Source organism: Cupressus sempervirens, chromosome 11, assembly GCF_028749045.1.
Source record: "Cupressus sempervirens isolate cs-2001-9-10 chromosome 11, ASM2874904v1, whole genome shotgun sequence".
Taxonomy (NCBI): domain Eukaryota; kingdom Viridiplantae; phylum Streptophyta; class Pinopsida; order Cupressales; family Cupressaceae; genus Cupressus; species Cupressus sempervirens.
The window spans coordinates 130,153,027-130,225,115 of NC_143128.1; the positions used below are offsets into that span (position 1 = coordinate 130,153,027).

At 33.5% G+C, this 72,089-nt stretch overlaps 1 pseudogene; it reads right to left on the reverse strand.

Annotated features, from left to right (window-relative positions):
- Positions 1-8,851: 8,851 nt before the first annotated feature.
- LOC149528546 (uncharacterized) lies at positions 8,852-60,177 on the reverse strand (annotated as a pseudogene).
- Between the last annotated feature and the right edge of the window lie 11,912 nt (positions 60,178-72,089).

Genomic DNA, 72,089 nt, shown 5'->3' on the forward strand with positions numbered 1-72,089 from the left:
CAGGGTCCGATTCCCCAACTGAGAAGCAATGGGTTGATCAAAATATGTAAATTCCCAATCTTAACTCAAATTACAGACTTTTCCCTTGTAACAAGATGGGTAAGATTTATAGCATTCTTCTCCTTGGCACATCAAAGAACACAAGAAATAGATTAGTTCTTTGGTAGTTACTTTTTGGGCTTATTCTGTATGTAGTAGCAGAGATAGGCTTCCATTTATGTCAAAGCATGAAAACAGTTTGACAAAATGCCTCAAAGAGATGCTAACTTTACTTTTGATCAATTGGTTGATTTATGATATGTAAAGACTGATCTTCCCTGTCAATTTTTTAAAAATAATTTTAATGGTTAGACATGAAATGTTTGTTTATATTATTTTCGGCATTACTATTGCATCTCATCTGGTCCAAGTGCTAGTTTAAATATACGTCAATGTTATTAGTCCCTGCCTTTGAGGCGGAAGCCCTGCCTTTGAGGCGGAAGACTTATGTTTTCACCAACCATTATGCATTAATATCTTCTCATTAAAGTGAAATTATTCCCACTTGATTGGCTACGTGGGTTTTAGTATGTGGTATTTTCTATGTTCCCTGAGCGAAATTGTCAGAACTTTTTGCATACTGTTTAAGGGTGTCTATTGCATGTTCCTGTTACCAGGCAAGTCAAAGAGAGGGCATATGTTAGTTTTTATTGTTTTGTTTCATTCTAATTGTTTGTGGTAGTGTCATATACATCTCTGGTGACTAGAGAGAGCAATTTATCATTTCAGTTTCCAACAAAGCTACTACATAATGTTAATGTGGATGGGTTCCTAGGCATTAATCCCCTGGTTGTGCACGTATAAGCAAATATTTTTACCTTGTGATTCTTCCATGGTTTATACAATTAAATCATCAGATGATAGATGCTGGTTATTAGATTTCTTTTATTCCAGGTGTTTGTTGAGCTTTATAAATTATCGAGTGAGTGTGTGCATATATGTGCAGTTTATTGTCCATTTATTTATGCATGATAATGGGTTTTTTTTAAAACATAGTTGTCCTGTGCTTATTATAATCCTCTCGTCCATGCATGATCATGGGTTCTTGTTCTGCCTTTTGCATAGAGCTTTTGGTAGGTGAAGTACAGCCAGCTCTGCCAAGCATAGCTGTCCCAAAACTATTATAATCTTCTTGTTCATGATTATAGGTTTTTGGTTCTGCAATTTGCCAAGCACATCTGTCCCAAAACTATTAGAATCTCTTCTTGTCTGTTCATAATAATGGGTTTTTTGTTCTGCATTTTGCATACAGATTTTGGTAGGTGAAGAATAGTTTAACATTTCTGCTCACCGTGAGAATCTTTAAAGTTTCTGTTAGGTGGGCCACTGAAAATCAGGTTATCTTTTGTTTTCCTAAAACCCCACGAAGTGATTATGTTTCTTAGCTGCAAACAATTTTATGAATACAGTTTCAGTTTGATGACACAAGATCTTTAACTAGCAGGGTTTGCGTATACATCCCCACTGTATATTAGTTGTCTTTAGTTTAGTCAATTTTTGGCATTTTCAAATGATCATATTTAGAGGGTTTTAAACAAATGATATAGGGATTTAATGGGTAAGTAATTGGATGCATCCCAACCGCTTTTCCAAAGTATTTCAGCAAATATGGATAGCTTCCAGATTTGTTCACTATGTAAGACCATGCCACAAGAAACCCTAGGGGTTTGGTTTTGTTACTTACGCAGATCCCTCTTTTGTTGACAAAATTATTATGGATAAACAAGTTATATTTGGTCAAATGGTAAGCTCTAGGGTAACTAACCCTTCAGGTAGTAGGCTTTACTATCGATACATTTTTAGCATTTATTTGTTGCATTTGTAGTAGTTTTACACAACCCTCTCTGGCCATATTCCCCCAACAGAGCTACCAATGGTACATAATGTTTCCTGCATTTTTCTCTTTTCTCAATTGAATTTTTTTGGTACAATTCATCACTTTTTGACATTGGGATTTGACTAGGAACTCCCAGTCAAGATTGAAATTTGAACATTGATTTCCCAAATGAATATTTCATCATGTAGTGCTTTAGAACAGAGCTCTATCCAAACCAAATTTGTCTGCTCACGCTGGTGCTTGGCCAAAGGAAAACAAGGTAAAGAAATACACGACACATTATCCCATATGAAATTCATGTCTTAGGAATGATTCAAGTGATTTCCTCTCATCAGGTCTTTTAAATCTTGCTGAAGCAGGCAATCTTATTCGTGATTGTGATATCTTTTGGGTTAATGAATTGTTCCCCTTCTCTGCAGATTTGATTTTTTCCACACACTGCTATGTAATATTGACTAAGTTTGGGTATTTGTAATTGAAATTTATTTGAATTGGATCTGTGCTGCATTAAAATTACTAATCTATTTTAGTTAGTAGTGGTTCAGTTCAATTTAATTTTGTCAAAGCAGATTCTATGCAGAAAATGTCTCTGGCCTTTGTCTGAAGTGAACACCAAGTCATCGAGACTGGAGCTTTCTAACCAGAATTCTGTTGGCGTTCTCAGGTACTCAACTTAAAACTTGGTAAATTGAGTTGTTTCTTGCAGTCTTAGTATAGAAAGGAAGATAAATCTTACCAAGATTTGAGATTGTTTTGCCTTGTGTTCGTTTGAGTGTGATGTCTAAATACCTTGTGAACTTTCCTATAGCTGCAACTCTTTCCTAGTATCCAAATGCCCATAAGCTTGACTCTTTGGAAAGGCCAGCAGAGTCAATTTTAGTATTGTCCAACTTTTTGGTCACTTATTCTGTGCTAATTGTGTTACTGTAGTGTTAGGCTTCAGCTTGTTCGGTCAATCTTCAACTTGAGTTGCATAAAAAGCCTCGTAGCATCAAAGTAAACAGTTCTGAAAATCTATGTATTCGATAAATGTCCTTTGTCTTCATTTTGATGCCTGTTAAGCAGATTTCCCATGAAACAAGGATTACTATTTTTAAGCCAAAGTTTTTTTTCAAAAACAATACCGAAGATTGCACATATGACTGTTAGTCTTTGTTAAATGGTTCTGAATTTGAGTCATGTGCCTTTGGTCAGACCAAAAAACCTAGCTTTGAAAAATATATTGAAATCTATCCTACCAAATTTAAAACATCAAAGTATCAATTGGGACAACAATATAAAAATGATACTTTTAACTACCTGGTCTATCACAGTACTATCGATTCAGATGTAATCAATGTACTCTTTGGTGCTCCTAGCACTGTTACTACTACAGATTCAACATTGCCCAGCATAGCATGTTAGATCAAATTATCAAAAGAACTGATTCAGCTACTTTAAACTTTAAAAGTCAATTCACACTCTGAAAACTTATTGGTCAGGTATATAAGATGTTGAAACTTGAGAACCTACCCTAGTTCAATCTTCTTCACATAGGGACCATTCCATATAGATATTGTGGAAGATAAATAAATAAAAGAAAGACTGTTATTGTGGGTTACTTCCTATCAAGGCTTACCTTAGATTGGCCTTTTCTATTTCAACTCTAAATAAATCAATCTTACCAGTAAAGACATCAACCTCATCCCAAGGATTATGAATCTGCCTGAAGTTAGTTGACAACGTTACCACTATAATATTTTTACCCCCATGTCCCAGGCTGGGGAAAGTTGCATTGAGCATTTTAAATACGTCTTTCTAATTTTTAGACACAGATTTGTTCACTGATGATTCTTCAGTTGTTAAGATTCTTTTAATACCAGTTATTAGTTATTTCAGTTCATGCACATGCTGTCTCCTGACATTGAACTATGCTACTATTGTTCTATTATTAAGACGGTGATTATTTGTTCTTTTTGCATTCATTCATATTTGTGAATATCTTAATGGCGAATTCATATTTGTTGACAATTAGAATTTAGCTTTGTCATATCTTGATTAGTGGATAGATTACCATGCAATTAGAATAATAATTTTTTCATTTATCGATTGAAAGATAACTTACCATGTAACTAGAATAATTATCTAAAAACCAGTTTTCATTATCCTTGATATATGTCTCACAACATATTTAAAACTATGTTATGCCTTAGGATTCTAATTGTTTGAACTCTTCATAGACATATGAATGTTTTCAATACAAGCAAATAATTTAATGCGAATGTTTTCTGTAGCCAAATATATCGAACTTAACAAAGCAGATCAATGACAATGCATAGAATAATTGCCATCTTCATTGGTGACACTGTCACCCTACTTATGAAGCAAAGTTTTGAAAGATTGTTCAAGAGGTGAGCCTAGTCTACCATGATTGGTTATTATCCATCACTATATTTGGCAAGATTTGAACCAGACCATAAATTAAATTTTAAGTCTCTATTTCATGAACTCTGTGAACTAATATCCAGGCATGCTTTTTGTGTAGGAAATCAAGTTTTTAGACATAATCTGCTAAGTACTCTTTCAAATATGAAGTTAACATGGCTGATATTTATATGTTCTTAATCTCTTTTATATACCCACTTCTTGTTGCAGCTCATCCTACAAACCCAAGCCAGCTTGGCCCCTGATTGCCAGCTAGAATTGTGCAGGTTTTGCAACCCTCAGTTTTTGAAGTCAATCTAATGATGACTTTGATATTTCAGCTTGTTTCTTATTGTAATTCTGTGTTATCCGTGATACCACATTATTGAACATCTCTTAGTATAAATCACGCTTTACCTTATTCCTATTATTATAATTCCATCAAATGCTTTTGTTCACTGTTTGAATATAAAAAACGGAGCTAAGATGAATTAAGTTTCTTTGGAAAATTCAAATGGCAAGTTGGTAGCAGCTGTTAACCTTTAGAGAATAATATGGGAGATAATGTTTAGCTCAGATGCAGTTTTGTCATATGATTCTTGCCTGGAAACTGAGAAGCTTTTTCTTTTGATAATCCGGGAACTAAGTAAAGACGCAAGCAACTGAGACTTGTATCAATTTGGTTGGTTGTTTAAGCATAGATTAACCAGTGCAATTGATGACAAATTTGGCATACCTTTTTACAAAGTTCTCATGCTATGAATCAAAAACCAAAGGCATAGTAGAATCCATGTGCCAGGACAAGATTAAAGAGCCTGCTGCCTTGGACCTGAGGCTAATTACTAATTATTAGATAATGAGTACTACATTATGAAAAAAGACAAGATATGCATCATGTGGTTAAATCTGTAATCAAAGATAGTTTTTAACTGGAATAACAGGAGTTTTTAACTGGAATAACAGGCCCTTTTACATGAATTTGCCTTCGCATGAACTGCTGTTTTGACAGAGCTGCGAGTCTCTCATGTATTTATGGGCTGGACTTTGGATGTTTGATTGGATTTTCTTAGTTATTCTACTTAGATACACTCTTTCATTAACACATTTGAACCCTAAATTTACCACAGAAAAGCTTATTGCACAGCCTAATATATAGTTTTATTATGATATCATCGAAACAAGCAATCACAAGGAGTTGGCATATTTCGGCCAGGAGTTTTCTTTCACAATCAAAATGAATTACGAATCAGCCATGCCAACAACGAACTTTGAACTTGAAATTTATGTATGAAACTGAGATAATAATGGCTTCAATACTATTGTGTGCCACTTATGTTAGATTGATTTTATCATGAGATACCTTGTTGATAGTAAATCATCTTTAAGATAAATATCTTATATATATGATATATATTATATATGTAATATAATATATATTATACATATTATACATTATATATTATTATATAATAATATAATAATATATTACATATATCGATAATATATTAATATTACATATATGCTTAAAGATGAGTTATACATATGATTATTTATTAACTAATGATAATTAATTATAGAAACATGTCTTCTCTCATATTTATGAGTCTTCAAAACTGTATTTGGAAGACATCAATAACAGTGACAATATTAGTACATTTGCAGAAATGATCCATGTTACTGAACATGGTATCAGAGTCTAGACTGCAAGTGTAAAAATTAATTAGTAAGAAACTCTGAGAAAGATATACAGTGCAGATAAAATTATCAAGCCACGTCATTAAGAAATATGTTGCATATACCGTAGAGCAAGGATATGTAAAACGAAGGGAAATATAGAAAGTCGGGATGAAATAGTATCAATGATGGAACGGATGTAAATCATTGATGAGTGTCGATCAATGTCGAAGCTCAAGTCGGATTTGAAGGTGCTCCCGCTTATTGGCTTGAGCAGACCGGTTGAGAGAGTGTGGTGGAGCTTAATGATGCCCGATGTGATATAATGTCCATTGTCTCATGACAGGCTATCGATTTTTCCTAATCTCGTGCTTGGCTTTGTGCCTCGTCCTCACTACACGATCATAAAATATTTGCTTCACTCGGGATCTCAGATTGAGTGATCGACTATGAATGGGTGATCAAGGATCTAATTAGGGAGATCAGATCATGTTTCCAAACCTCTAATGAGATAAATAAGGAGATGATTGAACTCCCCAAGTTCGTCCTTGTGGACATATCTCAGATTGAAGCTTGTGGAAAGGTTCGAATATAGGGGCGAGGTCGGGTGTTCCTGAATGTGTGATTGTTGCCCAATCGCTGCAAATGATGTTGACCTTCGCTTACAAATTCTAACGAAGATAAAGAGCACTCAAATTTGTACCATGACGAGAAAGCTCGCCACGAAGAAGAGCTTTAACAGTGAAAGATAGCAATGGAGGTTCAGGTTGGCACGTGCATATGTGGCCTGTATCAGAAGGAGAATCAATGCATTCTGCATTGTTGGGCCAAGAAAAATTGGCGTTTCCATGAGTCATTGGGCAATTGTCAATATTAAAAATTAAAATTATGAATCAACTAAAAATGGTGACAGCAGATCACAAGAAAATATAACTAAAAATAAGAGATCTAATATACTAGGCAATGAAAATCAGAAATAAACACTGAACTAAGAACATATTTTATTCATAAAACTGATTTCATACAACCTATATACTAGAATAAAACTGATTTCATAAAACTGATTTCATACAACCTATATATTGGCCATGATAAAAATAAGAGATCTAATATACCAGGCAATGAAAATTAGAAATAAACACCGAACTAAGAACATATTTTATTCATAAATCTGATTTCATACAACCTATGCAATGGCCTCTATATATAGAGAGCCTATGAGATGAGGGCATTAATAGAAAATGTTTCTAGAGGCTAAGATGATAAGTCTGTATGACCTAATATCAAGGACAGCATCCATATCTATTAGCAACATAATAGGAAATGTGTGACAGACAGACAATTCAGTTATAACAGCCTGGATGTATTTGTTGACTGTTCCTAACAGTCAATACCCAAATTAAGGCAGAGACCATAATAAGGCTTTTTGACATCGCCCCTTATATCATCCTCATACTTGTACATACCAAACGTATGGCAACCAAGAGTGACAAATTTGTTGGACATGAAAATAGTGAATGGCCCATCGGGAGTTAGCTGAAACTCCTTTGTAGATGCATTATCTGTACACGATTGGGCAAAGATTAAAGACGAAAATATGATGAGAACTGGCGGGTGTGGAAAGTTGTGCGTTAGATTCCACCAGGGTCCTTGCAATGCCCTAATGAGTGCTCGTGAACTTAGTTCGACTATTTGTTTCTCCTTGACTGAGAAACTCATTGTACAGTAGGTACTAGTGTTCAACATCAGCAATAGTCGTGTACTCAGTGAACTCATCGAGCCTTTTCTTTCCTGTGTTCTTACGGACAACAAACAATAAGGGGATACAGATATGGTTTCAGGTATTTTACTAGATATTCATTTCTATATCATATGAAATGTTATAGTTGATAATATATACGATCTGTTAGTGAACAGTTTTTCCCATATATATTCATATGTAAAAACAGAAAAAAAACATGTAAACTAACAAAAGAATTCCTATCAGAGAGATTGAAGAATTCTCTGCTTGATATTTCTTCACTGAAAACGGGCACAGCTACCTTTATTGCAATGAGATTTTTTGATCTAATAATTTAACAGAAAGACCTTTTCAAGAAAACAATCTGCTGAAAATGTTGAATCAACTTATTTTATCTCATCAATACAAAATAAACTTTAATTGAAAAGAACCACTTGATTTTAATTATCAAGATGATCCACATATTTGAAAATTAAAACCATCGAGTAGGCAAATTGATAAAACTGATTTGTCACAGCGTCCAAGTATGAATTGGCAACTTCAAAACAAGTAATAGAAATAGTTAAAAGCTTAAACAGTATCTTTAGAAACACTGATTTAAATAGGCAGATAATAGTATCCACTTACAGAGCTTTCAACCATAAATCAAACTGTAGAGTTTCATTGCATCTGCAGGAATTCTGAAACGTTACTTCTAACTTGGAAAACCACAAACAAAAATAGTTTTGTCTATCGATCTGCTAGAGAATTCTAACCCCTAACAATACTAATTATTACATTTATATAGGCATGGGGCTGGATTTGAGCCAAAATTACCCCACCAAGTGTTAATTGTCTTTTTGCAAAGAAATTATTAATCTTGAAAAAGTAACTGAAAGAAAACGGTCAAGAAGATATAACTAAAAACTTTCAAGCGTAACCACTTGTTTTGATCATGTAGTGATGTCTCCACTAGCCATGCCTTTCGCCATTTTCCACATCTCATAAGCATCGGAAAAGGTTGAGATAACCGACTGGTGCGGCAAGCCGATGTAAGCGAATCTTTGCTTCCAGATATCCTTTATCTTCTTTAGCTCAACGACTTTTTCTTCATGCATCTCTAGGTGCTTTAAGTTGATGATTAGCATAGCTTCCGTATGTGCCACGTTGGAGAAGTCCTACCTCGTTGGTGTCTTTTTGTCCTGCCATTCTTGAAATTTCTTTTGGGCTTCTTTGATTATTTCATCCGATTGGGCAACAAAATCATCATCCTTTTTCATGAATTGTTTGGCAAACCATTTGAGATCATTTTGGATAATCTGATAAATGACTTTGAGTTCGTGTAGAGCCTCTTTGATTTCGGATATTCCCTGTGTCAATACTTCATTTCTCCATTCAATACAGTCTTTGATGACATACAGGGCCTTTTCATCAAGACCGGCCACAAGGCATTTAGCCTGAAATTTTTGCAAGCCGAGCTCATGTACATCTTCCAACCACATAGCTACCTTGGCCCAATTTTTCCTTTCCTTTTCGTATCCCTCATTGCTTGTTTCCACTTTTTTTGGAAATGTTTGATATTTCTTTTGAAGCCTAGTCCAAGTCACCTATGTGTTTTATAGTGTTGTGTAGAACATCTAGAACCCATTCGCCTGCTATTTTTACCACCGCTTTACACCTGTACAAATTTTTCAGCGATCGTTGATTGGTCGCAGAGGACACATCAACGATTGATGACATTTCACTGATTGGCTTAGCTTCATGGTGAAGGATAGCATTAATATACTGAGCCATGTTTTTAATCGTTTCTTTCATTTCCTGCTTATCCTGCCCATCTTTCCATACTCTTTGTGCAATCTTCTAATTGGACACCTCAAAGAACGCCATGTCCATCTCGCGATCCCCTTTTCCCAGTTCAAACTTGGTTATCTGTTAGTCTTGAGGAGCTACAGAATCTCGAGAGCTTCCTTCTAGTGGTGTAGCTATCTCTGCTACCCATCGTCCTAAAGATTTATCAAAATTGATCCTCACCTCTGTTCTCACTTTCTTTACCTTAGGCATTTTACCAAGACACTTGCTAACCAAATCATCGATTGCCATGGATATTGGAACTATGCTCCTTTTCTTCTCTATCGATGTCTCTAGCCACTTAGGTGTTGCCTGATCTTTTTTCTGTAGTGGGGGAACGTTTGACTAGAATGAGATTACTTTGCTAATTCTCGACAGTTGCTAACACGCTCTGAGATTTTGGTAAATTGTCTGCCATAGGTGGATCTTCCACTGCCTCGAGATCAATAGTTATGTTGTTCTTGCTTCTAGGGATTGATGCCTTTTTGTGCTCAAGCGGGTTATCCTTCTACTTTTCAGAGTCTCCTCTTGAACCTGAAGTTGAAGTGTTTCGAAACTGCTTCAAGTTCAACTTCAAGTGGACCTGCAACAAAATCAGGGACACTTGGATTAGTTTTCTTTTGGGTAGTCTTTTTATCTCTGCTTCTTGAAGACTTTTCAAAAAAGCTTGGAGTAGTCGTTGCCTTTATTTTTATCCATTTAGCAATTCTAGCTATTACATCTTTGGTGCGGGCATATACATCATTTTCTTCCCTTTTCTCCCAGTCAATCTCAGGGATAAGCATGTATTCGATTTGATCCATGTAAAATTGATCAAGTACTTCCTCAGAATCATCATCTTTCAGCCCATAAGTATCTAACTCCACATTAAACATAATGATCTATTTAATGGTCAAAAGTGACTGCAGCCTCTTTCTTACTTCAAATTCATTATGGCAATTTGCCCAGAAATCCTCTAACTGTGGGGAATGAAATAGAGAGACTGCATTTTTGACATTGTTTCTCATAAAACTAGTGTAGTCAAAATCTAACCGAGAGGAGAAAGGCTTAAAACATAAGCGGGTTAATAATTTGACTGAGAATATGGCTTCTTTCAAACTAGGGCATCTATAATGTTTGATTTCAATTGGGAAAAATACTAAAGAAGATTTCTTGGAAATTTGAAAGGACTCAACAATAGAGACAAAGTGCTTACACATCTCAGATAACACTATAGAGTCTGAACAATAGCACAGCAATTTCAAAGGTTCACCAGGAAAACCACCCACTCTGATATATGTAAATTTGGAAAATTGAAGAAAATAGCAATCATAAATTTGCACAACTTGCTTAGCTTCTTAAAACATCCTATCATTCTCTCGACCTTGTAGTTCAAATATAGTTTTCCTAAAAAGACATCATTGACTTTCTTAAACTCTTTGCATACTGTGTCTTCTTGGAGATCTCTGTAGTATTGATAGATAGGCATATCATCGACCCAAGGTGTATGTGGAAGATAGTCCCAATCTTTAGATGCTGCTAGGATGTAAATTAGATAGGAAGACAAGAAAAACGAACCACAGTTGTTGACATTTATCAAACCCTTATGCAAGTTCTCTGCTATTAGGTCTGACCAATCAATGAATTTGGCTCCCTCGACTATCTTCTGTATGAAAAAGTACATCCAAGACTCCTAGTGGAATGCATGTTCATTTCCCTTAATTCTATTTAGTAGGAGGACAATGTCTACAATTTCTTTGATAAAGTGCTCAATAGTTAGGGGTTTAGGCAGCCTAGAACCTCCATCCGCAGGCTTCAAAAGCCAGGACTAAGCAATCTTGGTATCATATTTTCTTTTGTTTGCCACTTATAGGTGTTCAGCTTCTTCAAACATCCATGGCTCATAGGGTTCTTTATAAGGGATCTTGAGGGTGGAATTGACGCTGGTTCTGTTGATTTTGACAATTACTTCCCCTGAGGTTTTCTTAATACACCTAGAAACAAGGTCAAAATGATTTGCACACTCAAGGACACACTCAATGTATGCGATAGTAGCAGGAAAAGCAGCGGCTTCTATTAACCCACTATTCACTAATCTCTAGTAAATGGGAGTCGATGGGGTTTTCTTAGCTTGTTCTATTACTTCAGATAAATTTCTATTTACCATGTAGGTGTCGCGAATCTCAGGAAGTGAACTGAACAAAGGTGGTTTTTCAAACTTGGGCAATTTTGGGTAGAAAAGTGTCATGATTATAAAAAATAATAAGGGTTGAGATATCCCAAAGCAAAGCAAACACAACTTGAAATATAGAAGGGAATGAAAAATGCACTTACAGTTTGATAGAGACAAAGCCTGTGATTTTCCCTTCCTACCGGTTAAGGCTGAAATTTCTATGGAGAAAATGGAAAGAGTGGGAAGAGGGGCCAAAATGAATACATTTAAGGAATGATTTGTGCGGAAGATCGCAGGGACAGATTTGGGAAGTAAGTGCAATAACTACCCACTCATGTGGCATGGATTTGAAGAGATGTCGCGTGTGCTTTGTTTTAAATACTACATCAAATCTGCATGTGTACTATTGTACTAGGTGATCATGACATAACACTTTTATCCCTCAATTAAATCTCGCCACAGCCAAACACGTACTGCCTTAAACCCTTTTATTCATAATCTTCATGCATCTAGGAAATGCTGCACTGGGACCCACCTTGATTTGATTCCAAGAATTGAGACCTGCATACAATTGTTTTTAGTGCATAATATCAACATCGAACCTTAAGTTGAAGTTTTGGGTGGTCGAGTTTCAACTTCTATTTTGGCTTTGCTAAGGTAGACTCGAGGAAAGGAACTAGGTTCATGGATGATAACTGACACCGAACCTAAAGTTGAAGTCTAAGTAAACACAACTTCAAGTTCAACTTCAATGACAAAAAAAAATGTGACCATGACATACCAAGGTGCGAGTTAAAACCATAAGTGCTAACACGATCAATAATATATAATATAAAAAGTAATATATATACTATGTATAGAATATTATGAAATATAATAGTTATATATTTATTATCAAGTTGAATACAAATATAAATGATTTTATTTATTGAAATAAAATAAGAATATTTGTGATAATCAATTCTTTATATGAAAAATATGTATAAATAAAACTAGTCACTATGAATAATGACATCAATCATGAAATTTATAAGGGTATATGGTCAATACATACATCCTAAGTTACCACTAGGAAATATTATATTGATTCCATAGAAAAATAATAATATGTTCAAAATATCATTTAAAGTATATCTATAGAAAATAGAATATATGTATATATGGTTAATGTATATACTTAAATTAGATATTATTATATTGAAATAATTGGGATCATTCTTATATTAATGTCTAATAGAATGAATTATCAAATAAAATAATTATTGATGTACAAATGAGAATTTATTATCCTTGAGTATTTTATTTATCTAATCTTTGTAATATCTTGCTTACTTGTTTTTCTATATGAGCATTTGCTTTGATAATTTCCTCCGATAATGTTCTTGCAAGAAAAGGAGGATTAATATTAGATTTAGAGAGAGTCTAACACTTTGTTAAAGGGAAGTTTATTTAAGAAGCTTAGAAGATTTATGTTTAGAAGGATTCTGACACATCCGTTAGATGGAGCAAATAGAGGATATGCTTTTGTCAACTATTAGTGATATTGATCATACTGATTTAGAAGATGTAAATCAATGTTGTGATAGTATCTTCAGTGATTGATAAATTGTAATTATCAAGAAGACTAAAATTCATGCAACTAGGTGAATGGGCCTACCCCTTGTGTACATTATAAGAAAGTTATGACTTTAATTAAACTATCTACATGGATCTCTCTTTGATTAATGAAACTTGACGTATGAGTTGTAGAGTCATTCAAGTAGCACAATCATACTCAATCATGATATTGGCATATTGTGGACAAGTTTGTGTTCACTTCTATTATTAAGCTTAATGAATGTTTGAAGCTTCAATGGATGAAAATAGCAAGTTGGAACTTAGAAAGGAGTTATCATATTTGATAACAAAAAATTTCAACAATATAAAAATGAATGGAAATTTTACTTTGGGGGGGGGGGGGGGGTGGGGGTGGTTGAGGGAATAATAGTCAATGTTCCATAGATGTTCCATTCTCAAATAATCTAAACAGACAATTTTTTAATCTTCATGTGGAGATAAGTATCCATATTTTTTCATTTATCTACTCTTTGTAGTCTCTCTCTTATACATGTAATTCTTTGCATACTATAAGGGTTATTTGTTTTGATCTTTTTCTTTATGTTTTAAAGATGTTCTTACAAAAGGAAAAAGTTGGTACTTTACACATGCTACCAAATATTGTGCAGATTCAATCTAATGATAGTAGCTCCAAAGACCTTTGATGATCAAGATGGATAAAGTGAGGCTCTTGAAGCAAGTATCTTTGATGATTGAGATTATGAGTACCTTCTACATTAAGAGGGAGTATGACACTTCTTCAAAGGCAACACAAGAGCTTAGAAAATTAATACTCAAAGGGAGTCTAGAAATACATTTGTGAGACTACATGATTTTGATGGGCCTACTCTTGAGTGCATCATGAGGAAGTATTGACTTATCACTAGAAAATCAGAAGATTGAAAGAAAATTCAAGGTGTCTGACAAGAATCTTTGGGGGAAGAGAGTATCTAAGGGAGTAACTACTGGACCTGACTTCCTAGGATCATCGTTCAGAGGGACAATTTCGAGGTGAATTCCTTTGTGTATGATATCTTCTCCATGAGGAGAAGTTCTAAGTGAAATTCATTGTAATGCATTCTTCTTTGTGAGAGAGAATTGAGATGAAAGCCTTTGTACCACCCTCTGACTTGGTTCATGGTGGCTACTATTTCACATATGTAATAAAAGGTGACAATCTTTCATTGACATATAAACAAAAAGTAACCATTACAAGATGACAATCTTATAAATGGTAGGCCTATTATCATGGTTCTTCGGGCTGGATCTTGTCTGACACCATGATAATGAATAGTTAGAAGGTGACCATTATAAGATGACGATCTTATAAATGGTAGACTTGTTATCATGACAAACTTCATTAAATTGTTGTCCCAGAGTGCTAGAAATCATGATAATGAATAGACAGAAGGTAACCATTGTAAGGTGACACTCTTATAAATGGTAGACCTATTATCATGATTTTTTGGGCCAAATTTTGCCAGACACCATGATAATGGACTTTTTATGGTTCTTTGGGCCGGATCTTGCCAGACACCATAGTTGCTACTATAGACCACACTTAAGGTGGTGTTTTCTTTAAAGTAATGGCAATTTCTTAAATTGTGTGTTATGAAAGGTGAAAAATTTAATATCATAGTGAATTGAATATCATACTGAGATGATATCTCTTCTTATTCTTTAGAGCATAATGTGTTATTAAAATCCCCCCTAGCTAAGAGGGAGTGTTAATGTTGTAGCTTCCGTTAGATTGACTTTATCATAAGATACCTTGTTGATGGTAAACCATCTTTAAAATAATATATTATATATAGTATACATTATATATTATTATATAATAATATATTACATATATGATTAATATATTAATATTACATATATGCTTAAAGATGAGTTATACATATGGTTATTTATTAACTAATGATAATTAACTATAGAGACATGTCTCATATGAGTCTTCAGATCCGCATTTGGAAGATATCAATAACAGTAACAATATTAGTACATTTGCTGAAACAATCCACATTACTCTTAATAGTCAAACCATTACACTAGATTCTCAATAAAATCCAACATAAAAACACTACATAAACCAAATATATTTAAGTGGTAGGGACTCCAACTATTAAAAACTCTTGTTTCATAAAGCTTTTGTACTATGGGCGACATCAAATTGTGCTACAAAGGTTATTAAGTGGCCTTAGCAAATTGTAATGAAGATGATAGGGAAGCAGATTTAGGTGCAGAGTATATTCGATTCCCCCTCAAATCTGTTCAAGAGCCAAAAAATTCTAAAACTCTAGCCACAGTAACTAATGGATGGATGCCTAGCACAATTTTGATTTAGTGTAAAATGCTCTCTCATATCTTCTTGACATTCTCTTCTCTCACTCTGTTGACTTTTTTCTTTCAAATTTTAAATTCAACAGGCCAAGTTATCCCCTCTGGTCACTTTTATATATCAAAAGAAATGTAAAAGTATTGGATAGTAGGGATTCTCAACCACCACATGGAAATAAATTGTCATGTGCAAGCTTTCATCGAATTAAAAATCCTTTGAATCACACAAGTGTTATAGTAGAATTATTTTATCCTTTGAAGGAAAGGGCATTGAACAACTGGAGCAAATGGATGTACAACCTTGGAAACTTGATCTTGAATGAGGAAAAAAATTTGACATTTTTTAGATGAATGTTCAACACTGAGAAATTGAAATCTAGAAATACATGATATTTGATTGAACAATATTTTTTTTTCACTTTATCTGAACGAGCAAAAAATCACATTTCCCTCCTACATGTGTTCAGAAAGGTGGACATACCAAGGTATCATCCCAACCAGAACAATATAGTGAGAATGTGAGAAATTAAAAAAACAAAATTTCAATCCCAAAAAACAACCTAACCCTAAAACTTGCTCGGGAGCAACTATTACCGAGAAAAAATTTTGCTCGGTAACCAAAGAGAATAGGCGGCAAGAGAGTTTACCAAGTTGGTTCAGTAAATGAAAGACACATAACTCGGTAACCAAAGGATACCGAGTGAGCTCGGTAGATAAAGAGATTACCGAGTGAACTGGGTAAACAAAGAGATTGCCAAGTGAACTCGGTAGACAATGTGATTACTAAGTGAACTCGGTAGATGAGGGCACCGAGTGTAAACTTATAACGTGAATGTTTCCACCATTAAAAATCAGAGACTCAAAGCTTCAAACTTTCAAATGAACTTTCCAAAATGCAATGAATAGAAGAAGGACAATAATGGATTCAAATATGCCTGCTTACTTTCTATTCAACTCTGATTCAAACTATTACAAATCTAGGAGCATTTAGCTTCAACCAGAAAAAACATAAAAAATAACCCTAAACTTTAAAATTCAAACTTGTAGCTTTAATGGCTGCATACAATAATACCTGGAGCAATCACTGCTTCAACAAGTTGAAAGCAATAAACTACTGACTTACAAAGCGGCAGGAAGAAGCACGTGCATCTGCAAGCACGACAACGATTCCTTCTGTCTCTGCGACAACTGATCTGTTGATCACCTTTTTCTTTCTTTCTCTGCTCTGCAACTTTTTGCTCTATTGAACTCTCTTTGTCTCAACTTACTTATCAAATGAATGATAAAACATTCCTTTTGTCTTCAGCAAAAATTATTTTCCCTCTCATTTTTCAATTTCAAAATCTCACCTGCCCGTAATAAATTTTTTCAACGTTCAGGGTGGTAGGTGGGCATTTGGCTCCAGGGACAAACAGACATCTGCATTAAATATTCCAACACTCCCCCTTTGTCTTGAGCCAAACAAACAAGGATCACTGCTGATCCAAATCAACTACACCAAGACTCTCTCTTAGGTGTACAAAACTTCCAATGCCTAATGGCTTGGTAAAAATGTCTGCTAGCTGCTGCTCAAACTTACAAAATTCTATTTTGATATCCCCATTCTCCACCAACTCTCTAATGAAGTGATATCTGATCTCTATGTGTTTGCTTCTCCCATGGAATACAGGATTCTTGGATAATGCAATAGATGAGATGTTGTCACAATAAATTGTGGTTCCATCCTCTTGCCTTTCATTCAAATCTATCAAGATCCTCCTCAGCCAAATAGCCTGACATGCTGCTGCATTTGCTGCTATATATTCAGCCTCTACTTTAGATTTAGCAACAATGGGTTGCTTCTTGGATGCCCATGAAATTGCACCCGATCCCATATGAAACATATATCTAGAAGTGCTCTTCCTATCATCTAAACTTCCAGCCCAATCACTATCTGTGTAACCCACCAACTTAAAATCATCATTTGCAGTATACAAGATTTTAAATCCCTTGGTACCTTTCACATACCTTAGGATCCTTTTTCTCGCTTGCCAATGGGAATCATTTGGTGTTTCCATAAATCTAAAAATTAGACTTACTGCATGCATTAGGTCTGGCCGAGTTGCAGTCAAATACATAAGACATCCAACCATACTCTTGTATAGTGTTGGATCCACTCTCTTGCTAGAGTCTTCTTTGCTCAACTTCAGACCTACTGCTGTTGGTGTGGAGGCTGCCTTGCTATTCTGCATTTTAAATCTCTCCAAGATCTGCCTTGCATATTTTTCTTGAGAGATGAAAATGCCATCATGCATTTTTTTTACTTCTATGCCTAGAAAGTACTTCAAGAGACCTAGGTCTGTCATTTCAAATTCACTTTTCATGACCTCTTTAAACTCACCAATTAGAGCCTTGTCACTTCCAGTAAAAATCAAATCATCTACATACAAAACAACAATCAAAACATTTCCATTTACTGCCTTGATGTAGAGAGTGGGCTCACCATTGCTTTTGCTAAAGCCATTGCTCATCAAATATGAGTCAATCCTACTGTGCCATGCTCTTGGAGCTTGTTTGAGCCCATAAAGAGCTCTCTTCAATCTATATACCATGTTCTCTTCACTTGCAACTCCATAACCAGGTGGCTGCTCCACATACACTTCTTCTTTCAATACACCATTAAGGAAGGTGGATTTCACATCCATTTGATATACCTTCCATTTGTGCTGAGCTGCAATTGCTATGACAGCAAGCACTATTTCCATTCTTGCAACAAGGGCATAAGTCTCATCATAATCTCTGCCATACTGCTGTTTGTAGCCCTTGACTACCAGCCTTGCCTTATGCCTATCAATCTTGCCTTCAGCATTACATTTGGTCTTATAGACCCATTTCACTCCAATCACTTGCTTCTTGGGAGGCAATTTAATTAGCTCCCATGTCTCATTCCTTTCTATGGCATCTATTTCCTCATCCATGGCATTACACCATTTCCTCTCTTTAATAGCTTCCTCAAAATATATTGGATCACTATGAGAAAATAATGCAAAATTAACACTCTCATCATAATCTTCATAACTTTCATCTTGGTATATCTCCCTAAGACTCTTGGTCTTTCTTGGTAACGGGGAGGAGAGTGTGGGATTAGAATCTTCACTGCTACTACTTGGCCCTGACACTCGGTCATGCCTAGAGGAGCTCGGTAATGACTGAGGCTGCTTGCCTTTTCTTTTATCTGCTCCTTCTTCTTGTTGTTCATCAGCATCCTTTTCAGTCATAATTGGCAGTTTACTTGAAGTGCTTGGTGATTCATCAATTTGTCCATACCAAGACTGATTTTCAAGAAATTCCACATCTCTTGAAAGCATCATCTTGTTGTTCAATGGGTCATACAATCTGTATGCCTTTGATTCTAGGTTGTACCCTGTGAAAATGCATTTCACACCTTTTTCATCAAATTTTTTCCTTTTCTCTTTAGGCACATGTGCATATGCTACACATCCAAACACCCTCTGGTGTTCAATTGCCCATCTTCTTCATGACCATGCTTCCATTAGAATTCTGTCACGGACTGCCTTTGTAGGACACCTATTAATTAGGTAAACTACTGTTGCCACAGCCTCTCCCCAAAATTCGGTTGGGAGACCTTTCTCTTTCATCATGCTCCTTGCCATTTCAACAATGGTCCTGTTCTTTCTTTCAGCCACTCCATTCTGCTGTGGTGTATAGCTAGCTGTGAGCTCTTTCTTTACACCATGTTTCCTACAAAAAATTACAAAAGAATTGGAGGTATACTCCCCTCCTCTATCTGATCTGAGGACCTTGATATAATGTCCACATTCTCTTTCAGCCTGGGCTTTAAATTCTACAAATTTATCAAATGCTTCAGATTTGTTCTTTAAGAAATACACCCATGTCCTACGACTGAAATCATCAATGAATGTCATGAAATAAGTACTCCCCCCAATGGAAGTAACTTGCATAGGACCCACTAGGTTGGTATGCACTAACTCTAATGGATATCTAGCCCTCCTAGAATTTCTAGAATGAAAGGGAAGCCTATGTTGCTTACCCAAAATACAAGCCTCACACTTGTCACAAGAATTTTCTACACGTGGAAAACCTTCTACCATTCTTTTATTTGACAATAAATTTAAACCAGCATAGCCAAGATGACCATACCTAAGGTGCCATAGCCATGAGGGGTCTTCAATCACACTCCTTAGAGCTGATTGTGTGGGAGGTGCAGAACAAACCTTAGATGAGAAACATGTCTCTATCCTCAAGGGAAACGTTTTGTTCTTTGTCATTTGAACTGCTGCTAGTAGGTTCTTGCTCCCATCCTTTTCTTGAATGACACACATGTCATTCTCCATCAGCACTTTGTATCCATTTTGAATGAGCTGACCAATGCTCATCAAATTGTGCTTCATACCAGGGGCGAAATACACATTTTGTATTTCCTTCTTTTCACCTTTCTTGGTGCGGACCATAATAGATCCTTTGCTCACAACTGGTAGGGTTTCATTGTTACCCATCTTAATTTCTGATTTGAAACTCTTGTCAATAAATGAAAACAAGGTTTCATTACCACTCATGTGGTTTCTACATCCACTGTCGAGGTACCAAACCTCAGGGCTTCCTTCTTCACCAACATTACACATGATGAAGGCAGTGTTTTCACCTACCATATTCACATTAGCCACATTTGCTTGTCCTGACTGATCTTTCTGCTTCTTCCAGCATTCATTTGCATAATGCCCATATTTATGACAGTAGTAGCATTCTACATTACTCTTATTTGAGTTGTAGTTTTTCTTACCTCCTCTTGAAGTAGTGTGTGAGGTACTTGCTCCATCTGCTCTTCCTGAGCTTTCTACTGCAGCATTTCTTTGTCCTCCATTACCTCGGCTTCTACCTCTAGAGTTTCTGCCTGAGCCATTTCTTCCTCTCCCCCTTCCTCTTGGATTTGATTGAGCTTTGAATGCTTGCTCTTGGGTAGAAGAAGATGTGGATCTATTGATCCTATACTCATGGGTTTGAAGAGAACCCATCAACTCATCCATTGTCAAAGTAGTGAGGTCTTTTGCCTCTTCTATGGTCATGACCAAATGGTCATATTTATGAGGTAAACTCCTCAATATCTTCTCCACTATCCTCTGCTCTTGATAGTCTTCTCCATTTGACTTGAGCTGGTTGATCACATTGGAGGTCCTTGAACTGAAGTCTGCAACTGATTCATTCTCCTTCATCTGAAGGTTCTCAAACTCCCTCCTTATATTTTGTAGCTTTACAGTACGGACTTTATTAGTCCCCTTGAAGTTCATCTCAAGGATATCCCATGCTTCTTTTGCATAATTTGTTGCTGCAATATTTGGGAATACTGTCTCTGTCATTTCTTCTTCAATCAAACTTAATGCCTTAGCATCCTTCCTCCTTGACTCTTTCAAATGAGTCTTTTGTGCATTTGTGAGGGCAGCATACTAAGTTGGATCAGTCACATCATTGAATCCATTGAACACAAACTCCCACAAATCATTTGCTACCATAATGGTTTTCATCTTCTTTGCCCATGTATCATAGTTTTGCCCATTAAAGGATGCTGGCTGCTGCCATATCTTTCCTGCATCTCCTGCCATGATAAATATCCCAAGAAAAAAAATACCCTAACTCACTGTGGATGTGGGGCCTCAAAGCTCTGATACAATGTGAGAAATATTTAAAAAAAAATTTCAATCACAAAAAACAACCTAACCCTAAAATTTGCTTGGGAGCAACTATTACCAAGCAAAAATTTTGCTCGGTAACCAAAGAGAATAGGCAGTAGGAGAGTTTACCGAGTTGGTTCGGCAAATGAAAGACACATAACTCAGTAACCAAAGGATACCAAGTGAGCTCAATAGACAAAGAGATTATCGAGTGAACTCGGTAGACAGAGATTACCGAGTGAACTCGGTAGACAATGTGATTACCGAGTGAACTTGATAGATGAGGGCACCGAGTGTAAACTTATAACGTGAATGTTTCCACCATTAAAAATCAGAGACTCAAAGCTTCAAACTTTCAAATGAACTTTCCAAAATGCAATGAATAGAAGAAGGAAAATAATGGATTCAAATATGCCTGCTTACTTTCTATTCAACTCTGATTCAAACTATCACAAATCTAGAAGCATTCGGCTTCAACCAGAAAAAACCTAAAAAATAACCCTAAACTTTAAAATTCAAACTTGTAGCTTTAATGGCTACATACAATAATACCTAGAGCAATCACTGCTTCAACAGGTTGAAAGCAATAAACTACTGACTTACAAAGTGGCAAGAAGAAGCACATGCATCTGCAAGCACGACAACGATTCCTTTTGTCTCTGCGACAACTGATCTGCTGATCACCTTTTGCTTTCTTTCTCTGCTCTACAACTTTTTTCTCTACTGGACTCTCTTTGTCTCAACTTACTTATCGAATGAATGATAAAACATTCCTTTTGTCTTCAGCAAAAATTATTTTCCCTCTCATTTTTCAATTTCAAAATCTCACCTGCCCATAATAAATTTTTTGAACATTCAGGGTGGTAGGTGGGCGTTTGGCTCCAGGGACAAATAGACATCTGCATGAAATATTCCAACAGAGAAACCATCCAAACCATAAACAGATTCCTGTACAATGTTATACACTAATAGCGATCAAACAGTTGTATTTAAATGATGTGTTAGAGGCAATAACATTAAGCACTGATTTTCTTTTGCAAATTTGCACCATAATATTATCAATGATGGTAAATGCTAAAAGGAATAGGATACTTGAAATTTACCTCTGAAATTTTGAGGAGTTGTAAAAGTATCGCTTCGCAAAGTCTGATTCTTCATCCATGGAAACAAAATTTTAGGATTGTATCAATTTTCTCAAAGCATATTCTTCTCCAACCCACTCTTATTAAGACCAATGTCAGTATCCTGCCAAAAGCTATTCCATATGCCAATCCCACTGCTATCTCATACCATGGATATGAGATGCCTTTCTTTCCCTTGTTAATTGAAACCAAAGGAGGAGCAAATTGCTGCCAAGAACAATTTTTTTTGGTAGGGGACATCTAAATAAATTTGGATTTCCTGAAAAGGAGGATTATTCAAATGTGCTAGATGTATGTCGTCCTTGTGATATACTCCCTGAAATATTATTATTGGATACATTCAATGAGCCTAAATAGGTCAGAAGTTCAAGCTCTGTGGGGATTGTTCCTTAAAATTTGTTTGTTGAAATGTCTAATGACTCTAGCTGCCCCATTTCTCTTAAACTTTTAGGGATGGTTCCATTCGAATTGTTCATTGAAAGGTTTAATAGTCTCAACCCCTTTGTTCCCACTGTTCCCAATGTTAGGAGTAAGTAGTCCATCCAACTCATTTTTTGAGAAATCTATGCATGTGAGGGTGGAAAGGATATATGGTTAGTGCTCATCGTTACCTTTAGGAGTCATATCCAATCCATCTTGATATGGTAGCCCACTAGAGAACTCAGAATTGGATAATATGGAACCATCTTGATTTTCTATTGCCATTGCTTGCCATGATGAAATTGCATGTGGAATTAACCTGAAATATGATTTGAAGAAAGAAGCAAGATCTGAAGGTTCTATAGGTGACCAGTCTCTCCAGAAATACCACCACTAAAATTATTTTTCTTCATATTTCAAAACTCTTAGTGCTGAAATATTTGGAATCAAATTTGGTATTTCACCTTCAAACAAGTTGTTCCCAATATCAGGAACTTGCAACTGTGAGCAATTTGCTATCGAGCTAGGGAATGGTCCAATCAAATTGTTCTTACGATCAACTAATGAATACAGTTCACTTAACTTACTGATGTGGTAATCTTGCTTTCAAACTATTACTTCCCAAATTTTGGACAAGGAGAGAAGAGCATTTGGACAAGCTGACAGGAATCACTCCTGTCAAATTGTTATTTGCAAGATTTAATAGCTGAAGATTATTTAACTTTCCCAAGCTTGGACGGATACCGCCATTGAACAAATTGTCATTGAGTAGCAACACTTGTAAATTAGGGGATCACATTGATGGCATATGCCCGCTCAATGCATTTCTAGACACATCTAGTGTTATCAATTCCATCCATATTGAAGAGTTTGACAATAGTTGTCCTTCAAGTTGATTTCCTGAAAGATTTAGAGATTGCAACAGAGGATTGGTTTCCCACAGCCAAGAGGGGATCTCACCCACTAGGCCACAGTTTACTAATTCAAGCGTATCAAGTGAGAATTGGGTTGAAATCCAAGATGGAAAATTTCACTATCAATCCCACATGACACTAATCTTAGTTCAGTTAACTGAAAGGACGGAATCCAGGATGTGCTAATATTTGTCACAAAATTAGATAAATACAAGAACCTCATGTCAATAAGGTTTTGAAAAAAGGTTTCTAAAAGCAACTGATGGTGGTTTACAGTCAGAGAGAGAAAATATAACGAAGGTGGAAGTGAGGATGAAGCGATGGTTTCACTAAAATGATTGCCTCCAGCATATAAACGAGTGAGGGAGGAAAGATGAGCAAATGAAGGTGGAATGGACCCAGATGGTTATTTATAATATTCAAGTCCACTAGTGAAGTGAGATTGCCTAAGGAATCTGGAATATTACGACTCGGTTGTCTCGGAGGTATAAGTGCCTCAACAAGGAGAGACTTCCAAAAGAAATCGGTATGCTCCAAGTTAATTGGTTGTTCAAAAGATTCAACTCCTCTAGAGAAGAGATATTACCAAGAGAAGCTGGTATGCTTCCACTGGGTTGTCAGCAAGATGAAATTCACCTAACGAAGGAAGACTGGCTAAACAGGAAGGTATGCTTCCATTGAAATTATTGCCACTAAGATCAAGGTATGTAAGGCGGGTCACCAAACAAATGAAAGAAGGAACCATTCCTCTCAACTGATTGACAAATAAGTCTAGAAAATCAATATATGAGAGATTGGCCATGCAGTGAGGCAAAGTGGTGCTACCTTGTCCTCCAGTTATGCTTAGATATGTGAGAAAACGAAGTTGGCACAAGCTGTCAGAGATCACACCGTGGAAGGAGTACACATCAAGAGAGACAACATGGTTGGTTTGATTGTCACAGGATATGCCTTCCCAGTCGGTGCAACTGTCTCTTCCCTTCACCCATGAACCGAGAGAGCGCTCAGAGTCATTAAGACTCGCTTTGAACCAGAGCAGAGCTTCAGATTCGAGGGAAGAACATTGATGAGAAAGGGAAGGATGCAAAGAGAGGAAGAAGACACAAAAAAAAAAACTGACATGGCCATTTGGGATGAAGGGGAAGAGGGAAATTGCATAGGATAATCTTCGGATGGATTATTTTATATAGCCAACCCATCGACGGTCAATGATTTTTTATTTTCCATATTTTAAATTGGATGGTCATTTGTGAAAGCCTTAGAAAAGGTACAACTTTGCAGAAGCATGTATTGTAAAATGCAACTCCATTGGTTGATTTCACCCAGAACGCAAGTAATTAAAAATTAATAATAATATCATTGACTTCTAGTGGCAACACTAATAAATGGTATTGTGAGACAAAAGTCCCTACCGTGCCATGAAAAACAATAATAAATGGTATTGTTGTTTCTCAGGTAAAAGATCTTCATTGATTAATTATATTTAGCTGCAAACAACTTGCAATGAAAAATGTTGTGTTTTTCAAATAGAGGCCCCATTACCTATCTCTTTTTTCATATTATAACTGTTTTTTTTTTTGAGAAAAGAGGGGTAAAAATTTATTAAGACATAAAGGAATACAACAAAGAGAGCTCAACAAGGAGCTCAATCCTGAGCAACAAGATCATCAAATTCTTGCACCATCTCAGAAGAAAGTTGCCTCCTATCCCTAATATTATAACTGTTTTAGGAATGTTTGCCACGTAGAAATGATGTCATACTAAAACAAACATACATGATAATTAGATGATAAAATTCCACATATCAGTTGGCTTTCCTCAAATACAATTTTTTCTTAATTTTCAATTTCAAACACACGTTAGAACACCAAAAATTGATAATACCAAAGGGAAAGGGACCCATTAACTCATTCACATATAATCAAGTTAAAACAGAGGGTCTAGTTTCCATATTTGTTTATCTAAACATTTAACTGCTATAGGAAAATCATGTGGCAATGACCGAGGTCAACAAAAAAGATGCCACATTTCTTTATATATATTACATTTCTACCTAGTCAAATGGATCTTGAGAAGTTATATACAGTTATGATCATTCCTATGAATGAGATAAGGAAGAGATATTATATAATATAATTATACGCAATAATAAGAGCTCTTGTGAAGTTGGATTCCTTGCGTTATGAGAGGTTGGGAATAAGCAAAAAAAAAATAGAGATGTTATGGAGGGTGATAAAATGGCGAGAGTGCAATATATTGTGTGCGAGAGAGAACAAAAAGCATTTGTATAAATGTGGAAATGTAGAATTGAAGGTAGAAAATCAATAAGATGTTTAGGCATTCTAAATAGTGCTAAGCATGTTGTATAATAATAAAATTAGTGTGATATAAGCCATGCATAAGTTGTTTAAATGTTTGGATATTATATTTGACACTATAGTATACCGTACAACCATAAAAAAATGTCATAGAAGGTGAAGCAAAATCTGAAGTAGTTTACATATTAAAACTAATAAATTTTATTGACAACTATAATTATAGATTGCTTTAGATTAACAAAATTTACGTGATATAAATCATCAACATTCTGAGTTCCAAATTTACAAGATAGTGCAATTATTGCTAACATTACATGTGGATGTCAAAGTTAGAACTGCAAGTGAAAATAAATTCAAATGTGTGATTTAATTTTGTACTAAGAATAGCAACATATCAAATAATAAATAGAGTTTACATTTCAAACATTTAAAAAAAAAATTAAATGTATCATTTCTAAGAAAAATAGATTAATTTCTTAGGAACCAAAACTTGAGCTTTAAAATTGAAGAAATAATGAATTTAAAAAATAAAATAATAAATGAATATGAAAAAATATTTGAATATTAAATCAACAATTAGAAAAGGCTAAACTTTGATGACTAAATTTATATTTTTTCTTCAAGAAAATCTCAGCCTTTTCTTTAGCTATGGAGTTTTCAAAACTTCATTTGATTTAGCAAGTCCAAATTTGCCATCTATTACCCATTGCAAAGTATATGTTTTTTTTATTTTGAAATAAATATGTAAGTTAAGGCATGGATCCTGTGATAGTAAATAAAATTAGGCATTTCATTTGTCTAGACATTTTATTTAAATACTACAAAATTATTGTAATATAAACTCCAGTTGAAAGAAATACTTTGCACAACACAATTTATAATGTGTCATTTTCACTTAATAGAATCCAAGTTATCATCATTCCAAAAACAAGTAGCCTGTAAAACTTGATCGACAATGGCTGCCCTGTCAAAAAAAAGTAGTTAGGGATACATTCTTCAAGTTGTAGAGCTATGATTGGTTTCATTCTAGGCAAAGAAGCTTCTAGACAAGTGTATATATTTGAAGCATTAAACCTCTATTTAAATTCCTACTTTTACTTCTATTTCTAAATTTTTTATGCCACGTTACATGTTATTTGAACTTCTTTAAATAAACAATTAACAACTACAATGTTTCAAATGGGATTGGATGTAGCTAGAACTAACAAGGGGAGAGATTGAGTGAACTTGCATATAGGAAATGTAATCCTTTGTTATATTACACCCTGGGTTTATTTTGCTTCTCCTAAACTTGCAATTCAGTACATTTTGTTAAATTTCATTGATAATAGTCAGTGTTGCCAAAGAAAGGAACCTTTCTTCACTTGACCTGGTTGTGCAATGCCTATTATTTTTCTTTGTGTAACATTTCAATTTTGTATATGTGTGCTTCTTTGGTAACTATTAAATCTATGTCCAATTGAACACATTTATAATGATAAGAGTTAATTGGATCTGAGTAGTGAATGGAAAAAAGTCCTAATTTATCCATTACGAATTTTTATTTATGGATGAACAAGGATCTCAATGTAATTCTCAAATGCAAGTCGAGAAAAGAAAAATTCTCAACACAAAACATGTGATTCATTCACTAACCAAAACCCAAATAATTTCGTGCTTGTATTTCTACCAGGGTCCTTGAAATTATATATGCAATACAGAGCTACATGATATTTACTAGCATTGAATGACAAAATAATGACAAAACTTTAGATCTAAAATAAAGGAGGTGTGAAAATTTATTCAAGCTGAAAGAGAAACAAGTACAAATAGAGAAAGGGCATCAGATAGCCCTATCAAGATCAACCAAGTGATCAAGTTTATGGGACAAGCCCATCAACAGTTGGGTCTTATCAACAATGTTCCAATTACACATATTGTTAGAAGCCCACTTCACTAAACAATCAACAACACTATTCCATTCCATGGGAATACGAGTGAAAGTAACAAACTCCAAAGAATAACACAAATTATGAATCCGGTCCGCAATCAAAGCTAACTTCCAACTTCCAACTTCAGAATGTTGCTGATTCAATAGACATATCGCTACTTGTGAATCAGATTCCTAGATATGCCTTCTCTAACCAAGGTCACAAGCATTCTTCATAGCATACAAAATAGCTATGGCCTCCATCAGGTTGTTAGTGTGATGACCTTTATAAATAGAAAACACAAACTAGACATCCGCCTTCCTATCTCTACCAACACCACCATTGCTAGTAGGGCCTAGATTTCCCTTGGAAGACCCATTCGTGTTGATTTTAAGAATACTTTGCAGAGGGGCACTCCACTTCCCCACCCTATTTATCTTTCTCAAGGGATGTCTACACATCTTTCTTAGCATATTTCCATGTGGGGGGAATATTCAAACAATTATTGAAAATATCCTCCCTTGGTTCCATGGCCTCAAAAATGTCACATTTTGCAGAAATAGTTTCCCCCAAAGAATGGATAATTTTCCACCATAAGTGAGGAACCTCTAGAAACTCATTCTTAAAGATATGACGGTTCCATTCCAACCAGATATGCCAAATAATAAAGAAAGGTCCAAGAGTCTAGGAAACTTGAAGAAATGTTGTCTTGACAGGAGCCTTACCCCAGCGAGAAAAGAATTCTGCCAGTGAGGAGACATGCCAACAGGATTGGTTCCACACATTCCACCAAGAGTGCCAAATATGTCTATTGAAAGAGCATTGGAAAAAGAGATGAGAGATATTTTCATCACTAGTTCGACATAGAATGCACATTGAGGGTCCTTGGAAGCCACACTTGCATAAATGACCCCACGTAAGACTTTGGCTATGGACCACCAACCACATAAAAAATTTACATTTGGGCCAAGAAAACTTGTACCAGACTTGCTTCCACCAAGGCATCTGAATGTCCCCCAACATCTGTCAAAGAAGCTCAACATATCCTATAGACACTGAAAATTTTCCAGGCAAATCTTTGCTATCCCAAGCAAGAACATTATTACCAACCAAAGTAGTACACTCACGAGACTGCAAAATCTGAAACAAGTCCTTCCTATCCTCCTCAGATCCTCCTAGAGGCCATTCAAAAGTGTGTTTCCAACAAAAGGAAGGAACCAAACCTATAACAGAACCTATCTTATAAAAATTATCTATGTCCCAACCAACAATACTAAAATTTTGATAGAGGGCATGCAGCTAAGGATGAGTGGTAAGAATAGGAGGGTGCCCATCCCAAGAGTCAAGCCAAAATAAAGCTTGTGATCCCGAATGAAAAATCCAAAAGAGACCATCTTTAACCAATTGAGCTCCAAACTTTAGCATATTCCAAATCATGGATCCTCTCCCTTCCAGAGGAAAGCGGTGAACTTTAACCACATCAAGATCTGGAAAATACTTATGGGTGAGAATATGAGCCCAAAGTTGATGTTGGTTAGTACAACAATGCCAATAAAGTTTTGCAGTGAGAATCTGTCCATTTAAAATAGTTGATCATAAGCCAAGGCCAGCCTCCTTATGAGGTCTACACACCATTTTCCATTTAACCAAACTCCATTTAGAAGTTGAAAGGCTCCCACTCTAAAGGCATTGATGAGATAGAGTATCAAATTCCTGAAGAAAATACATTGTAGAAGCCTGAACAAAACACCTATAAATAGGAAGGGCTTGAATAACTGATTTTAGTAGAGTTAGGTGAGAAATAGTTGATAGCCATTGATGAGTCCAATGTTTAACCTTTTACTGTAGTTTATAAAGAAAAACTTGCCAAGAAGATCTAGGATGTCTACTAATAGTAAGAGGAATACCCAAATGAAAAAAGGGAAGAGACCCAATCTAAAACCTTAAAATAGTAGCAATATGCCTCTGAATAGCCTAGGGAGTATTGAAGAAAAAAATGGAAGATTTTTTCTCACTAATACTTTGTCCCGAAGATACAAGATACACATCAAAAGCATGCCTAAAAGAAGTAGTTTCCTAAAGATGGGCTTGTCCCATAAATGAAGTATCATCCACAAACTGAAGATGCAAAATAGCAAGCAAGCCAGCACCCCATTTCCACCCATGAATCCAACCATGGTGAGCACAAAGCTTAAGAAAGTGGCTCAAACCCTCAACTAGAATGATAAAGAGATAAGGTGAAATAAGATCCCCTTGGCGAAGTCCTCTAGAGGCACCAAAGGGCTTTGAAGGAATACAATTCACCAAGACAGAAAAAGAAGCTAAAGTAACACAACTCATAATCCAATTCACCCACTGTTGGCAGAAAACAAAGGCCAAGAAGATCTTTTGGAGAAAACTCCATTTTAATCTATCATAAGCCTTAGCCATATCCAACTTAATCAACATAGCTCGATGTTTTGATGTATGCATAGAATGAATAACTTTAGAACCAATAATAATTCCATCAGGGATTTGCTTACCAGCCACAAAATTGCCTTGTTCCTTTGAAATCACAACTGGAAGACATATCTTGAGTCTATCAGCAATCAATTTATAATTTTGTACACAACATTACAAAGAGCAATGGGACGAAAGGAGTCAAGATTGTCAGCACCTTATTTCTTAGGGATAAGAGTCAGTAAAGTGCAATTCAATGCATGAAGCATTTGATTATTCTGAAGGGATTCCTTAACCACCTCCAAGAGATCCATATTTATAATTTCTTGAAATCCCTTAAATAATTCCATAGGGAAGCCATCTGGGCTTGGAGGTTTACCTTTATTCATCCCAAACACAACCTCTTCAAGTTCAGATATCAAAATTGGGTGAAGAAGAGAATCATTCATAGTATAGGTGATAAGAGAAGGAATGCATGAAAGAATTAAATTCTCCTCCTCAGTTGTAGGCTAAGAATCCTTATTAAAAAGGTTAGAATAAAATTGAAGGGCTTCCTTGGTCATGGTAGATTGAGAAGAAATCTTAAGTCCAATCAAGAAGAGCCATTGGGAGAAAGCCAATGCAAACAAAAGACATAGCTAAGTACCCTACCCACAACAACCCCACTAAAATAATCAAAGCATATATGTAGTCACTAAGGATACACCATGATTCCCACCATCACAGAGCCCAAATAATATGTTCTAAATCATGCTATGAATATTGACTCTATAAATAGTTATAAATAAAATTAATAATACTATCTGTTAATGAAGTCCTACAACTTAGTAAACTTAGTATGAAAAAATTGTGTAATCTGCCCCAAAGTATAAAAATGAGTGTTAAATCGTTATTACGTAAAGCTATAATTAATATTTTATTAAAAGGAGACCTATATAAGTTCATAACCTAGTCATTCCTTACACACATACTGAAATTTTTCAAATAATATAAGAAATATATCATTTGAACTTAGAGACATTGAAAGAAGGATAAGAGTGGATAAGATAAATTGACAATATACAACCAAAAATATAATTCAGATCCAAAATCCCCCACGTCTAATTTGATCTACCATAAGCTACCCTCTGGAATAGATTAAAGAGGTGATGTTCAGCATCACATGATGTATGTCTCAACGTAATTTTCAACATTCATTGTTAAATATATTTATAGTGTGAAAATTTATGAAAATCATAATTTTATAATATTTGGGTGAAAGTTTTGGTAGGTTGAGATTCACGAGAGGTGGAGAATGTGGAGAAGCGTTGGCTGCCGGCTGGGCTAGGGTTTTTCCCCTAGCCTGTTCTTGGTGTTTGATTTTTACTATTTTTCTATTCTGTTTGGATTGCTAGCTACTGGACATAATTTGTGTTGGTGTTTTTGGAAATCTTCTGCAGTCAATTTTGGATTGGGGTTTTATTGTTTGCATGGCAGGGCCTGGGATTTCTTCTCCGTTGGTGAGAACAGATGGTTCTTCTCCAACTATGCATGCAATGCGATCTGAATTGTTTTATTCAGGGGAGAGCTCCAAGATGAAAAAAGTTAATGGTTGTTTTCCGCGTAGCCATGATCGCCTTGTTCTAGTTATTCCTCCAATGGCTGTAATGGAGGACATTAATTATTGGACCAAGCATGCTTTGATATGCAAATTTCTTGGTATCCAGATTTCCCTATCCACTCTTGAGGCATGGATCCACCGCTCATGGCAGGTGGAAGGCGATATGGAGATTATGTTGGCAGGGAATAGTTATTTTTTTGTTGTATTCTCTTGCATGTCTGATCAGGATCATGTTTTTGAAGGAGGTCCTTATTTCTACAACCATGTGGGGTTATTTATCAAACCTTGGCATTCAGGTTTTAATTCTGCTGAGGATCTCCCTTCAACAGTGCCAGTTTGGGTTCGCTTGCCTCGTCTTCCCTTGGAATTTTGGCGTGAAGACATCCTTCGACAAATTTCTGCTTTGTTGGGGAAGCCGGCTGTGATCGCACATCAATCCCTCAATAAAAAGGTTATTTCTTATGCTAGAATTTGGGTTAAAATTAATTTGAATAACCCATTACCAGATTCTTTGGAAATTTGTATGGGGGATTTTTCTTGGGTGCAGTAGTTAGATTATGAATCTCTCCCTTTTCGTTGCCGAATTTGTCATGAGTATGGTCATTTACTGCATCAGTGCCCCCATAACTCAAGTTTTAAAGGATTGGATGGTTCTACAGCTGGCAATACTGGTGGTTTGGCAGATACTACAGGGAAAGGACAATCTCAAATGGCTAATACTACCAAGGGGATGAATCTGCAAGATGCTACAGGTAAGGGTAAGGCTCAAATGCAGGATAAGGATGGATTTACCCCTGTTCGCCCTTGTGCTAAGGGCCATAGTCAAAAGAGGCCTTTGAAAGAAAGATTATCCGATTCAGGTTTTAACTGTTTTGAGGTGCTAGATAGTATGGTTCTAGAGGAGGGTATTCCTCCTTCTATTTCTTCCGATCCAGTTTTCCCAAATGAGAGATCTGTTCCTAATGATGCTTGTGGGGCATCCCAAGTTGTAGTATATCAAAACTGTGAGGTCCCTATACCTCCTGTGACAGAGGCTCTGGTGACTGCTGCAGTGTTGGAGGATAATGATGTTTTTTTGGCTGACTTGGTTAAGGATGTGCTACCATCAGGTAAGGGCAAGGGTTCTCCTCTCCCCTTGGAGTTGATGTCTCGACCCTTTAAGCAGGCTTCTTCTACTCCTCCTCTAAGGAGTGGGCACAAAACAAACCAAGAGAAGATTAAACTCGCAGGAGATATATTGATTGAGTCTGGTTTAGTGAAACCTTTGGATTCTCATTTTCCCAATTCTACCCAATGATGATTATTCTCTCATGGAATGTAAGGGGGTTGAATAGCATCCCTAGAAAAAAGGCTATTCATAACTTGGTGGTTGATCATAGCCCTGATGTTTTTTGTATCCAAGAGACTAATCTCTCTGTGGAGTCTATGGTCCAACATGCCTCTACTATTTGGTCTCGTGGCCAATGCCAGTGTATTGGGGCAATAGGCAGTGCGGGTGGTTTAGCTATATTTTGGGATCCTCAAAAAATTTCTCCTCTTGGTTGGATGTCTTCTCGCTCAGTTCTCTCTATGGTAGCTTCTGCTCTAGACTCAGGAGAGGTAATCATGGTTACTAATGTGTATGCACCTGGTGATCTTGTGGGAAAGGAGGAACTTTGGGAACATATTCAATATGTTAGAAATTGTTGTCCTTATCATCCTTGGGTGTTAGCAGGGGACTTCAATTCAGTTTTAAGTCTGGAGGAGAAGCATGGTGGTTTGGCTAGATTGGGGCCTTCTTCTGCTCTTCTTCGGCAACACATATCTCTTTTGCATCTCTCTGATGTTAAGCCTTCTAATGGTCTCTATACTTGGAATAATCACAGGACTAGTATTGCTGCTATCTCAGAACGTCTGGATAGATTTCTTGTTTCTTGCTTCTGGGATAGTGGCACCCTTACTATCTCTTCAGAAATCCTTGATTGGAGGGGTTCAGATCATTGGCCAATCAAATTTTCCGCTATAGGGGCTTATGTTCCAAAGCATCCTCCTTTTAAGTTCTAGTTGATGTGGCTTCGGGACTCCTCTCTTCATGATTGTGTTTTCTGTTGGTGGAAAGATGGTGCTCCTGCATATGATACTGCAATGTTCTCATTTTCTAAAAGGCTTCAATATGTTAAAAGGCAGCTCAAGATATGGAATAGGGAATGCTTTGGGAACCTTCACTTTATGAAGAGGCTTGCTCAAGAAGATCTTGATGTTATCACAAGGGAGATTAGAGATCAAGGTTTCTCAAAGGTTCTTGGCAAGGCTGAATCCCTTGCTTCTAGAGCTCTAGAAGAATGGGAACTTCGAGAGGAAATTTTTTGGAAGCAAAAGGCTAGAGTTGATTGGCTCCAGGAAGGTGATCGTAACACTACCTTTTTCCATAAAATAGTGCAATCTCGCCAAAATCATAGCACTATCTCTTCTTTGGTTAATTCTCAAGGTATGCAACTGAATTCCTTGCCAGCTTTGTTACAGGAGGCTATTTGGTACTTCTACCCTCTTCTCTGAGGACTCTCCTCCTGCTGATAATGAAGAGAATCTTATTTTGTCCTGTATTTCTTCCCTTATCACTCAAGAAATGAATGATTATGTCATTCGTCCTATTTCTTTGGAAGAGCTGGAGGAGGTGGTCTTTGGCATGCCTAAGGGGAAGGATCCTGGTCCTGATGGCTTTCAAGTTCAATTCTTTCAGGAATTTTGGGACATCATTAATCATGATTTGTTGGAGGTGGTTGAAGAATCCTATGCTAGCAAGCAGATGCTTCGAGCTTTGAACTCTACATTCTTGACTCTTATTCCTAAGAGAGAGGGTGCTAATCAATTGGAGTTTTTTAGACCAATTGCCTTATGTAATGTGGTTTACAAAGTTATTACTAAGTTGATTGCTAAGAGATTGAAAAGGTGGCTTCCCATTATTATCTCAGAAGAACAAGGTGGTTTTGTTATTCACTCTATGGCTACTTCAAGGGAGAGAGCCATGTTTGTTAAGCTGGATATGGCTAAGGCCTACAATAGAGTTAAATGGAGCTTCCTAAGGAGTATTCTTCTTTCTTTTGGATTTAGCTCTGACTGGGTGAGTTAGATTATGAGTTGTGTTACTTCTGCCTCTTTTTCTGTTCTTATTAATGGTCAACCTTCTCAACTATTTGGTGCTTCTAGAGGCCTCTGCCAGGGTGACCCTCTCTCCCCATATCTATTCATCATCATGGCTGAAGGCTTGGGCAGATTCATTAAGCATTAGGTGTCCCAAAATTCTATTCACGGCTGGCAGTGGGGTAATGGCTTACCTTCTCTTTCCCATCTTCAATTTGTTGATGATTCTGCTCTTGTTGGTCTTGCTAGGATCAAGGAAGTTGAAGCCTTTCGACATGCTTTGGACGTTTATTTGGCAACTTCAGGCCAAAAAGTTAATGAGCACAAATCTTCCGTTTACTTTTTTAACACTCCTGATTTTATTCAGTACAGGATTGTTGGTATCTTACGGTTTCAGATAGGATCACTTCCTTTGACTTATCTTGGCATCCCTATTGTTGTTTCTAGGCAGCCACATCTCTTCTGGAAAAATTTGATTACCAAGCTTCAGGATAAGGTAAATCATTGGACTCATAGATGGCTTTCTACCGCTACCCGGGTTACTCTTCTTCAAGCTGTTATCCAAGCTCTTCCTACTTATCAAAGCATGGTTCACGCTGCACCTATTTACTTTCTCAAGGAGTTTGATGCTCTTTCTCAACAATTCCTTTGGAGTGGTAATTTTCATAGCACTAAATGGATCTTGGTTAATTGGGCAACTATTTGTAGGCCTAAAAAGGAGGGTGGTCTTGGTCTTCGATCTGCTCTATTGAGTAGTCAAGCTTTGGCTGCTAAATTTTATTGGCGATGGTGCTCTGGACAACATCCACTTTGGGCTCGTATTATCACTCATAAATATTTTCATGGTGCTGATCCTTGCTCTATTTCTACACTTCCTCTTGAAGGTCGTGGCTCAATGGTTTGGCATACTTTGAAGACAGGTGTGATGTTGGTAAAGAGGGGTCTGTTTTTGATATGTAAAGGAGGTTCTCAGGTTTTGTTTTGGCCTGATGCTTGGGATGGATTCCCTTCCATTTTATCCATATACCCTCATCTTCAGCCTCTTTGTGACTCTTTTCTTGCTGCTGGATGGGATAAAGTGGCTCATTACAAGACTCCTTATCAATTGGGACCTATTGTTGGTTACAGATGGAAGCATTCTTCTGATTGGCCTCCTAGAGGTATAGACATGGATTGTCAGGAGCTTTCTCAAATTTTGGCCTCTAGAGAGTGTTCTTCTTTGCTTGGTCTAGATGTTTTGGCTTGGGGCAGTACCTTGTCTAGTAAATATGATGTCTCTGATGGGTATCAGGAGATAACTAGACAATTATTTGGGGATGCTAAGGTCCCTTGGTGGAAGCAAGTTTGGAATAAAGTTTCTTGGTCCAAGTGCAATTATTTCATGTGGCTAGTGGCTCATAACTGTTGTCTTACCTGGGATAATCTTTGTAAACGTGGATTTTAGGGCCCCTCTTATTGTGTTTTGTGTGGTAATGGAGAGGAGTCTGTCTCTCATCTGTTTTTCCATTGCTCCTATTCTACTCAGATATGGCACCTTCGGTGGAGCGCTTGGGGTTGCTCTTGTCGGCATGCTTCCTCTTTGCCTGAGTTCTGGGCGTGCTTGGGTACTGCTCCCTTCAAGTCTTCTTTTCTCCATGCTACTTGGATTGCTAGCCCATCTTTCATGCTTTGGCATATCTGGTTGGAGAGGAATCGTCGCATATTCCAAGATGTTTGGCTTGGTGTTTTGCATCTTTGGTGGAAAATATCACATTCTCTTCAGGAAACTATTCTTGTGAAGTGTGAGCTTGATGGGGGTATGGATCCAGTTGATCTTGCTATCTATAATCGCCTCAATTTTCATCTACAGGACAGTGCTGCAGCTCATAGGTTTCCTTCTATGTCCAGGTAGCTTCACCATCAGAGGAAGGGTCGGGTTAACCGGGATGGGCACTGGACTCCTCCTCCCTGTGGAGTTCTAAAAATTAACACTGATGGTTCTTCCTATGGGAATCTTGGTCCGGCTGGTATTGGCGGAGTGGCTCGTTGTAGTTCTGGGGATGTTAAATTTTTCTTCTCAGTTCATAAGGGTGATTATACTAACAATCTCATGGAAGCTCAAGCTATTTTATATGTTGTGGAACAGTGTTGCTTGCAAGGATGGAGTAAGATTATCTGTGAATCTGATTCCCAGGTGGTGGTGAACATGCTTTCTTCGTAAGAGCTTGAGGATGTTAGTTGGCAGTTGGCCACTATTGTTAAGTAGATTCTTTTCTTCTCTTCCTCTTTTCAGTTCATTAGGTTCACGTATATTCCTCGTGAATGGAATAGAACTGCTGATTGTTTAGCCAAATGGGCATCTAGTCATGATCGAGGTTGGAATATTAGGGATAGGAGGCAACTGTCCTTTGAGATGGTGCAAGAATTTGATGATCTTGTTGCTCAGGATCGAGCTCCTTGTTGAGCTCTCCTTGTTGTATTCCTTTCTGTCTTAATAAATTTTTACCCCTCTTTTTGCAAAAAAAATCATAATGCTAACTATTTGTTAATTGGAAAATTTCCAATTTTTTATTAATTATATTTTATCCTAAGCATTCATAAGAAATATTGTATTTAATTGTTTTAGATATTAAAAGAAACTATAATAATTTTTTGATAATTTACATACTTATTATTTTCCTTATCAAATATTAATATCATTTTTAATACTATGTGTCACTTGTAGACACATTGTAATCATATATATTAATTGAATTTTTAGTGTCATTATTATTGTAATTTAAAAATAATATTAATATTAATATTATATTTGTAATGCTATTAATTTTTTATAAGGAAAATAATAATTAATGTCAATTATCAAAATATTATTATTGTGAAAATAAATAACTTAAATTATGTAAAATTTAAAATTTATGTTGTTCATTTAAAGTTTTTGATTTAGGATTTAATAGATCAAGTAGAGTTATTTAGTACTAGATGATACCCATATATTCTATTGCAATCTAATTGAGTACATGCCCTTGTAATAATATAATAGAATTTAATTTAATTTTTTCAAAATAATAACATGTCATTAAATATAATCCCTTTCTATGTATGAGTCTAAAATAACATTTGCCCATTTTAAATGTTAAAAATATATTATCACTATCAACAATTAACTATCATTTATTTAACATTATATATTCCTATTATACAATATTACATTTCAACAACTTCTTATCTTGGTATACCAAGTATTAGCCTATTTAATATGTTGAATGTCCACAAAAATTAAAAATATAGTGTACAAGTAATATTAAAGATTTTTAGCTTGGTCTACCCAAACTCACGAATAGTTCTTTAATCTTATGTATTGATTTTAATTTCATCAAATCAACCATTGAATTACAAATCACTATCATCTAATCAAATGCAACTACACATATGAAAATGGTATAGAAATTACTTAATATGTCTACAATATTACATCGAACAATTTTTATCACTTTATTTTGTAATTTCATAGAGTTTGTGCTTCTATCATTATTAAATTTATTGACTTAAGTTTTAAGAGAAATAATTGAAATTAAGTACTCCTTTTTATTTGATTTGTCTTTGGAGTTATGACGAGTTTTTAAATTTTCTCAATCAATGAAAAAAAAATATCCAAAGAAATCAGATAGTAATTGTAATTCAATTTATTATCACTTATGCATAAATCATTTTAATTATATTTAACCTAAATAAAAATCTTGTAAATAAATTTAATTTTAAATTTGTCACACTTAAAAGTATATTAATATTTTTTATTTTAATTATTTAATCACCTAAAATACTATTTTATATGTGATTATTGTACGATCTATGTCATACAAATACAAACTTAAAAAAATAAATTTAAAAAAAATGAATTATTTTAAAACATTTTACTATATGATTATTGTATTATTTTTAAAATTAAAATTAATTAATTTTTTAAAATATATTCTAAATCTCAATTTATCTTCTTTCAAAATATAACTATACAAGATCACAAGGTCTAACATTAGGTAGGGCTGCGATTGATATAAGTAGAATTGAAAGACAAGGCCCTCAAAAAAAATCCATATAATATTATTAGAAAGAAAGAAGATGCATGTTTGCACTCAACCTTGCATCAAGACCATATCTTTGAAGCTACTTCTACCGAAAATGGTAATGTTTACCATTCTACAAATTTCCATTTTTCATTTATTCATTTGTTTGTGCAGCTTCCTAAGTGATTCGTTAGTCTTTTGTACAAGTTGACATTTATTAGATTCAAAGAAAGTGTTCACACAAAAAAAAATTCAAAAAATGTACAATTCAAATAAACTCTTGAATTGGGATGTCGTACATTAAATCAAATATTAAAGTTGTACATTGTTGAACCTCCAAAGAGGTTAGTCAAGTATATATACCTCTATTCTATATATATATATATATATATATATATATTTTAAAATTTTTTTTTTTTTTTTCCATCTACTAATCAACTTATGTAGAGAAAACCTTTTTTATAAAAAAAAAACAATGAATAATATACACATAAAACAAATCTTCCATAGGCCCTGGGGCACGATGTCATTCCCATATTCCAAGGCCTATACCTTGGCTGCCACCCTATGATGTGATGGGGCTGCATGTGATCCAAGTCTCAAAACACAAAAAGGTTTGTGAGCATTTGCCAAAGCACATGGTACTAGGAGGATGGTCGATGCGTACAAATTTAAAACATGCCTCCTCCATTTTCAAGCATTTTCTCATGGAGTAAGGCACTTGGCCCAACACTCCACCATGTACACGACATCGACTACCCAGGCAAGAGGATCGACTACCTCGAGTATGCCCCCACCATGCCCCCATCCTCATAGCCATATGCCTCCTCTGCATGCCATCCTGTCGTCCCGCTTCCTTGTTGTACTCGCCTTTGATGGTGATGCAGTGAAGTACCTGCCCCTAGAACAAACGAATTCAGGAAGGTGGGGAATTTATGCCGAGATGGGATTGTCGACTGCAAACAAGATTTGCATGCCAACATGGTGATATCAATGTCATCAATGATAGACCAACTTCCTTAAAAAGAAGAAGTGGGAAGCCTGCTCATTTCTATGTTGCCTTTCTTGTTCTTTCTATGCATCCCTATTCTAGTTTAGAGCATATTATGTTCTGCATAATGTTTGGAGCATATAGTGTTCTGCATTGCTACTTCGGCTGAACCTTCTCAACCATCCAAAAATCTTACTACTATTGTGCTAGTAAAAGGTATGTGCGCAACATGTTTTGCTTTGATTTTTCCATGTCCATATAGTTTTGCTTTGGTTTTTATTATTATTCATTGTAGTGCATTTCAGCCATTGTTGAATTCAAACATGCATACTATATATTTTTCATAGTAACTACAGATAGTTTTTCTCTTTCAATGTTATCATTCAAGACTTCTTTGCTTCCATATTGTACATAAATTCATCATGCGATTTGTATTGTTTTTCAAGTTACATTTCTTTACCAATCAGTATACATGTTTAAACCTTTTCTTGAAAACTTATTCATTCAGCCATGAAAGGTAGATCAAACTCTAGATATTTATTTTTACCTCATTTGTACAGATGATCACGACAATGCTCTCTCCGCCATATTTATGAATATAAATCTAGTACTCAATTTTTGTAATCATGGAATTCTAGTCGATAATGACTAATAATCCACATAAATCTTGATTCTCAAAAGAATCAAGATAATAGATTTTGGATTAAATTATGTGTTAGTGTCTCTATTAATATTTAGAATTATATTTTTAATATGGAGTAGTGCTCATAGATATATAAAAGACGTAGTATTATTTTGTTGAAAAATGTTGTATAATTATATTTTTTTAATTTATTATGTTTCTTCGAAGTGGTTGTCATTTAAGAATTGTAATAATATCTCATTATGAAAATTAGTTATAGAATTTTTTTTATATTTTTTGTTTTTCATTTGGTACAATTATATGAATATTTGTAAAGAATACGATCAATGCCTCTTTCTATATGTTATCACTCATTACATTCTATACAGTTATATATGGATTTATATGAAATAAATGAAATGACAAGGTTTGTAAGTATAATATTAAATTTTCAAACATACAAAATGATTCATTATATAAATAAATAAAAAATTCTAACAATATTTAAGTTATAATATTTTTAATGAAAAGTAATGTCTTAAGATTTTTTAACTACGTTATTCCTATTTTAGGTTTCTTAATATCTATTTGAAATAGAAAATATAATCTCTTTAGGACCAACCTATGTTATTCATATTAATATAAAAGTAGGCACAAACTAGCTTACATAAATGAGAAATAATTAGAAATAGATAATTTGGAAAACTTAACTTGCTACTTTGCAAAATAAGATTGAAGATAAGAAGAATTAAATCTATACTAGAAAAATGTATTTAAAATTGGATTGGCACAAAAAATAAGACATATTGGAAATAAAATAGATAATGATAACATGATATTTGCCTTAGATTCTATATTGGATCAATACTCTCTCAAAGATGAAATCATACATCTAGGGTACCATTTTGATAATGGACTAATCTTTTGAGTGTTAATTAAACCCACACTTTTTAAAATCATATACTCTTGTTCACATATTTATTGGGATCTTACTGAACCTAAATCAAAGCATGCACATTTGTGACATACTAAAGAATCCTCTTATTTTCAAACAATAATGCCCCAAAATTATTTTTTCTTGTCACACAAGACAATGGGGATCACTACAAGTGAAGAAAAAAGAGTGTTGATCTTATTTCTTTTACCACATTCAAAAGGGAGAAGACCCAAACAACAGAAAAAAATTCAACTGTTGAACAAGTGCAATTAATTTTCACTTAATGAAATGGAAATAAAATGATTGACAATGATATATAAGATCTAGAGAAAACTAGGAAAGAAGGTTGAATTTCAAAAAAAGGAAATCCAAAGAAATATAACAGATAAATTTTGATGTTGAAAACAAAATTATAAGATAATAACTAATCTAATGATTCTAAAAATTGAATAAATGATACAATTTTAACCATAATTAAACATGAGTTGAATATGACAGTTTTAATAATAAAATAGATAGTATACACATATAATTAGAATAATATCTATTATTCTAGATTTAAAATAATATAATTAAATTAGGTCAAGTAATTTACATTAGATCATATAAAAAAAATCTAGTTTTTAAATTAAGCATGCATCTACATCATCTAGTATAAAATACATGATTGTAAGTTTGGGCTCCTTTGGGCATTTCTTTGGTACTACTATCCATGAGTTATACACTATTTGCATTAAGTATTATAAGGGACTTTTATCAACACCTATGAAGGTTATAGTAAATGTATTTGAACAAGCACTTATGGGGCTATGCAATGTGTACTGAAATGATTATAGCTTCACACATAATTATGTCATTTATCTATGTATTTGTATTAAAATTGTACTCATAAATCAAATTTAAACTTTACAGATTTGTAAACTTGCAAAACTTTCACATTATATCACAATTTATATTTATAATTAGCTAAGTAAGTAGTCATAAGAAATAAATTATAATCTAATACGATCAATGGGTTATGGGTCAAATCTACTATCTATTGTTTCTCTTCACCTTTACTTAATAAAATTTCCCACATATTTAATTTATCTTGAATTAAAAAATAGTACATAGAAAGCATAAGATGTGCCTAATTATAAAAGTTTCAAAGGCTTAAAATAAGAAAAGAAAACTACAAAAGAGGGACATTAATGGGAGACAATAGGTGAGAAGAGCTTAATGATCAAAAGGTGATAAGACTAGGGTCCCCAAGTATTCTCCATCCCCTGTGAAGAACTAATATTTGTTGTGAATATAAAGTATAAGAGGATGATAAGTTGAGAAAGGTTTTTATTTCCCATCCTTTATTGTATTTTTGGGAAATGAAAGATTATAAAACAATTTTATTATATTAGATGTTGATAATGCATTACTAATATAAAAAATAATTTCTATAAAAAGATGACAAACCTATTGTCCCAAATTTTTGTATTTTCAAAACTTGGGATTGATTATTAAATTTTAAATCTTTTAGGAATTTGGCACATATTTCTATTAGAGTAATTATTTTGTTTCACTTATTAATTAGATCATCTTGATTTAGTTAATTAAGTGGTTTATTACTCTAGTTCTTAAGTTTTCTTTTAGGTGCATATAATTAATATTTAATATTAATTATAATGCGCAATCCTAGTTTCCTTTTTTAGGGTTTCGCGATTCCTTTTATAAGGATTCAACTCTTTGTATTTTTTCATTCACTTATTGGATCATAATAGAGATTGCTCTTTGCATGTTCATAAGATATCTCCAGCCTTTTGGCCTCCATGATTTTTTTCTTGCTTTTGTCCTTTGCATTTTCCATGTGATAGGGTTATGCATGCAAGTGTTCTTGGGAGATTAGTTTTTCACCTAATCTAACAATTTCAAGGTGTATTTTTATCTCTCAATAAAATTGTCCTAGGATGTGTGGTCTAATCTTTGAAAATGTCCCTCCCATATTGTACTATGGATATAGGAATATTTTGACAACTAACTTTACCTTTTTAAGGAACTAACATATAGAAAATTGCCAACTATATTTTTGGAACCATCTAGAAAAATTGCAAGGTTGAGATTCATATTTTTCATCATTCTCCCCCTCATTGAATACCTTACAAGTATATAAAGGTTATCTAATGTACCAAGATCAAAAGGGGAAATATGATGGATCAAGTTCACCATATGGATAAGGTGAACCCATGCATATAATGAATATCTAACTACAAAATTAGAAAGTATGAAGCATGAAAGCATCAACTTCAACAAAATGTATATGGTGAACCAATGTGTACAATGACTAACTAGAAAATTAGAAAGTATGAAGGATGAAAGTTTCGAGTTCATCAAAATGTATATGGAGGAGAACCTGATAGTATGTAAAGGACATCAAACACCATGATGAAAAGGGGAAATGTAAAAGGTTGGGCTCACCAAAATGTATAATGTAAGTTGTTAATAATGATAGATTTTCACTTCATTGGGCCATATATTAGAAAGGGGGATCCCAAATTATTACACCCTAAAATATTTAAATATAATTAAAAAAACCCAAATAGATAAAGGGGTGACAACACAAGATCTAGGTCCTTTTAAGATGTTGATTCTAGGATCCCTTTTGGGTGGGGGGCTTTCTATTAATATATAAGTGCATAGAAAGAAATGTGATAAATATGCAAGGATAGTTAAGTACACAATAATGCAATGATAAATAATAAGATAACATATCTAGTGTATCAAAGTAAGTGATATGAAAGAAAATAAAATAAGATGCACTCACCTTGAGAGTTAGTAGAGGAAGTCACTTTAGATCTATAGAAACCCTTTCAGCCTCTACTAACATTGAAAATAGATTAACATCTTGTAATCTAAGAGTTGAACCTTTTTATCAAGAAAATACAAAAAATACAAGAACAAGTTGGACACAGAGTGACCTATACAATAATAGGTTGAACTTGATGTGAGCTATACCTTATAGGGATGAATTTAGGGGTTTTGGGACTACAACTACAATTGTTCCTTTAGATCTATAATTTTGAATTTGCTAAATCTACATCTAAACACAAAAAAGGAAAAAAATTGCTAAAGGTAAGCCCCCATTAAGGAAATAACCTTGAAATGAAATAAGTAAAGTATATAAGACAAGATAAAGTGTAATTATTGTCTTTATTGTCAAACATTGGTATTTTGTTTTCAAATTCTCTTTGATCCCAAGTAAGAAGGACCTAATATGTACATAGCTCCTTTTCCAAGTATTTTTTTTCCATTGTTAGTACTTGTAATTTATCCTAGATTTTTTATATCAGAGAGGCTTGTCTAAGCTGAGAAATATTAAACTCTTTCTCCTATATATTTTTTAGGTTTTTATTATTTTCATTCCTACTTCTTCTATAGTTGCATTTATATAGGTCTTCACATGTAATTTCCATGTAAATTTTGTGTTCTCTTTCTATACGAATGACAAGAGTTGCATAATTTTGGTCTCCAAAGGTTTTACCCTTGTCTAAAAGGTATCAATCATGGCATTTATTTTCCCCATATTTATGGAAGTCTTTTGAAGTTGGTATACCCTATTAATGTTATGTGCAACAATTATTATTTTGAAAGAAATAACTAAATAAATGTCACACACTTTATTTTATAAGAAAAAGGCATTTAAATTAAGTAAAACACCCCTCATCTTATAATTTTTATGGATTTTTACACTCCACATCTGTTAATTAAATGTTAATTGCACATTCTCTTATGTGGGTCACACCTTTTCATTTAATTTTCATTTTCCTTGTAATCTAGGAATACCTCTTGGCTTTGTTATATTATTGCATATCTTGTGTTTTCTTGTTGCTTTGTTCATTGCGAGTGAGCGTTCAAGCATAAACAAAAGGTACAATAGAGAAAAATGTGTTGCAAGGACTACTAGGTATTTTGTTGGATCTCTATAACACTTGCATTTGGAACTAAAAAAACATCTCATGTGTTTGGCTTGACTGCTTTTACATGCTTTCATAGATTCACACTTCATGTGTTGCTCTAAAATTGGATCTAGATTTGCTTTCATGCATATATGTTTCACATAGTAATTAGGCTCTATGAACACTATTTGGGAGATCTTGAGAGATTGAGCTTCATTCGCTTGCTTTACATGCGAAGCTCCTCTTGACGACGGATCCCCTTGTAGGTAGGGAAGGATATTTGTTATTGTCTCACTATTTCCCTTGAGTTTGTCCTCAACATCCACTAGTACTTTCTCTTTTGAGACTGGTGGTGGTTTTTGTTGGATTTTCCAAAAAGTTGGTGAGGTGATTTCAAATTAGTGTGTCAAAGACTCTTGTCCCTTTTGGGCACATCAAAAACTTGAAATCCTTAAATCCAAACCAAGTCCTCATGTGGTACAACTTTGTGAGTCTTCTTTGATTAGAGAGGGTTAAACCGTAGTGGACATTCCCTTTATTGGGTCAACCACGTGGATGGTACTTCAAGTGGTAATAGCCATTTTTGATGTGGTAGTAGCAACTATTATATAAATGTCCTTGTGGAGGAAATCCCCACAGGTGTAGTCTTTTGTTGGGTTGTTAGATCTCTCGAGTATCTCTGATTGATTAAATTCTCAGAACATGGCAAAACCCTGGTATGCTAGGATTGGATTTCACCCACTCTAGATTGCAAAAGCTACAGAGTTGACCATTACTAAGAACCTTAGTGCTACCAAATTTTCTTTTCTAGGACTATGTGCGTGATTGAAAAAATATTTTGAGAACATACACAGTAGTGGTTCTAGGGATTAGATTCATACTACAACACTATTTTTTTTCATGCGCAAGGTTGCTTTGTCCCTGCCTATTGCTTGTAAAAATTTTCTTGAAATCCTTGATTGTTGCTCTATGTGCCTGATTATTATTTATAAATATGAAATTGATCTTGGTTAAAAAAGGAAAACTCATCATTCATCATTTGGACTCTAGGGTAACCATGTTTTTGTAAAGATGTGAATTTTATGCAAGAGCAAAGAAGAGTAGTTGTATGTACAATTTTAAAGAAGAACCACAAAGACTAGTCAAATATAGAAGATATCAACATAATGAAAGGCTTTCTATCTATCCCAATAGATAAGCATTGCATAGTTGTATATGCATGCTTTAGGAGTGGGCTCATCTCGTACCTTTTGTATTATAATAACAACTCCTAATAGGGTTGAGGCTTGTAATGCTTGTAATAAGACGTAGTTCCCTAACAATAATAGATAAACTATATAGTTGTAATAGATTCCTAATAGGGTCAATATCTTTCACGAGATACTTTTGATTACAAGATACTAAATGGACTTAATTGTGGAAAAACTCCATAACTTCACAATGTAAAAATGACCTAGACCTTGATCCAATGAAGGCGAAGTGGGCTTAATGATAAAAGAAACTCCATAGGGGAAAACGCCATAACTTCACTATATTAGAAAGCTAGATGGACTTAATCATGGAAAAACTACATGATGTAGACCTAGACCTTGATAATTAAATGGACTTAATAATGAAGAAACTCCATAAGTTTACTATGTGAAAATGACCATAGTGAAATGACCTAGACCTTGATGCAATGAACATTAAGTGGGCTGAACAATAAGTGGGGTTAAAAATAAATGGGTTGAAATTAAGTGGACTAAATCATAAAAGAAACTCCATAACTTAAACTAAGTAGGCTTTGATCATAGAAGAAACTCTATAATTTCAACTTGTGAACATATAGTCTAGATGTTATGCTATGAGTTATGATATAGTGTCATAAGACTAGAGTTCCATAAAGATTTCTCCTAAATTAGATTAATAAATGATGGATAATATGATAGTTTTATCTATTGATTTAATTTCTCATGTTCAACTAGAAAACGATTTCTTTACCTTCATGAGATGAACACTAAGTGGGCTAAACACTAAATGGGCTAAAATTAAGTGGATTCAATCATGAAATAAACTCCATAAGGAAAAGCTCCATAACTTCACTACAGTGGAAAACTAAATGGACTTAATGGTGGGAAAATTCCATAACTTCACTATGTGAAAATGACTGATAAAATGATGGGAAAACTCCATAACTTAACTAAATGACTGACAAAATCATAGAAAACTACATAACTTCATTAGACCTTGATAACTAAATGGACTTAATTGTGGAAATCTCCATGGACTTAATGATGTGAAAACTCCATAACTTCACTACATGAAAATGACAAAATCATGAAAAACTACATAACTTCATTATGTGCAAATGACCTCAAATGACCTAGACATTGATAACTAAATAGACTTAATCATGGAAAATTCCATAACTTCACTATGCGAAAATGATCTAGACCTTGATACAATGAAATTACCTGAAATAATGGAAAACTCTATAATAACTTCAATATTTGAAAATGATCTAAACCTTAATACAATGAACACTAAGGACCTTAAACACTATGGACCTTGATAGCTAAATGAATTAAAGATTGATAACTAAATGTACTTATCCATGAAAAAATCCATAACTTTACTATGTAAAAATGACCTAAAACTCCATAACTTCACTATGTGAAAATGACCTAAGACTCCATAACTTCACTATGTGAAAACAACCTAGGCCTTGATGCAATGATGAACACTTCACTATGTGAAAAGGATCTATAGACCTTGATACAATGAAATGGACTAAAGTCATGGAAAAATTCATAACTTCTCTATGTGAAAATGACCTAGACCTTGATACAATGAACACTATGGACCTTGATAACAAAATGACTCATATATTGATTGCTAGGAAGGTAGGAGAATTACATCCCATGTTAGTTGTACTCAAGTTCATTCAAAATTATTATAAACTTAAATTAATGTACATACATAACACGAAGCCTAGTATTAAAAAGTAAATTAGGTGATCATCTTTAATGACACAATAAATGAATTAGTTAGTGATAAATAATGATGACTTAGAATATATGACTAGTGGACTAATCATATTAGATTTTAATAACTATAGATTTATAAGTGAAAACATGATTTCCTAGTAAAGGTTTTGAAATTATAGAAATTTGTTTTCTTTATAAGAGGAATTCACTTATTAGGGCAATATGAATCATGTGTTCTAGGCTTGCAGTAACATGCATCTCATTACTAGATCACAAGATTGGAAAAATATAGAATAAAATATATAATATCAACTTCTAATATAATTTTGAGAAATCATTTCATTGATGGTATAGTGAAATTATTTCATATTGAGGATATAAATGTATTTATTGTGATTTCAATATACTAATTTTTTTATTGAGGATATATGTAATAATTCGTATTAGTTTTTTTTTAACATGTTTCAACAAGTTAAGGATCACTAACCATATTAATATTTCTCAGAATGGATACAAAGTTTAAATGGCAATCACTCATCAAACTACCTATGCAAGATGCCCCCAATGAAGGAAATGATTTTTCAAGTGCACAACTAGAGTGGACACCTATTGGACATCATAAGGCATTTATGGATTTATGTGCTGCTATCCCTCTTGAGAGATTGTCTCACTTTGTCAAGGGAGAAGGTCTACTGGATGGCATAGAAACAACATTCATACAAAAAGAACATAATGAGATGAACTTGACAAACCCTAATAACCATGCTACCAAGATGTATTCAAGGTTTGTTTAGATTTAGTATAATAATTAAGCATGCAATATTTTAATTTTTAAAAATTTATTGATTATAAATTGGTATAAATATATTTGTACATGTATATACAGATATCAATGTGCATTTGGACCTGATGATAATAGAAGAAAACCCCAAACAAATATGCAAAGGTTATGAAGGTTTGCAAAGAAAAGGGGTTGTAAAACGTACTTTTGTGTTAGAGTTATGTATGGAAGATCAAATATTGCCATCATTACTTATAATGAGTTTAGTCATCAAGATGCTAATGGTGAATTTTTTCATGTAAAGGATGACCCTTTTGGTGATCCAAGGAGTATGGTTACACTGAGATTGTCAAATGAATATAAATCTTATATTGAGTCATTGTTATTGATGGGTGTGGAGGTTTACACAATATGTGAGCAACATTATTTGGATCATAGTCTTACAAAGTTAATGAATAAGAGGGACGCATTTCTACTAAGAAAAGATGTAATGAATGCATGTAATAGGGTGCGATGTCAAAAGTGTAAGTTTATAGCATGCAAAGGAGAAAGATAGCTTCTACTATAAAACACCCAATAGTGGAGAAAAAATTCCATTTATTATAGGTATTCAAACACCATGGATGCGAGAGATGATGGTGAGATATTCGCATTACTCTATTATAGCAATGGATTCCACTTTTTCAACAAACAAAAATGCTGTGAGTTTACTAATGTCAACTATATTAATATATTTTAGTTTAGTTCATCTAAAATTTATCTATTGCATGGGCCATATCTTCAAGAAATAAAATTGATGATATACATGGGTGGCTAGCAAAAGTTAACAAAAGAGGCAAGAAATGTAAAGATGATTGGCAAGTCAATGCATTCATGACCGATGATGCTAGTGCTGAGATTGAAGCAATTAGGTTTGATTATCCTCTAATTATATTTGATATATAGGTTTTCAGACTATACATTTCATTATTTAAACATATAATTTTAGTTTAATATCTGATTGTGTTTGAATGCTACTTACTAATGCTTATAATGTAACTTGTAGATCATCCTTCAATTGTCGAGTACTTTTATGTATCTGGCACGTACACATGGCATGGTTGAAGAATGTCTACAAGTGAGTCATTTCTACTTAAAATACATGTAAAGTTATATTTGTTAACATCATAGCTTGATATTATATTTTTTATTATAGGTTTGTAAGAAATAAGGATGTTGTAACAAATATGTTCACTAGATTAGGTGAGATAATGTATGCCATAAGTGATGATGGAGATGACACTACTCATCTAATAAAAAAATTTATGGACAAATTCAAAGAACAAAAAGAGTTTATTGATTACTTTAGAAAGACACGGTGTCATGATGAGAGACACATTGGTAAGATCATATACATTATTCATTACATTATATTTTTATTTGTATTTCTTGGTTCTTTTATTATATATATTCTAAGAGATTATCATATTTTTTTCATAGAAATGTGGGAAAAAAACTTTAGCTGTTTCTCTCATGCAAATCAAGATACTAATGCTTCCATAGAGTCATACCACATGCACATCAAGAGTTACTACGTGACTGACTATTCTAGAAAATGCACAAGGAGAATGAATTGGCTCATTCATGTTCTCTTCATAGGGTAGAGCCATACTATAAAAATAAGAGATACTTGCAGTTATATGGGTTTCTAACCAACTTCGAAAAGGAAAGATACTACCTAACTTGTTTAGAGAGATAAAAAGAATAGCAGATACAAATTGCTACCTATATGACCTTCCTGATACATTTAAAGTTAGAATTCAAACCATTTCAACCAAATGGTATCTTGTAAGAAATTTTGGACCAAATTTGCAAGTGTGTGATTGTGAGTGGGTAAAAAGAGGTAACACATGGAAACATGTGCTGAAGATTTTAGATCTACTAAAGAGAACCAATATAAACTAGCAAGGTCAAGTGGTTGGGAAGTATCATTTGAGAGTTAATTTTAATTATTTATATTATACAATCGATTACTATATTGTTAACACCTACTTAAATTGATCTTAAATATAGATGATGTTACGACATTGGTTGAGGATTACAACAAAGTTGGAGGAAATTTTGGCCATAAGAACTATAACATTGGTGATAAGAATGTGTGTTTAGAAGTAAATATTAAATTATTTTATGGATCAAAAAGTTAAGTGATTTTTTTCCAATTGCAGATGGTTCTATACCTTCAGAAGATCAAGATGTGCTTGGAGTCAACATTGGTGAAGATGAGAGAACTGGTAAGTTTTAATACCAAATTTTTTCTTAAGAAATATATAGTATTTTAAAATAGTATTTTGACTTTACAACTTTATAGTTTTTACTACAGATTGTGTGAGATCATTTGATACTTCTCATGATGAACTTCAAAATTGCATTGATTATGTAAATTCATTTATCCAAAATTTGTTCACTGGAGAAGAATATGAAAAACAAATATTCATTCAACATGTTGGGAGATTTAGAAATGAGATACATGCATCTCTTGCTTCAAGTTCCAATTCTAAATCAGTTCCTAGCTTAGAGAACATGCCTATGAGGTGAAAGAAACCTTGGTTTAGTCAAAACAAAATGTGTAAGCGTTGATTTATTCATTAAAAAAACAACCTATGACTCAAAACTTAATTGAAAGAGTTGATGACCATGAAAATTTTCAATTCCCCTCTATACACTCTAAAAAGAGAAAGGGAAAAAAACCATTAATCGTTCAAGCATAGCAATACAAGGAGAAAGAGTTATTCTATCACAACAAGGTGAGTACATTTATTTAAAAGTACTTTATTAATTTCAACATATAGCTCAATACTTGTTATTTTTATTTCATATGTTGAACATGTGTCAATATAGGTTTGGTTGATCAAGGAGAATCTCCACGACGTCGATTGCCTTTCTCTATTGATTTGAACCAAACAATAACATATGACACACAAGTACTAGATGGTAATTTACTCACTATTAACTATTTTGATTAAAATTGATTACTTAGTTCACATTTCTAATTGCATTTAATGCTTTATCAAATAACCAAGATGTAGTTTGTAGAGATCAACCATCAATGCCAAAGGTTATTCATCCTCAAACATTTCAACAAACTAGTGGAGGTAATGGAATTTTGATTTTTCTTGTTGTTACATAATGTGATATAGATTATGAGAACAATATTCTGATTTAGAATTTGTTATGATAGAAAAAATAAAAATTTGAAATTATATTTGAGTTTTTAGTTGATAATTTAATTTTATCTAAATAGATGTGTTAAATGTGCATTGTTGTATTAGATGATCAACAAACTAATCAACAATATGGGTTTCCCTTTTCTATTGATCTTAACCAAAACACAACAAGTGGAGATGGTAAGGAAATTATGAAATGATATTCAATTTTCTAAGACCTTATTTTTAAATGAATTTTATAACTAACTCATTCAATTTGTAGGTATTGATGATATCTATATGGAGGATTATGGCCAATAAATTTTGAGACAATCATTAAAGTCTATAATTCTTTATATAAATGCATTCATGAGTATATTTGTTTGGGCACTTTATATGGCTATTTTATAAAGCCACATTAGTGTTCCAATATGTGGTTAGAGTTTGAATAGCTAGAAGATATAAGAGAAGCCTTTTGGGTTTCTTAACAATTTTAGTTTAGGGATTACACTTTACACATCTTGAATATTATGAGTAATGAATGACAGTTTTCTTTTTGGTTCTTTCCCTCAGAAGCTCTTTTTAAACCAATTTATTTATTATAATATATGGTGATATTCTACTCTTGTTAAGAAAAATAGTAACACTCATTGAAATTAGACCACTAGTATGTACATGAAAATTCCACCCTCTTATTTTTTATAACTAGTCTATTACTTTTAATAAGTCATATTACTCTCTCTCTCTCTCTCTCTCTCTCTCTCTCTCTCTCTCTCTCTCTCTCTCTCTCTCTAAATTAATTAATTAATCTTGAGATAATCATTATAGTTTATCAAACTTTATATAAATGAATTCATGATTATATTTGTATGGACACTTTATATGGTTTTTTTGTAAAGCCTCATTAGTGTTCCAATATGTGGTGAGAGTTTGAGTATCTAGAGGATATAGGGCAAGCTTTTTGGTTTCATCGACAAATTTAGTTTAGCGATCACACTTTGCACATCTTGTATATTATGAGTAATGAATGAGAGTTTTCTTTATGTTTCTTTCCCTTGGGAGCTTTCTTTGAACCAATTTATTTATTATAATATTTTATGATATTCAATAAGTAGCGTAAAATTGGATCCATTCAACATATAATAAGTAGTGTAAAATAGTTGGCCAGATACATTATCCAAAATTATGGATGAGGACCACAAATTATATACTGAAGAAATATATAGAATTTGGATGTTAGATAGAGAATGTATCTGAAATCAAGTAATAATCACATCATAACAAATTGAAGGTAGCTCTTGAGTCTACAAGCAATACAAAGTTATAAGAGTGTATATCTATGAGTTACATTTTTACTTTCTATTTCAAAGTTTTGGGTAAATTCAACATTAAAAGCAATATGATGAAGTTTTTTATATCACAAATATTAAAACAATAAATATGAAGGATGTATTAAACAATTAGAGTTTAACATAGAATTGGTAGGACATGATTAAACAATTGAGATCCATTCAAAAATTGGGCTTAGAGTTCTAATTGAACCCAAGTAACAAAACATAAATGCCACTTGTAGGTTCAAATTTATTCATTATGAAACTATCAAACTAATAAAAAAATGAAAAATAATTGAAAAAAGAAACACAACTATCGCAAGTGTTTAAATATAATGAATAAAACACTAAACATTAATTCTAAATATGTAAATAACTTTTAGAAAACAAAAAATATATAATTTCATAACAAATTATTAATTAATTAAATAAAATATACATTTCTAAAAATATTTATAAATTCATTACAAGAATGATGAAAATAGATATCTTTAATACATTAATCTTTTATATTTAAATTATATAAAAAATAAATTAATTTAGTTTCAGTAAATTAAAACTAGAATTTAAGATCTCAATATTCAATCTAAGAAATAATACAAACTTTCTCTAAGAAGGTTGATTTTATTGTAATTATATAGTTTATTTTCTAATAGAAAAAAATAATGTGAATATATAGGCCTTATGATTATGTTTGACGAGTTTTGGAGTATAACTTTATAAAAATGAATCAAAAATTTCAAGGAAATATTATACAAATGAATAAGAAGAACATGGTAAATAATATCAGTTTTAGTAATAAGTTTTAGGGCATATGAAAATGGGTGAAGTAAAATAATGATATTTATGAGTGAAGTATTTGAGATTAATTGGTTGTGTGGAAGATAAGAATTTTTGTATACAATTTTTAATGTTTTATATTCTTCATTAGACTATTGAGTAAATGCTTAGAGCACTAGTACAAAGTTTTAAAGAGTTCAAAATAAAAATTGAAATATGTTTGTTTGTAGCCAGTGATCTTGGATGAATTAAATTCTCTACCTTCCTCAACATGTATGTTCCGTCTGTCACCGTCAGAGATGAGTATAGCTACAGGACAGGAAGATGGCATAGATGTAGGAGGCAGATGGCATGGGCAATCGGTAGGAAGGGGGGGGGGGGGGGGGGGGGGGGTGGGGTACTGAGGCAGTCGATCCTCTTGCCTAGGTAGTCGTTGCCTACCAGGATCTTATATGCAACAATAACTATTCAATATGGCGTAAAAGTATGTAACACACAAATGCATTTCCATATACATATTAATTTTATTTATATAATAGTTTCAACACTATTAATTTATACCACAATAACAAGGATACTATACCATTACTATTCTTCAATAATTAATTATGAAAACTAATAAAATATCACCCTTAGTATTCAAGTTAGTCTACAATACCCTCTAACTAATTTGCTAAAGTAACCTAAATCCAAATTACACCATCGACACTTTGCACTAACCCATGACAACACTATATTAACTTCTAACAACCTTAGCTATCCTAACCTCTAACCTTGCAAAACTTCGAAAAACCACTTTCCTTTACACACCTATCATTCCCATCCAATCCACAAGTTTCCCCACTTAACGCTATATGTTATACTCCAAGGTTATATCACTTGCATAGCCCAATACTAAATTAATTTATTAAGTTGGTGTGTCATTGATGACATTGATATCGCCATGTTGGCATGCAAATCTTGTTTGTAGCCGGCGATCCCATCTTGGCATAAATTCCCCACCTTCCTGAACGCATCTGTTCCAGGGGCAGGTACTTCCCTGCATCATCGTCAGAGGCGAGTATGACAGTGACACGGGGCGGCAGGATGGCATGCGGATGAGGCATATGGCTATGAGGATGGGGGCATGGTAGGGGCATACTTGAGGCAGTTGATCCTCCTGCCTGAGTAGCCAATGCCCATGTATGTTATTGAAGAGGAGGATCGATTGGTCCTTAGAAAGAATTGATTTGCAGAAGTATAGAATTTTTGTTTAAAAAAAAAAACCCTCCCACCATTAGCACTAGCTATCTGGCCCAAAATTTGCACCTGGCCAGTGCTACTATTCATAGCCTTTAGCCATAGGTACTATGCATCTATCAATGCACTATGCGGTACATACTCTATTTTGTCAGAGACATTTATTAGCAGATGAAATTTAAATTATTTTATTGATATGGATACCAATTTATTTAGTTAGATGTTTGAATGGAGATCATTTTAATATTTTTATTATATTATTAATACTTAGATTTATATTCTTATTTATATTATATTATATTTGATTAATTTTTTAAAACTTCTATTAATCTAATTATAATTTAGATTATTATATAAGAAAATTTATTTAAATATTGTTATTAACTTTTTATGGTTTTCTAAATGATTACACACACACACAATCTTATAACGATACATTACATTAAAATTTTAAAATAATAATTTTGGTGATGTTTTTATTTTATTTTCATTTTTTCCTAAAACATTTAATAAGATTGATAAATTTATTTTTTCTCGAGATGTTTTAGTAATCACTTGGTTTTTTTATTATATTTATATTATTAAGTATTTAAATATCATTAGTAAAAAATATTATTAATAAATTTAATTTGTGTATTCTTATACATACTATATTAATCTTGAATTATATTTTCAATATATTAAATTTATATTAATTTTAATATGTAATTTTTTATTTTTTATCTACATTATTATTATTTTGATTATAATATTAATTTATTTAAATTTTCTTTAAATGAAATATATAGGACATTGATATTATCCAATTTTAGAATTTTGATTAATTTTTCAATATTTTATTATTTGAATTTATATTAATCTAATTCTAGTTTAAATTAATTTGTGTACTCATATTTGTAATAAATTAATCATGATTTTAGTCAATATTGTTACATGAATTTCTCAATTTATAATCATTTTTTAATTTAAGTGGTTCAAATATTTGAAATTAAACTATTAAAATGTACATTATATAAAATTTAAAATTAAATTATTAAAATATTTTAATTAAGCTAAAAATCGTGAAATTAAAAAGTGTATCTCTTTGTGATTCAATTAGAAATAATTCAATTTATAGAATTTAATTTTGGTCTCCAATTTTATTCTATAAAAATAATTTAATTACACTTCTTACTTTAATTTTTATACTTTCATATATAATTCCTCAATTTAATTTAATTTTTTTTTACAAAATAGTAATTAAAATAGTTGTGAAAATTAAAATAGTTATAAGAAAAAAAAACTAAATATTATATTATATATAATAATATATGACTAATCAAATTTATAAAAAAATTAAAGTATATGTTATTTTTGCAAAGTATATGTTTATTATAATCTATTTTTTAATATATTTTATATGATTAGATTTGTAATGAAAAAATGAAAAATAATATAAAAACATCCCAAAATTATTATTTTAAAATTTTAATATATGATTTTTTGAAATTGTACTATATAGTAATAAGATTGTGTGTACTTACAATCATTTAGAAAACAAAAAAGAAGTTAATATCAATATTTACATATAAGTTTACTTATATATTAATCTAAATTATAATTAAATTAAAAGAAATTTTTAAAAAAAATCAAATTTAATATAATATAAGTAAGAATATAAAATCTAAGTATTAATAATAATAAAAATATTAAAATGATATTGATTCAAACATCTAACTAAATAAATTTGTATTCATATCAATAAAATAATTTAAATTCCATCTGCCGATAAATGTCTCCGACAAAATAGAGTATGGACTGCACAGTGTATTGATAGATGCATAGTACCTATGGCTAAAGGCTATGAACAATGGCACTGGCCGGGTGCAAATTTTCAGCCAGATAGCCAGTGCCCCTACGATATCCCTCTTTCCTTCCTCCAAGATGCCACAGAGTGGGCCGCCCAAGGACATGGGTCGGCTCTCTCATTTCACATAAAAAATCATGCCACAAAACTAGTCTCCTGGGTTTTGGTGGGAGAACGGGAGCATGCGAATTTAATGGGAAGGTAGTTAGATTTATAATAATGGTTAGTAAGTGGGGAGGAATTTAGAAATTAGGAGTACGGGCAAAGATAATGTTAGTTTTTAATAATTAATTAACTTAGTAGAAGCTTGGAAGGAAATTCGGGTTGAGAAAAGTATAGTGATATAGGTTAGTAGATCACGTGATCATGTAGGATTATGTTAGTATATAATTAGAGAATTAATGTTAGTAAGGAGTAATTTAGGATAGCATTTTAGGAATTTAAATATTTTAATTTTAAAAAATAGTAATAGTAGGAAGAAGTGATTGAGGTTAGGATTAAATAATTGTTGTAGGAATTTAGTTATAATTGCATGTACTATCTTCTATATAAATATATTTAATCCTCTCTATTAATACATATAGGGTATTGGAAATTGATTACAATATATTTATTTATTTATTTATTTGTGATATGTCATATTTTGTAACTAGTTCACTCTAATACTCTACAGACAGGGTATTTGGTATATATTGAATAATACATTATGTGATACATATATATGCTTTCAAGGGTCGGTACAAATTGTATAAGTCCATCTTAAATTGGTAATATGTTCCCACATTCCAGACTCAATATATTGTATTCTAGAACTTCTATGGGGCACAAGACCATATTCATACTAAGGTTGTGAAACTATAGTATCAAATGGAATGAAACATCTAACAATGTGTCAAACGGAAGTTAGATATTCTATCAAAAGGCATCCTAGGGGTTCACAAAATTTGATCATCTAGCCCCATGTTGCCTAAGACCTAGTTGTAAACGTGAATGCAAACTAGAACCTATTAATTATGTCACCCTATTCCAAATCAACTAACTCAAGGATCACTTTCAAGTTAGTGTTTGAATTTTGTATCACCCTAATGAACACATCTCTTTCCCAAGACCATGAGTAGGTGTTTTTTTTTTTAACACATAACTATTGTTAATCTTGTTGGATCATGCTCTTGTCAATATGTGACTCCTTAAGTTTAGTATAAAAAAAAACAAGGATTGTGTTTTCCCCTACAAATTTGGGCATGACAACAGCCAAGAGGGGATCTCACCCACTAGACCGAAGTTTACCAATTCAAGCATATCAAGCGAGAATTGGGTTGAAATCCAAGATGGAATTTCACTATCAATCCCACATGACACTAATCTTAGTTCAGTTAACTGAAAGGACAGAATCCAGGATGCGGTAATATTTATCATAAAATTGGATAAATACAAGAACCTCATGTCAGCAAGGCTTTGCAAAAAGGTTTCTGAAAGCAACTGATGGTGGTTTACAGTCAGATAGCGAAAATATAACGAAGGTGGAAGTGGGGATAAAGCGATGGTTTGATTGAAACGATTGCTTCCAGCATATAAACGAGTGAGGGAGGATAGATGAGCAAATGAAGGCGGAATGAACCCAGGCAGTTGGCTATTTATAAGATTCAAGTCCACTAGTGAAGTGAGATTGCCCAAGGAATCTGAAATTTTACCACTCCGTTGGTTGTCTCGAAGGTATAAGCACCTCAACAAGGAGAGACTTCCAAGAGAAATCGGTATGGTCCCAGTTAATTGGTTATTCACAAGATTCAACTCCTCTAGAGAAGAGATATTACCAAGAGAAGCTGGTATGCTAACACTGAGTTGGTTGTCAGCAAGATGAAACTCACCTAACGAAGAAAGACTGGCTAAACAGGAAGGTATGCTTCCATTGAAATTATTGCCACTAAGATCAAGGTATGTAAGGCGGGTCAGCAAACAAATGAAAGAAGGAACCATTCCTCTGAACTGATTGACATATAAGTCTAGAAAATCAATATATGAGAGATTGGCCAAGCAGTGAGGCAAAGTGGTGCCACCTTGTCCTCCAGTTATGCTTAGATATGTGAGAAAACGAAGTTGGCACAAGTTGTCAGATATCACACCATGGAAGGAGTACACATCAAGAGAGACAACATGGTTGGTTTGATTGTAACAGGATATGCCTTCCCAGTCGGTGCAACAGTCTCTTCCCTTCACCATGAACTGAGAGAGTTCTTAGAGTCATTAAGGCTCGCTTTGAAGCAGAGCAGAGCTTCAGATTCGAGGGAAGAACATTGATGAGAAAGGGAAGGTTGCAAAGAGAGGAAGAAGGCAAAAAAACTAAAATCAAAGCTAAAAAGTGCTTGGGTAAAGACATGGCCATGTGGGATGCAGGGAAGAGGGAAATTGCATATTATAATCTTCGGATCGATTATTTTATATAGCCAGCCCATCGACGGTCAATAATTTTTTATTTTCCATATTTTAAATTGGATGGTCATTTGTGAAAGCCTTCAAAAAGCTACAACTTTGCAGAAGCATGTATTGCAAAATGCAACTCCATTGGTTGATTTCACCCAGAAACAACGCAAGTAATAGAAAATTAAATAGCCGAGAGGTTTCCTTGTGAGGTTACTTGAAACTGGAAGTTGTCTCACACCGGTAAACAACTGTACCAAAATGGTTTCCAGATCAAGGTTTTCAGATACTCCAGCTCGTGTTTGGAGCCTTAAATGCAAACACAATAAATTTTAAGGATGCTCCTTATTATTGTTTTTTTATGGTTGAATGTGTGCATGGGGTGGACCTACAATAGTGGGTTACACTTTTTTTATGTCTGAAAAGACATTGGAATATACATTGTGAAAGAAAAACAGAACTTTGAGATACATAAGGCTAGTAAATCATAACAAGATGGAAGAAGAAGTAAATTAGAGTCTTTTAAGATTTTGTATCTAGATTAGAAAATATAGTTTTTAAGAAATTGAAATAAATTTGAATCAAATTTTCTCTCTCCCATGAAAACTATTAAGCTACTACAAAAAACATTTTTAAAGAGTGATATTCCTTAAATAGAACATAACTTTTTGCTAAAATAGAAATCAATGTGATTCTTTTGAATTTAGTTTCTTAACATCCATATTTAAAACTTGGAATTTGTTTCATGACTTTATCTTTACTATTTCATATTTTATACTACTTATTTCACCAAAAGCTAGAATTAAATGCATTTGACCTTGCTGAACTCATGAATTATAATATTTTAGTAATGTGAAAGATGATATATTAAATAGTAGCTTGCTAATTTTATTTGATATGGGATGAAATAGGGGAAACGGTTGATGAAAGAGATAAAATGTAGCTTCAACTTGATAAAGTGTTTAGAGGTGTACACACACAAAGTGGATCAAGGACCCAACTTCACCAAATTGTGAAGCATAGGTTGCTTCCATAGTTTCAACCTCCGATACCATCTGTTGCTCAAGAAGGCTCAATAATAATTTGTTATGAGATTTGGTAAAAATTTTCTTTGTATTTATTACAGGAAAACAATCTTTTAAACATATTATGTGAGATTCTTCAGAGTACTCTAGCTTAGTGGAATTTACAAGTTTTTTTATTATTGTTTTTGGTACTAACTTAAATAGAGGAATCCATGCACACACAATGACTATGTAGGGGAAAGAAGGCCATATAAATTTAAGGAATAACTTGTAGCTTTTACTTGTCACTTCAAATAAATGTGATGGAGTCAAGAAGACCAGATTAAACAATTTATAGATGTTAAGACACAAATTCCAAAAAAAAATTAGATGAATTTGTAATAGGCTTTAAAGATGTCAGAGGCCGCTCCAAATCACTCCAAATGGGTCTGTGCACTCGTGTCTCAATTGAAATAAACTTTTATCTTTTATTTGGTTGCTAATCGTTGGAGACGATGTAATCATCAATCTTCCAAAAGTGATTCCTATTCCTAATTTACTACTCGAAAAAGCCATAATTTAGGAGTAGTTGTTCTTAGTCAAAGCTTAAGAATTTTCATCTTTATCTTTCTATGTTTCTCTTCCATTCTTTAGATGTGTAAAAGGGGCATGTAATAAGATATGTCATGACTAATCTTCAAATTTGTTTTTCATTGGAAAATGTAAAGATTTAAGAAACTTAGTGGTTGTTGTAGCATTGTAGTATTCAAAAAACAACCATCACGAGAAAATGATTTAAGGGAAGTCTCATAACTTTTGGCACAACACTATTGTAACTCACCAAAATCCTCTGAAGGATAACACTTACCATCACTTTTATGGTCACCGACAAATAGTTGACCTTGTTGCCCTTTATTTGCAATTACAATCACAATATAGCATGTTTGATAAAGATTTGGAGTTGAGTATATGCTATAAACACTAATCATTTACCAATATTATCTCTTTTCATTCAATAAGAATAAGTATGTGTGCAAAATTCTCTTGGAAGAGTATTCTAGTAGAGTTTCATAGTTTTTTGACATAATATATTTACAAAAGAATTGTATATATAGGTGCATTTTTTAGTTATGCATGTATGTTTTGTTCTAGTAAGATGTGAAGTCATATATATTTGATATTAATTTTCATAAAATTTATCTATCTAATCTTAAATGATTTAACGAAAACTAAAAATGATAAAATATTCTGAGAGAACTTGTACAACGATTTTTTCAAGTTAATTTCCATCTTGTTCAAAAAGCATTTTGGGTTTGCAACTTAATTTCTTATACATGTTCTAATTATGCCATTGTTTAATGTGTTGGAATTAATTGAAACAAGCCACCATTCCACAATTTCACATTTTTGAAAACTTTTTTTTTTTAACAACTACACCTATCAGCTAGTTCCCTGCACCTTCTTCTGGTGCAAGTGCTAGTAATATCATTGACTTCTAATGGAAACACTTAGAAGCTTATTTTGTGAGACAAAAGTCCCTCCCATGCCATGAAAAACAAAAATGTTGTGTTTTTCAAATAGAGGCCCCGTTACCTACCACTCTTTCCATATTATAAGTTTTTAAGGAACGTTCTCCATGCAAAAATGATGTCACATACATGGTGATTAGGTGATAAAATTCCACATATCAGTTAGCTTTCCTCAAATACGTTTTTTTTCTCATTTTTCAATTTCAAATGTTCAATGCATTAGAACACCAAAATTGATAATATCAAAGGGAAAGGGACCCATTAACACATTCACTTATAATTAAGTTCAAACGGAGCACCCAATCTCCATATTTATTTATCTAAACATTTTACTCCTATAGGAAAATCATGTGGCAATGGCCGAGGTCAATAAAAAAGATGCCACATTTCTTTATATCTCTTACATTTCTACGTAGTCAAATGGATCTGTTTGAGAAGTTATATACAATTATAATCATTTCCGTGTATGAGATAAGGAAGAGATATTATATAATATAATTATATGTAATAATAATTGTTTCTATTGGTTGATTTGATGTTAATTTTCTATTTTGATAGGTAATAGGGGAAGTTTAGATTATTTATTATTATTAGTTAAAATTAATTATTATTATGTATTGAATTTGAGTAGAAGGTCACAATTTACTATTGTATTATATTGTAAGCTCTTTCCTAATGTAATAGAATTTATTACTTATTACATATCAATTCTTATTTACCTACATTTTAATGAAAACAATTTAATTTTAAGGTAATCATTTTGTTATTAAGTTTAATCTCATCTTATTTGAAATTATTTTGAAGGCACTTTGTTGAATTCATAATGTTTTTACTCTTATATGCATTCAATGTTGTCATTAGTGCAAAAAGGTATGTTGGTGAATGAAGTTACTGAATCACAATATCAACCAAGTCAAGGCAGGACATAAGAACAAGGATGAGGCAATGATAACCAAGTTCTATGTACACCAAGAAATTATATATGTATTGAGCACAGAGTTACCTAAACCAAACAAGCTTTATCTGATTCAGAGCCACACCTTGGAAAGCTCAGGAGGAATAGTCACTCAATTGAGTTACTTCAAGGGGCACGTACATCACCCAAGATTGAACTGCTGCCAAACTCAATAGTCGATTATCTATATCCTTTCTAATCATATGATTGCATGAATTGATAGATACAGGATTTAACACTAGACATTCATAAAAAATGGTTATTCAAGAAACGCCATGTTGACACCAGGATATATATAAAAATTTGAATCTTCGTATTCTCTGCTGCAAAACATAGAAGAACACCACAAGAAAATTGAAATTTGTTTCCAATGAAAATCTGTACCAACCCTCAAACCACTGAAACTTGCACAATAAAACCAAAATGCATTCTTTTCTCTCCAAAGTCGAATCTTCCAAAATTGAAAAAAACACATTAAAACTACAACTTTCTATCTTACTCAAATTCGAATGAATTCTTACATAGCCGACTGGCTTATTTAAAACTGACTCTCCTTTTCTAATAAAAGGATGAGAAATGTTTTTTTGTCTTCTACCCCAAGAAAAGGATAAGAATCTGAAAACCGCCTACTACCTATTATTGGAATTTGATAATCATGCAGTAGGCCACATGTTTTTTTTTTCATCTTCTATCCAAGAAAAGGATAAGAATTCAAAACTGCCTACTACCTATTATTGGAATCTGACAATCATTAAAATTATTCTAATTTAAAGAATCTACACTTGGTCCTAGGTGGCTATATCTAGAGAGCTCATCGAACTGCTACTCTAGGTATGCCACCACATGTAGGACATTTATTGAAAAATTTAAATTTAAAACACACACAAAACATAAAACATTACTTATCATATTTTCCGCTCTGCTACTACAGCATACTCCCAAATTTCAAAAGTTTCCAAGTCCCTTGGAAACACCTGCAAAACAAAGCATTAGAAAAACATATGGATCCCTTCATCTTGACTTTTGGTTTGTACTTTCCCTCCATTAGAAAACTTGGCCTTTCTTGAACTTGTATCATTTGAATTTTCTCTTTCTCCTTCATCTTTACCTTTGGTTTGTTTTCCATTGGTAAGATAAAAATTATTTGCTGCTCACTATGCATCCACTTCATCATATTCTGAATTTGTATGGCTACTACATACACTTGTAACTTCATCACATTCTAAATTTTTATTATTGCTGCATACACATGAATTTTTATTCTGAATTTTATGTCCCAAAAATAATTTATTGCCCTATCATAAATATATTTAGCCTCATCTTCTTTGTCCATAACATCATCTGATACCTCTTCTTTGGAAACTTTTTCATGCAGAGTCTTCGTACTACCACCATTCCTTTACCATTCTCCCATGATGGCTGTAAATTGTTCCCATATATTAGATTCTTCTTCAGAACTTGCTGCTACACAATCTTTATCTCCATCCTCATGCCATTGCTCTTGACATTTCACTACACCATGCATTTTGAAGGCTTCATTATTTTCCTCCAAACTCTCTTTCATAGGAGTACCTTTCAGCATTGTACTCATCTCTATTTTCAAAGGACACATTACTATTCCAACCATAACTTTGTCACACTCAAATCCCATAGGACTTTCCTCTTTATTCTTCTCATCAACATTTACTTGCTGCACTGCTTCTTGCTGCAATTTATCTTCTTTTTTCTCTTCATGTTCTTTCCCTTCCAAATGACAACTCACATCTATCATTGTTGAGATTTCTGTACCAACTTCACATACATCTGCACTCTTTATGGCTGCCTTCTCTGTAGTTTCATTTGCCTCTACCAAAACTTCTTTCACTTCCTCTTTCACTTCATCATGCATTGGAAATGCTATCCTATCAATAAGACCTGTACTTCTTGATTCCTTCCATGTTTCATCATCCTTCAATGGAAACAACACCATCTTCTTTCCATCCTTATTGATGGTATATGTGTTCTCTCTACAATCATATATGGTTGACCTATCATATTGCCATGCTCTTCCCAAAATCAAGTGACAATCTTTTAAAGGCATAATATCTCATTCAATGGTATCAAAATATGGTCCAATATTAAAAGAAACATATGACTTTTCAAAGACATCAATCCATTGTTCATCTTCTAACCCATAAGCTCTGTAAGGTAAATCATGAGGTACTCTTGGAAGATTCAATTTCTCAACCATTTCTACTAAGATTATATTTTCAAAGGAACCGCTGTCAACTATAACTTTGCATACCTTATTCTTGCACTTGCACTTTGCTCGGAATATAGAATGTCTTTGGCTAAAGCTTTTTCTTTTTGCTTCTTCTTCTTCCATTATGATGCTAAGCTCTGATACCAAAAATGATGTAGAGCCACACCTTGGAAAGCTCAGGAGGAATAATCACTCAACTGAGTTACTTCAAGGGGCACGTACATCACCCAAGATCGAACTGCCACCAAACTCAATAGTCAATTATCTATATCCTTTCTAATCATTTGATTGCATGAATTGATAGATACAGGATTTAACACTAGACATTCATAAAAAATGGTTCTTCAAGAAACGCCATGTTGACACCAGGATATATATAAAAAATTGAATCTTCGTATTCTCTGCTGCAAAACATAGAAGAACACCACAAGAAAACTGAAATTTGTTTCCAATGAAAATCTGTACCAACCCTCAAACCACTGAAACTTGCACAATAAAACCAAAACGCATTCTTTTCTCTCCGAAGTCGAATCTTCTAAAACTGAAAAAAACACACTAAAACTTCAACTTTCTATCTTACTCAAATTCGAATGAATTCTTACATAGCCGACTGGCTTATTTAAAACTGACTCTCCTTTTCTAATAAAAGGATGAGAAACATTTTTTCGTCTTCTACCCCAAGAAAAGGATAAGAATCTGAAAACCGCCTACTACCTATTATTGGAATCTGACAATCATGCAGTAGGCCACATGTTTTTTTTTCCATCTTCTATCCAAGAAAAGGATAAGAATCCGAAACTGCCTACTACCTATTATTGGAATCTGAAAATTATTAAAACTATTCTAATTTAAAGAATCTACACCCGGTCCTAGGTGGCTATATCTGGAGAGCTCATCGAACTGCTACTCTAGGTATGTCACCACATGTAGGACGTTTATTGAAACATTTAAATTTAAAACACACACAAAATGTAAAACATTACTTATCATATTTTCCGCTCTGCTACTGCAGCATTATCGAGTCATGAGATTACCAAATGACAACATTTCTACTCAGAATGAATAGAGTATTTATTGAGTTACACAAGAAACACATACATGTTTGAAATGGTATAGACTACTATTATTTCAAATCCACCATGCAAAAAAAGTATTTGTATAGATCAAGGAAAGTATTTGGTAAGATTTATTGGGAATAGAGAAATGGTTGTTTATGATTCCAAGGCATATCAAGACCAATGAAAAATGAAAGAAGAAGAATGTGATGATAAGGGTGATTTTAGATCATTGATTAATATCAAGAGTGAATTCCAAAAAATTCCTAAACCCTAATAAGGTCAACGATCAAAGGAGACAAAAAAAATCACATTTAAGGACCTAAAAAGAATAGTTTAATGTTGTTGATGAAGTTATTGATGTTTCTATTATTGAAGTTATGAGAGGGATGTGTTAGAGGATTCAAAAGTTAGTTCTCCCACAGATCAAAGATTCAAGCATGTTGAATAAAAGAGAGATTTGAACAACAAAGTTGCAAATACATAGATTAGTTTCACTACTATTTTCTTTCCATGTAGTAGTTAAATCCTTTAACAAGGTAGACTTAATAGTTTGATTGTAAATCTCTTAACTAAGTGCATGCATTATATTGTCTTATAAAATCCTTGAGAAAGTTAGATCTTTGTAGATTTATTGTATTACTCCTAACAGAGTAGTCACTAGAATCAACAAACTATTGTAGCCCTAACAAGGCAACCTCTTACTGCAATAGTGAAGGATTTGTGGGTATCATCCCCATCACAATTTTCCCTCTAACCAAGGGCTTCTATGTGACCAAATCACTATCTCATGTGTTGTGATGTTATGATTTATGTTTACATGCATATGTTGAAGTATATTAGTTACATTTAATTTTATTTCAGTATATGTTCATGTCTATAAACTAGATAAATTGTAAATGTATAATCAAATTAGAAAGGGCACAATTTTTTTAAAGGATACCGATGTAGGAGCATCCTGGGTTGCCTTGTTATCCTACTCATTTTTGTTCATTATGTAAGTTAGTTGGTGCCGAGTTACTATAGCACTTAGTTGGTACCAAGATACTATAGCACTTAGTTGGTGCCGAGTTACTATAGCACTCCTTCATGTGTAAGTTAGTTGGTGTCGAGTTACTATAGCACTTAGTTGGTACCAAGATACTATAGCACTTAGTTGGTGCCGAGTTACTATAGCACTCCTTCATGTGTTAACTTATTATAGCATTTAGTTGGTGCCGAGTTACTATAGAACTCCTTCATGTGCTGAGTTACCCAGTGTATGCAAAGTGACTCTTCATGTGTTGAGTGACCCTTCATGTGCTGAGTTTTCCTGCTTATGCTGAGTGTCAGCATTTGGACGTGATTTCTACAAGCTGACTTAAGGGATTTATTTTGATTGCAACATTTATGTTAAGATCTTTTTTTGGGATGTGTTTAGACTATTGTTGGGATGGCCTTCCTCTTATGTAATGTTCTAGAATGATTGGTAAGCCATTTTGGCAAGTATATGTATATATATATATATATATATATATATATATATATATATATATATATACATATACATATATATATATATATATATATATATATGTATATATATATATGTATATGTATATATATATATATGTATATGTATATATATATATATATATATATATATATATATATATGTATATGTATATATATATATATATATATATATATATATATATATATATATATATATATATATATATATATATATATATACATATACATATATATATATATATATATGTATATATATATATATATATATATAGTGTTTAGGCTTAGAGTTAGACAAGTTTTTGGAAGAGGATGAGAGAGCAAAACTAAAAGTGCAAATTTGCAATTGGATCTTTGAATGTGAATGTATTTGTAATTGGCTGTAACCTAGAAGGCCTTATAGGTGGGCATGTATGAAGATGTTTTGATGAATCAATAAAATTATTTCACTCTTCTTCCTCCTTTGGTTGTTGTTCTTGGTGTTTGCTTCCATTGTGTTAACTCTTGCAGGGTGAGCCTTTGACCCTAATTATCCCTTGCCTCCATCAGTTACTAACTCGCCCCATCTCCCCCTCCCCTCTCCCAACATCCTGGCTTTCCTAACTATTCCAAAAATTGGTATTAGAGCTAGTTCTCTTGTTAGGGGGTTTTACTACCTTAGAGAAAAGATTTGAGATATGGAAAGGTATAGGCTTGATAAGACTATTGAGAATTAGAAATTGTTCAACTGAAGATGACCCCAAATCGTATTAATGAGATGAGTGAAAAGTTGAAGTACTCACTAAATAGAAGGAAGGAAATTGCACACCAAATGAATAACACAACCTATTTGGAAGAAGTGATTAAGGAACTCTGTGATGGAAACATATCCAATGAATTTGAGGCTATCACATTAGATCTAATGTAAAAGAACCAAAACCTAATCAAGTAAGTAAAACTACTGAAGAAAGATCAAGACACTGAGTCTGTATGGTATTGTGAATAGTTGGAACATAAGAGACAAGATGAGGATAAGAAAATAATGATTAAAGATGATAAGAGACAAAAAACTACTAGACTAGATGTGAAGGATGAAGAAATCATGAGTTTAACCCAAAATCACTATGTTTTGGTAAATGAGCTAATCAGTGCAAACCATGAAATTGGTGGGAAGATGGAAGAAATCGTTTAGCTAAGAACTGCGAATGAAAAATCAAAGAGTGAACTAACATCAGAGAAGTACATCAATAAAAGGCTAAAGAGATCAAATGAAAGCATAAGAAAATTGGATGAGCGACTAAGAGGACAAAGATGACCGAGAGATATTTCTGAACAAGGCTATACCGAGCACTCTAGTACTGAGAATCAATACCTAAGGAGGAAGATACCAAATGAAAGGGAAAAGTTAATGTTGATGAGATTTGTAATCATATGGGAAAGACCTTAAAAAGGAAGACAAAAGAGAGTGGATCATCAAATGCTATAGTCAATGGCACCTCATCCAATAGATTAGATGAAACCTCAACTACCAAGAGAATCATGCAAAGAGGTATGGATTTGCATTAGTATTGTCATATCTTACATTAGTTTCTTGAATCAATGAAATGAAGTCCATATCAACGTCTGTAATATGAAATAGGACAATTGATGCGATACTAGAATTTAGTGCAGTCAGTGAGTCATACTGAGTAGTGTAGTTAGTGAAAGTTGATTGTTTAGTAAGTAAAGTGGATGGTATGTTTACCATGTTAAACAAGTTGGTGATAAAAGTGTTTCTTAACCAAGCATCCTATGCCAATCGAGTGAAGATTAAGAAAGTTAGTATGTTAACCAAGGTTTTGATAAAAAGCATTAATTATGCCTTACATAACATTGAAAAGTTACTTTTCATATAAATTGGGTTTGAACTGTTCATTTGTTCACCTTATGATTTTGAGTTTGCAAAGCTATTTGTGGGAAATTGAGTGATTTTTATGTGGTGTTGAAATCTAGAGCTGGATCTAGTGAATTTGATTGATAATTTTAGGGTGAAAGTGAATTTGGCATGAAGAAGAACAAACAAAACTTGTTTTTGTTACATTCATCAAAACCCTAGTTTTTTGAAATGGCATCAAGGTTTGTATCAATGAAGAAAAAAGGGTTGGTAAGGTTAAGTTAATTTGAAATGAAGATTGTGAGGAACCTAAACACCATTTACATCCCAATATTTCTAGTCAAATTGATAAGACTAGAGCACTATTGTCAACTCTCCCAAAGATTTTATTAGTCTATGATATTCGTGCTTTCTACCGTTACAAAATTGGTGAAGTGGGTAACTATGAGTTGCAAGAGAATTAAAAGAAATTATGTGTTGATGGGAAATTGAAGGACACAAACAAGAATTTAGAAATGAAGGATTTAACACATCTCCTGCATTTTTCCAAACTATTCAAACTGGAATGGATACACATTGTCTTGAGTAGGGTGCATTACATCATAATGTGGTTAGACAAACAAGTCAAAATCATTGGAGACAGAATTCACATGGTGACCTAGTATCCCATCATACAAAAAGTAAAAAAAATTAGGGATGCATCAAAAAAAAAAATTGATGATAATATTAGAGCTGAATGGGATGGAAGATCTTTGCAAGTTGCAATGATTACCAATCCAAAGACATGTTTCAACTCATATGTGTTTGTGTACAAGATTTATCAATCTAGTAGGCCAAATAATGTAGCATGTGGAGCTACAAACTTAGCCTATAAGATTTTAAAGAAAGGGTTCAAACTAGACCTCACCAAGCTACAACTGAAGCAATTGGTAGAGAACATGAAGACCATTTGAGTTGCAAAGACCAACACTTTTAAATTTGGTTCATTATTGGTATGTAAATTTTTCTATATGTAGCACTATTTCTCCACAATTGGAAATATAAATTAGGATGTGAAGAGACTTTTTATTCACTAGAGAAATGAATAGATTGAGAGGTTAGGAGAGAATTCTAAATGCATTATGTCTACTTATTTCAATGAGTTTAAAGAGAGAACCCACAAGAGGTACGCAAGCCCACCTCAATTGGTTGAGAAATATCATTATTATATATGTTCTACACTTGTCCAAGTCATTGAAGCAAGGGTTGCTTGGCTAGAAACTATGGAATATGAGGTAAACATTGATCAAGCTACTAAATCTCTAGAAGCAATACTGAATAAACATCTAAACAAGTTGGCCAAACTTTTTGGCACCTATGAGAAAGCAAAGTAGAAAATCAAGTAGAACATTACAACCCACAAGATAGAAAGGAAAACAAGGAAGATGATAGATACTATAGAGGGAACACATGGTGAAAGAAAGGAGAAGCAAGTACCAATGCTTACCAAGGGAATAGGTGAAGGCACTGAAGGAGAAGCAGTTAAAAGTAAAAAACATTGCTCTTGCTATGGATGAAGATAAGAAAGGTAAGATGAAGTAGCCTGCTGCACCTCAAGGCCCCAAAGCTACAAGGTCTAGGACCAAAGTTGCATCTGTAGTCACTCCACCTTTGAAGAAAGGAGTTCCTAGAGCAATCAAACTTGTACAATCCCAAGTCAAGAATTATTATAAGGGCAAGGAT